Source organism: Coffea arabica, chromosome 2c (assembly GCF_036785885.1).
Source record: "Coffea arabica cultivar ET-39 chromosome 2c, Coffea Arabica ET-39 HiFi, whole genome shotgun sequence".
NCBI lineage: Eukaryota > Viridiplantae > Streptophyta > Magnoliopsida > Gentianales > Rubiaceae > Coffea > Coffea arabica.
This window is the reverse complement of record NC_092312.1, coordinates 27518118-27589492: the sequence shown is the minus strand read 5'-3', so window position 1 is coordinate 27589492 and position 71375 is coordinate 27518118. Positions and strand designations below refer to the sequence as shown.

Sequence of the window (71375 nt, the reverse complement as noted above, 5' to 3'; positions counted from 1 at the left end):
ATTAAATTAAATACATTTGAGTGTATATTACATTCAGTGATTAGTGAAAAGCGCTTATCACTTATTTTTTTGAACAAATTTTGCCCAGAAAATTTATTACCACTTAATTAATTCAGATGTTCAATTTTTGGTTATCAAACACGTCTGAATATATTAAGATTTGAATCCATAAGTGTTGAATTAGATTATTAAACATAAATGTTGAATTGGATTATTAAACAGTACATGTATTCATTCGACAAACAATTTTTGGAATGCAGTCACATTAGTATGTTTAAAAATAGAACCACATGTGATCATTTAAAGTGGAATTAGATCATGATAGATTACGTCGATAGTTCCACTAACATGATACCAAACATAAACAGAATTATAACTAGTGTACAGCATGGACAAAAGAAATTGCAAAACTTTTCTAAAAGTTGAGGTTTACATCCTGAATTAAAATATGGAAGTACCTAAATATGCACTTGATTGAGGAATCATGGTTTACAGGAAAAAAAGAAGACATCTCTAGTAGATTCAAGATTTCAGTTATTAAACCATGAATGAGATTTTGTGGGATTAAAAGTGGAGAGGCGCCACATCAATAAAGCAACAACCATCCCGATTTAGTAGAATCTTCCATAAATGTTTAAATACTCGAACACCCTTTTTTGATAAAAATAAATAAATAAATAAAGAGGAGATTTTATTACTAAAATTACTGAAAAATGTTGAGCAGCAAATGATTGACAAAGTTGGGGGAGAATCTTAGAAAAATTCAACATAATCAGATGATTTAGCATATAGAGCCAATTCATGAACAACTTGAAGGAAGACATGAAAATATCAATTTTTTTTTTTTTTTTGACAAAGGGGAGGGACGCCACCCCACTTTTATTCATAATAAGTAGGAGATACAATGGGCACAAAGTTAAACAATTTCTGTTTGTAGAATTAGGATAGTTTCACGATCCTAATAGAAGGCATTCCAATGAAATCTAGTCGAATTCCCTCACGAGCCGGTCGTGGCCATTTATTCCAATGCTCATACAATTTGATATCCAGGTGAGGATGAGCTACTCCAACATTTGCCAGAGTATCCGCCACATTGTTAGCCTCCCTGAAACAGTGGAAGAGCCTAGTAGGTACGTCAATCAATTTTCATATCTGCTGGACCTGTAACCGAATACATCATGGGCAATTGATTCGATGTTGCAGAATTCCCACCAATGGTAGGGAGTCTACCTGGACGTTAGTATTTTTAATTCCCCTTTGATCACATAATCGGAGTCCTATCAAAAGAGCCAATGCCTTAGCCTGGATACTAGATGCCTCGCCGAATAAAGCATGAAAATATCAATAACAATCTTAATCCATTTTTAAATGAACAGTGGGGTGGTTGGAATTGCGATTTGCGCAATGGCATTGATTTTATGCCAATAGTATAATACATCAATTATGAAGGGATTGGGCAGCTCCAGATCTTCTGCCTGACAAGCAAAATCCGGAATCCCACTGTTTATGCTGGTTTAAGACTGAGCGAGATAATTAACATATATTGCACAGATCTCACTGTCCCCTAAAGGCTAAAACCCTCGTGGATCCTTCACGAACCAGCGCTTTCACTGCGCCTCGCGTGTATTCTATTTTTGTAAGTTCTTTCTTGTTTTATGTTTTCCTTGTTTAGTATTGTGTATCTCTGTTGAGCGTGAGGATTGGACACTAGAATAATGCATCAATAAAAAAAAAAAAAAAAAAATTGGACACGTGTGATGCACATAAGAAACATCCATTATCTTTTTGAAAAACAAAGAAAAGGCTTTTTAATAGCAGAATGTATTTACGAAAATTGTAGGTCAAGATTCTTACCTTAATAAGTTTGATTTGAAGTTGGTCAGAAGGAAAATGTTTGTCAGAAAATATTGTCAGTTTATATTCGGTTTATTTGTACAAAGAACATTAAATATATTGGCACGTTGAGAGTGCTTTTGGGCACTTCAAGGCAGTTGGACTACTTAGACTTGCTAATGGAGAGGTTGACTAATTAATTTTAGAATTAATTTGTTTATATTTAAATTATATTTTGTGGCAGGGCCAGTTTGGGCTTTACCATCTAGAATTAATTTTACAACAATTTTTTTCTTTAATTTCAAAATTAAATCTGTCCAGTAATTTAAACAGACATCCCTCTTAATTAGATCAAATCATTAAATACCTCCTTAACTATTAGGTGAGTTCACCCACAAAACTTTAGTCTAGTGACTAAATTTGAAATTCCAAAACTGAGGTTTGAGTTCAAATTCCTTTTCTCTCACTCTACTCTTAAATTCCATCGCTCTCTTGCTAGAAAAAAAAAAACTTTAAAGAAAAAGGTGCCGCCTTTTCAATTCCGTGTCTTTATGGGTCAGGCTTCTTCTCTATAGAATATAGATATAAATCTTATTTCCAATTGTCATAAACCAGGTTTGGAGTTTTTCTTATGATTTTATAGTACTTTATTTGTAAACTTTCTTTTAGTATGCTCAAAAAAAATTTCTTTTAGTGAGAAGGGAATAAGAACATCTTTAAAAACCAAAAAAAAAAAAAAAGGATTGAGCATCTTAATTAAATACATTGAACACAGGCATTGAAGTGTGTGTGTACTTTCTCTTAAATTAAGTTCTGTTAACAGATCACAAGTGGGAATTGAGCCTCAGAAAACTGTTACTTTTCAAAAAATTAAATTCATGATAAAAGGAAAAAAAGGGTCTTGAAATATTTTGCAATGTGACATCAATTTTAGTTTGACCAAGTACGAGTAATACTTGGTTCCTAATCATTTGTGGCATTTTTTACTTTTATAAGTAGAAGGTCTTGAATTCAAAACCTCCTACTTACAATTCCTCTCACCTTACCACTTAACCCAACCCTACCTCCTCATTTGCAGCATCTTGAGTTTTCACATTGCCTCAATATCAGACAGTCCACACACCCAATATAATTAACTCGGAAAAAAATTACCAAAAGTCCATACATCATTGTCATCAAATATTTGAAGGATTTAGCAAACGAGTGATCTCAATCACTTGTTAAGATAGTTTCAAGATTTTTTTTTTTTTTTGTAAGATTGACGTTAATTAGGAACACCATCCCAATGCAAGAGAGAAAATAAATGTAAATGTGTGATTAATATGATAAATTAAGTGTAATTTAAATGTCTTAACAAGTACCCTCGAGACACTCATTAGAAATATCCATATTTCGGACCACTCTAAAAAAAAATCCCCGGCTTCTTAATAGGAAAACTTTATAAGTTTACCAAAACAAAAACTGAAATACTTTGCTAAGTCCACCAAAACAAAAACTCAAAAACACCATGTTTACTTCTTCCCTTATTAGGTCAAGTTCACTTCTCATTCAAACAAAACATGGGAAAATCGTTTACAACGTCTCTCACATTTTACAAGATAATTTTTTTCGTCCCTTACTTTTAAAAGTGTAATTTTACGTCTCTTACAAATTCACATTGACCAAATTTGGTCCCTACCTAGGTTTCTGATTAATTTTTTGCTGGAATCTACCACGTGATCATTTTTTAAAGGTAAAATTGTCAAATTAAATTTTTATATAATCTGATTCATAGTCCCTCACATTTCACAAAATGAAATTTTTCGTCCCTAACATTTTATAAAATGAATTGTTTCATTCCTCACATTTCAAAAAATGAATTTTTTCATCCCTCACATTTTTCAAAATGAATTTTTTCAACCCTCATTGATCATGCGTATGAATAGCTTTTTTCCTATAAACCCACGTATATGTTTATTTGATTTTACCTGAACAGTACGAATAACATGTAATTTATCTCTATTGGATTTCATCTAAACATGCTAATCGTAGTTATAAACATGCTATTCAATAGATATATATAGGAGTTTAAAACTAATAATTTTGTTTGAAACCCATGTATATATTTATATGATTTCACCATTTGAACCTATTCAATATTTGTGACATTTCTCTTTTGGTAATAATTTATTTATTGAATTATATAATAAGGTCATCTAATTAATGGGTCCTAACTCGAATTCTATAATTATGCTAACAAATTTCAGTTTAAATATGAAATTTCTACTCGACACTTTTAAGATCAATAGTTGAATTACTTGCCTTATGATTGTCTTAAAATTTGAAAATGTCAATCACTTATTTCTTTTTGTCATACTTTTCTTTTGTTTATTTTTTCTGTCCAAATTTAATTCGATATAAATACTTGATAATATTTAGGATTAAATGTCTTTTTTATTTTCAAATTTCGAGTAAAAGAAAATAAATATAAGTAAAAGCCTAACAATTTTTTTAAACCCATGTATATATTTATTTGATTTCACTTGAGCAGTACGAATAGTATGTAATATATGTCTATTTGATTCACATGCTATTTGTACTGTTCAGTTGAAATCAAATAGATACATACATGGATTTAAAAAAAATTATTCACACAAATGATCAAAAAAAGATGAAAATTTTCATTTTGAAAAATGTGAAGGATAAAAAAATTTATTTTGTGAAATGTAAGGGATTATGTATCGAATTATATAAAATTTGATTTGATAATTTTGCCCTTAAAATATTATCACGTGCAAGGCACGTGATGAATTCCGACCAAAAACTAGTCGGAAAGCTAAGTAGGCACCAAATTTGACCAATGTGAATTTGTAAGGGACGAAAAATTACATTTTTAAAACTAAGAGACGAAAAAAGTTATTTTGTAAAATGTGAGAAACGTTTTGAACGATTTTCCCACAAAACATCAAACATGAATAGTTTAATGCTGCATTTTGTTTTATACTATTGTAGGCGAGATGTTGGACCCTCAGCTGTGAACTTAATTAGCTGTAGGATTTTGTTGTGCACATGTATAAGAAACAATCAAAGGTTTAAAATATTGCAGGTGAGGGAAGGGGCACTGGCCAATCCGATTTTCTTCTATTTGTTTATGAAGATATTGAAGGAATCTGGCAATCCTTAGCCCATTAAGGAGATCTCATTGTACCAAATAACCCTAACAAACGGATCCCTAGTTTGGCGACTCAATCATATCACACAGAATATCAACCTAACAAAGCAGCTGTCCGAAAATGGATGACTTTACCAATTATTTGTTTCCTTTACAGCAAGATGATCCGCTGCTTTTTCAGTATTCTCCAATCCCGTCCGTTTCTTTCTACCATAAAGACACCACAATCCATCGTCAAGATCTGGTAAATCAGGGTGCATCTTCACTTGTTTCACCTCAACTGAATACTGAGGAGAACAGGAATAGCACGGCCAGGAAAAGGCAGCAAAAGCCATCACCAGCTGTTCAAGCTGATAATCATGATTGTGGGAAGAACCCTGATGACAGGAAGCAGAAAAGAACCTTTCACAGAGATATGGAGCGTCAAAGGAGGCAAGAAATGGCTAATCTTTATGCTTCTCTGCGAAATCTACTGCCTCTTGAATACACAAAGGTGACGAAGCTATACTGACAAGTTAATTTTATTGGAGAATTCTCACTTTTTATGCATAATCACGAGTATAGATCATTGGCATCTAGAAAATTGGATTTTTGTTAACTTAGTGGAATTTGCCTGTGAAAAAACACTTGTTAGCTTTTTAAGTGTCTTTTACAAACCTTATACCTATACTCCTTTCTTACAGTCCAAAAAAGTACAATGCTGACTCATTTAGCATTTTTTGCTAGTTTAGTACCACTACAAGAATGCAAGATTTATTGATAAGTTTCTTCTTTTTCCAGGGGAAGCGTTCGATAACAGATCATGTTCATGTGGCAGAGAACTATATAAAACAGGTCGAGATGAATATTAGAAAATTGGAAGTTAAGAGGGATAAGCTGAGAAACTTAACAGGCGGTTCAAGCCATGTGCACCTCAAAAATGTAGAGGGAAAAAACTCTTTTTCTATTAACTTTACTGTCAGGCCATGCTCGGCTGGTGGAATTGAGATTTTAATGAAGAAATACGTGGCCGATACCAATTTATTTCCACTTTCAAGGATACTGGATGTGCTGCTTGACGAAGGCCTTACTGTTGTTAGCTGTGTCTGCACCAGAGTCAATGAAGAATATATTTACACAATCCAAACTGAGGTACAATTATGATGTACAGATATGACGAATGAGTCAAATACTTTCACTGCAATAACTTTTTGGCCATCTTGTTATTTACATGGTTTGAATAAATTGTTTTCAGGCCAGTCATATGAGAGATGTTGATCCATTGTCTTTGCAAGAAAAGCTGACTGAAAAAGTCATGACCTGGAAAAAGTTCGAGCCCTAAAGCAATGCATGGAATTGGGCTCATTTTGTTCGAGTCTCATAAGTTCAAAAGGTTTTAACTGCCAAGAGATTCAGGTTTCTGAAGATTTTCGGTGTCCTGCTTATTTTTAATAGGTTCTCATTTAGTAAAATAATAAAAACACATGATTAGGTGAGTTACAAAATTGCTAATGTGAAATCCAGATTCTTTTCTAATGGAAATTTAACACCTCTTCTTGGCCATGATTAATCATATCTTCCAGCTTTTTCTTACCCTAAAATTCTTTTCTGCATGTTTATATCCTCTTCTAGCATTGGCTTTTTAATACCCTAAATCTGGTATGTTTTGATATGCAGGATAAGATGATAAATTTGTCCATTCTTTCCCTTCTTAAGAAAGTTTGATAGATACAGAAGAAAGAAATTCTTTCAGCTTAATGTGAAGTAGGAGAAATTTGTGATATTGACATATGGAACGCAGAGTGAATGCACTAATTTAGTTGACCAGGAGGTGACAAGTTACCAGCATTCACTGATCAAGGCAAATAAGTCATGTGAATTACACGATTTAGGGTATAATATTTTGTGATCATAGTGAAGCAAAATTGACAGAAGATAATAAAACTTGATTGGTTCTTTTCGATATACAGATTGGATTGTATGTGAAGGTACATATTGTTAGGTACAACTTTTCTAAATCCTCGAATTATCCTTCAATAGAGTTCAATGGGACTCTTTTCTCCCAGTTAGTTGGCGTTGATTCAATACTGCATCTCCTAATATCCATCCCTGCATATATATATATATATATATGGTGCTGCTTCAATGTCATGGAAAACTTGGGTTGTCAAACAAGATAGACTTTCATAGAAAGATTATCACCGATAATTTGTTTGAGTTAGGACAAGTACCCTTCACATATTTATTCCATAATGCTGCTTTATTTTCAACAACAGAAGCTGTATGCTGGAGGTTGTTGTATACCTAATAGGGAGATACCTGAATTTGGTTGATCAAATGGTTGTAAAGAAGAGGGAAGGAAGAAGGGGCATTAAAAAAACATAGTCCTTAGGTTCCTAAGAGATAGTTTAGGTGGCATTTTACATGTACACTTGCACAGGTTATACTTTTCTTTAACACTTGAACGTAAACTGTTTGTAATATGAACAAAAGTGAAATGCACAGAGTTCTCTTAGTATTTGAGAAAACCCTAAAAACCACGCTATCTGGTGCTACTTCTAGGTTTCTAGTGCATCATTTCATTAAGGTTGAGTAGCCCCAGTATTTTCAAGGTTCGACCAGAATATAACCAAAGTATTTGCAGCAGAGCAGGACATTAAATAGGTATAGGGCATTTAGCGTTTGACAAAAAGTTGTAGGCAGATACAAATTCTTGACAATGTAAAGATCAAATTACCTTCATAATTTAGTACAGCTTAAAGATCAAATCACCTTCCTAATTTAATACAGCTTAATTTAATTTACTTTGTCCTTTTGCCTTTACTTTGGTCATTCCCTTGAATGCAGAAAGTTTCAGGTATAAATAGATGTAGGTTGATTCTGATTGAGCCTTTGTTGATGAGCTATTTCTTGTCCTTAACGTTAATTTCCATGCTTTGTTCTCATCAAATTCATGGTATGGAGATATTCTCTGGAAGACCATGTTTGCATATTACATTTTCTGCATGAGCAATTTGCCATATCTCAAATTATTTCAGGTTGTGGTTTTGCCATGTACAATACAAATTGACATCGTGTCTTCTGTTCAAAGAATTTTGGTTTTACCTGAAGCACTTATATATCTGAAATTCAAAATATGACACTTGTATGCAGTTGCTTTAAAAAAATATTGGTCTTTTTTTCTTTTTCTTTTTTTTTTTTTAAAGTAAAAAGATTTGAATTCGAGATCGATCACTTACACCCTCTCTCAAATTACCTAACCCATCTCTCTTCCAAGGAAATCTTGGTCTTGAATTTAGTTAATGCAATATATATACTTCAACTTCCTCTTCCCTCCAACTGTCCGAATTACAACTATTTGGCAAGGCTTGCTTGCTTTTCATTTGATCTAAATTGCAGAGAGACAAATTAGGCTCATGCTTTTCTTAGTATGGCAATTTTTACCAAGATTTTATATATTAGTGTTACACACGTCTCCTCATTTAATATTCACTATCACTAGAACACAAAATGTACAATGAGTGTAATACCAAAAATGTAACAAAGTACGTAAAATTGATGTTACACCATCTTCATAGTTTTGGAAATCTTTTAGTCAGGACAAGATATTCTTTACTGTCTTCTTCTTTTCTCCGGGCAACAAAATACAGAAATGATGATACATATATATACATATACATATATATACATATACATATACATATATAAGTTTCTTTTAGTTTTCGTAATTTCTCTACCCATTTCGTAGGACCTCAAAGCACTTTGCACGGTATCATAATAGTATCAATTATTGTGCATGGCCAGAAGAACATAAACTTGCTAATTAGTGCCCGATTAATGCCCTAAGCGCTAAAGGATTGGCTCTTCAACAAAACTTGAGAAACCAAGCAGAGCAATGCAATTAGGGTAATTCCACTTCTTAGGGATGAACTACATTTTCCTCTGCGATCTGAATATTTGATCCAATCCATGCATTTTTATTTGTTGATGCTAAAAATGCAAACACTTTATATATTTACTTTTCAAGAGTTAAATCTTATTTATTCAAATTGTGAACACTAGTGACTCTTAATAATAGTTTTAAAAGCCAATGGTTATGATCTCTCTCAATCAACCTCTCTCTCTTTTTTTTTTGGTGTATATGTTTGACGAAAGTAGGTGCTGTTAGTGTCTATGACCTTGAACCTTGATTAGTCTCCTGAAAGATAATATTGAATTGCATGTCTATAATGACTTGATTCCGTTTGGATTCAAGAGTTTTTTGAAAAACTGTTTTTTTCTTTCAAATTTACAATAATAAACTATAAAAAATAACTTTAAAAACAACTCAAGAAAATAACACGTCTCAAATACACTCAAATAAAAATTAAAAAAAAACCCCCTCTTTCTTCTTTACCCGTCACACACCACCACCCGCCGCCACCTCCCCTCCTTCTGTCCTCCCCCTCCATCTTCCTTCTCCCTCTTCCCCTCCCCTTTCTCCTCCCTTTCTTCCTCCCCCTTCTTCCTCCCCTCCCCTCCCCTCCCAGCCTCTCCCACAACTCCCCTTCCCTCTCCCTCCCCTCTCTGGTCGCTGGCCATGGCAACCAGATTTGATCTAGTGGCCGTGACTAGATCTAGTCGTGGGCGGCAACCAGAGAGAGGGGAGAGGTAGGGGATTGTGGGATTGGGGTGGGGAGGAGTAGAGGGAAGGAGAGGAAAAGGGAGGAAGAGGAAGGGGGAGGAAGAAAGAGAAGGAGGAAAAGGGAGAAATAAGGAGGAAGGGAGGGGAAAGGGGTGGTGGTAAAAGTTCCATAAAATTTTAAAAATATCTCATTAAAATTTTAAATCTTAAAGATATTCCAAAATATATTTTTAAAAACACCATTAAAAACATCTACAATAAAATTTTTCACATACTATTATACTAAAATATATCAAAAACAGCTAATCCAAACAGATTTATAATTATTTCACTAATGCTTGTGGACATTAATTAGCAGAAAATTACGTTACCGTTTTGCCTAACAAAGGCCATCACACCATCCCATGAGCAACTCTACCATGTACTACCGGGCATGTTTGAGGACATTGAAGTAATTAAACCAACACCATACTCTAGTTTTGGGGTTAAAAACCTGATAAAAACATTGATTGCTCAGGCATAAATTTGTATTAGCAATTTAGTGTTTAGGCAAAAAAACATAGATAAAAAAAAAGGCAAAACAAATATAGATAAAGTTCTGAGTCATAGGACGGGATTCTCTCTATTACTTTTCTCTTCATTTATCTATATATTTTTTTATATTTATACATCTAAATTTTTCACAATAATCTATTTATGTCAATAATTTTATTTTCACAAGTAGATCAATTTGCACAAAACATTTTGATAGTGCAAAATGGATCAAGACTATAATGAAAGCTTTAAAGTTTGATTCAACGATAAAATTTAAACAATTTAATTTCAAGTTTCATATATACTTTAAACAATTAGAGAATATAATATCAATTATTTTGATTTTCAAAAAAATAATATTATATTTATATTTATATAGGTGTAATGGAAAGAAAATCCTCCCCAATTAGTGGAGAGGAGCCTAAACCCCGAGTCACATGTTTTGATAAATAACAGAAAGGCCAGGCAACTGATTTCCCTTTCTACACAGATCCAAAGGGATATTATTAAAAAAGTACAAAGAATTCATCGTGTGCCCGAAAAGCAGGAGAAAAATATGATGCTTTTTATGACTCCATGGCATCAGAGGCTATTAAAAATTCCAAACTTTTGAAACCTTTTGCTGCCAACTCACCTTGTTGTCTCATTCAAGGTGGTTTGGTGCAAATGGAGGGGCAGGTTGCAATCGTACCTGAAAGTTCATGATCAATATTTGATCTATATATATATATATATATATATATATATATATATATATATATATATATCCTCATACTATATAAGAATGAGTTATGATTTTGAATTTCAACCGCATGGATAGGAGCATTTTGGAAATGTGAAATGATGTGCAGTTTTTATAAATATTTTGGTACAACTGATAGCAGCATATTTTTGGATATGTTTACGGAAATGTCCTCATATTTGTACATTTAAAACTTTTATTTATAGAGATATTTGGGCAATTTTGAAATGTGGAATTATTTTACAAACTTTTTGCATTGAGTACAACTCATATAAGTTTATGTGTTGGTACAATTACTGAAATTGTGTTATAAATGTAGACACCAAAATTTTTCCATTTTTATTTTCTTCATTTTATTCCTATTTTTGTTCATTTTGGTTAAATTTTTATTTATTTTAATTTATTCTGTTTCATTTCTATTTCTTGAGAAAAATCTTCTTTTAGAAAAATCTAGAAAAGAAAAGAAAAAAAGAGAAGAGAAAAAGAAAACAAAAGAGGAAAATTGCAGTTTAAGCAAAAAAAAAAAAAAAAAAAACCGAGGAGTTGCACGCCGTTCATGGTACCAAGTTTTTGCAGCTAGCATTTGGAGCCACTCATTTTTGCAATTTTTTTCTTTCCTTATAAGCCCCCCAAGGGGCCAGATCATCTTCCAATTCTTATCCAAAATCTGCTATCTAATGGCTTCAAATCATCCCCAAAAATCTGTTTCATCACATCCATTGACATTAGGGTTGGAGGGAGCTTTGATTCCATATAAATAGATAAAAACGGGGTCTAAGAAAGAGATAACAAAAGAAACAAGAGGGCAGGCGGTGGAACAAGAAAAAGAGAGAAAGCAGGGAGAGAAAAGGAGAAAAAAAAAGTGCAGAAAATTTTCTAGAAAAATTTGAGCCAGGGTTGTGAAGACCTCACTTTTCCTTAGGGCGAATCCTAGAGTTTCGGCGGGCCGCTTGCCTAACTCTCATCAGGATTTGATACAAGTCAAGATTTATAACTTAGAACTAAACAACCAGTAAGAAAATTAATATAAAGAAAAGTCGCTTCCTTCAATAGTCATCAAATTCTACATTACAATATTTCCAAAAGTTACATCAAATTTTCCCAAAATACAACCATCAAAAGTTGACTAGATCATTTACATCCACAATTGGACCAAAAGAAAATCAAAGCCAGCTTCTCCAAAATCTTTCCACTTCAAGTTCCTGCTAAGGAAAACAAACTACAAGAGTAAGCTAACACTCAGTGAGGCCAAGAAAACAGGCAAACAAATAAATACAACTAGCATTAAAACTTATACAAGAAGGGCATCCATAATATTCATGTAACTCACAAAGGAAAACAAAACACAATTAATAAGGATACGGGAGCTCTCAGGAGCTAAATCCTCATTTGCTTTGCCAAGATTTGATCCAACACTTCCAAGTGGTGACACTCTGTCAACCGAGTAAATACGCAAGTTTGTAAACTTACTTTCTCTATTCACCATTTCATCCTCTCGGATCTGGAACCAAATACACACGAAATGACAATATTACTCGAGTATGCCAAGCAAGATCTCAAAAGATCAAGCTATATAATTTTTCATGATTCACCAAGCTTTTCGACCAAGCCCATGCCGGCTTGAGTTACAAGGTTAACCAATGGAATTTGGGCTTCCCCACAAGTACAAGTACAAGTCGATGAGATTTTTCTCAAATCGACACCAAGTCATGCACAAGCACGAATATGATTATCAAGTACGAGCAAGTCATTTATCAAGTCAAGCAAGAGAGAACAAGTGCGATAACATACACACTCATCTCGATAAGTCCAATTCACATATTCAACAAGAAGTAGTTCAAATATTATACAACATATCATGCACTTGACACTCACCAATTTCAAAAGCAAGTGAGTAAGAAATTCCTTTAAAGTTCCTCGCCGAGATTCCTTTCGAAACCTTTTTGAGCACCTGAAGAAATATTAACCAACCATCACTCACGGATACCCTAGGTCATTGAGCATACAAAGAAGAAAGTTCGTTTGCTTAGAACTAGGACAACGCATCAAAAGAGTTTTATTCCATTGAAACCTGAGATTCCCAAATGAAGGTTTAAAGTCACAAAAGAACTTGTATCATCCATGAAATCAAGTTTGAAATGAACTATCAATTTCAAAAGGAAGTTAAAAGTTCATTTTGTTGGAAATCAGAAATTTCCAGCTTTACGCAACAACACTTGAAAATTCATATCTTCGGTAAGTCCAAAAACTAGAAAATTTATACCATTAGAAACTAAATTCAAAATAATAAAACTTTCCAGAAGATACTTTCCCAGATTCAAATTAGAAGGCATTCAAATCTCAGGTCAAACTTACTATTTTATTAAAATAGGGCAAAAACAGTCTTGATTTTTCAGTAAAGTTTGAAAATTCTGCAAAATTCACAGGAATTGAATTAGCCTCTGAAATTATAACACAGCAAGAACTTCAAGTCAAGTTTCAAACACAACAAACGGAACTGAGTTTGGATTCTCCAACACCAAGATACAATGGGTCCGTTTGGATTAGCTGTTTTTGGGGTTGTTTTTCAAAAACAATACTGTAGCATTTCGTTTTTGAATAGTTTTAAAAAAACTAGTTTTCGCAACTTGTTCCGCGATTCAGTCACAAAGTTTCGACACAGTTTTGAAATCAGGTCATAACTAACTCTACACAAGTCCAAATTGGGAATGGTTTATGGCGTTTAAAACTAGATTCAAAATTTTATAAATCATCAGAAGAAATAATGTTCAAATTCTTTTCACAAGAGGGATGAAATTGAGCCACAAGATGCAGCTGTATGATTTTCTCGGGTAAATAAGTGAAGTAAATCAGTCCACTTTGCCAGTTCGCTACGACTCACTCAAAACGAATTAGCAGGGGAATTTTATACCATTGGAAAGCTCTTGGTGTGTAGTTTCAAATGCTGTAAACGGTACTTGATTTGAACTTTGGTACAAAGATTTATGTGCAATCAAAGAGCCCCTGGTCGGTTGACTTGGGCTACTTTTCCAGTTTTCTTTCTTTCTTCAAAACTCAAGTTTTATCCAACCAATTGAAATGATTTTTGAAAGATAATTTTTACACACACAATACAACATATAACAAGCATTTTAGCAGCCATTTGAGCAGCAAAATTTTAAATCAAATCAAGGGAACAAGACAGCAAATTTCGATCAGCCCCTCCCCTTAAATTCTTCAAGATTTCTCTCCACAACCAAGCCAATATAAAGCCAAACTTCACAAGAACAACAACCAACAAGCAATAACCCTCAAGTCCACTATCTAAAAGGCCACCTCAAGACCACTACCTAAGATATAAAGCAAGAAACAAGGGTTTCCTCAAGTCCTCTAGTATATGTATATAAGATTTATATTGTATCTTATATATCATTTTTTATATCGTGCGTAGAATTCATAAAATTTTGTTCTATAGTTACACATTATTAAAAGTGAATTACGCCGTGTGCATATAAAGTTATATCTTTTGCATATTGCACAAAATCTGCCCGAATGTTTTCCTGACAACCGCTCGGCCCTGTGTCCATAGAAAATCTATGGCTATTCCTTTACTAATATTTTCCTTTTATTAATTAAAAATCTTTTATTCTATAAGATCTCCACTAATAACAATAGATACATCAAACATGCAACAGTGACAATTCTAAAAATTCATTAGATCTAACGAAGCTGAAAAAAAATGAGAAGAATTACATTCATAATTTTTAAATTTAGACAAATCACCTGCACCCCATTGAATATCTATGTATCTCATCTCTCTGAAGCATGATGTTCAATTAGTTTAAGCTATAATTATAAATTAATATTTTGACCAAAAGACTTCAGAAATCTCATATTTCAAGGACATATTCAAAAAACTCTTAGACCTAGAGAAAGAACAAATCAAATTTTTTTAAAAAAAATACCAATGGACATTATGTGCTACTTTGCCATGTTTCATAATTCGTGTATCATAATGGTGCATTTTTTGAGAGGCGACTTTTCCGGAACGTAAAGGGCATCACTGCATCAGATGCGTTATTTTTTGGGTGTCTTTAAAATATTGCATTATAACATTATATATGAAAACTTGTCATGATAGTAGATGCATTTTTGGGTATTTTTAAAATTTAATATTTTGTTGGACTATTTTTAAAATTTTATATTTTGTTGGAGTATTTTTAAAAAGTTTCTTCCCCAACCCACCACACGCAACACTGCCAACTACCACCAACCCCCCCTCTCACCTCCTTCCTCCTCCTTCCTCTCTCCCCTCCTCCCTCCCTCCCTTTTCCTGCCACCCCTTCCACTGTCTCCCTCACCCCTCTAATCCCTCCCTCCATCCGCTTCCTTTCTAGTCGCAACCAAAAAGGTCTCGGCCAGTAGCTGCAAACTTTTGGTCGTGACCAAGTCGCAGCCAGAAGAGAGGGGATCTCTGGAGAGTAGGGAAAGAGAAGAGAGGGAGATGGAGGAGGAGGGGAGGAAGAATGAGGAGACGGAGGAAAAAAGAAGGGAGGAGTGGCAGCGATGATGATGGTGGAGGAGGGAAATGGATAGTCATAGGTGGTGGTAATGGTGTGATGGGGGGTGGTGGTGAGAGGTAGAAGAAAAAGTAGTAGGATTTTTTTTTTTTAATTGTATTTGAAATGGTATATAGGTGTCTTTGGCGGTATTTTTGAAGCATGTTAGCGTGACATTGTCTATAAAAAAATTGTCTATAAGAAATACTTCAATCCCAGCAGAGCCAAGATTTTAATCGTTTTGATCGTTCCATTAGCTGCCTACCTTGACTAATAGGGCTGCAAGTAAATCCAACCCTTTAACAATTAGTTTAGCCTTAATTTTTTAGAATTGTCAAAGCTATTTGAATGTGTCAAGTGGGTCCGGGAGGAATGAGTAGTCCTAATTAGGGCGTGCAAAATCGAAAAATTTCGATTTACGATCGAATTCGAATTCGGAATTTCGAAAATTCGAATTCGGTAATTCGATAATTCGGAATGGAAATCGGAATATCCGCTTTCGAATTGGTCGAATTCGATAATGAGATTTTTCAAATCGGAAATTCCGATTTCGAATTCACAATTCGAAATCGAAATTGAAACTGAATTCGGAATTTCTATTTCGATTTCAAATCTGTTTTTCATATATATATAATATAACATTTATATTATAATAATAATTTTTATATTTATAAATTCCTTGAAATCGGAATTCCTATTTCATTTTCACACACATATATATAATATTTTATATATATGTAATATAATATTTATATAATAATAATAATAATAATTTTTATATTCATGAATTCGGTGAAATCGGAATTTACCGAATTCCGAATTGAATTCGGAATGAATTCGAATTCGGAATTGGTGAATTCGAAATCAAAATCGGTCGAAAATTCTGATACCAAAATTTCAAAAAATTCTGATTTCAAAGTTCCGAATTACCGATTTCGATTCACACTCCTAGTCCTAATTGTAGATTAAGACTAATTATTTACTTCTTAGCAAAAATGCTGCAACTTCAACTTCCAATTGCGCTTAAAAAAAATTCTCTCATCTTCCTAGAGAAAAGTTGTCTTCATTCATCTTACTTGGAATAAACATAGAACAAAAGAAAATAAAATACTCGTAATTCGAAAGGAAAAAAAATCAAGTTTTTATTAATTCGAAAGGAAGGAAAAAAGCATGATCAATTTGTTACATGGTCACTTGTAATTTATTGTTTCATTTCCATTCCCAGCTACAAAATCGGATAATATAACAAAGTTCTTAATCAGTATTCTCTTTCAATACCTCAAAAAGCAACTGGGCAATTGAGAACACCTATTAGGGCCGGTTCTTTATCTTCCTTTTTTCATTGGTTTGTCTAACAGTCCATACAACATTCGTTAAAATATATTTCAGGTGTTATATTTTTAAAAATATAATATTAATTAAGAGAAGTAAATTAATGCAAAAGAGAGTATGTAAGATTAAAGAGGGAAAGTATATAAATTGAAGAGAAGATAATAATTGTTAATATATATATATATATATATATATGATAGATTAAGTGAATGTTAAGACACTGGTTAGTATGGGCGAGGTCTTGTGAGTGTGCTCTTGGAAAAAAGGATGAGTGCTCCCCTTACGAGTTGTCCCGCATCGAAGCTTAGTATGAGTGAGTAGCAAGACTTAAGGTTCTCAAAACTTCCCTCCAGTCAGCAATTGTCTGGATGGTGAGGTTCTGTGAGCATAGTTGTCAAAATCGATCCGGATCATATATAGAGTCGCAAATCATATTAATCTATGCAGGATTGCGTAGGATCGTAGTAGGATCGGTAGGATCGTACGATCCTACAATTTTTTGTAATTTTGTAAAATACGATGCTCCATTTTGCAAGTAAATAAAAATATTTGTGGTATATTTGTAATTTATCAAAGAATTGCAGCCTTTAATTGCAATTAGGAGCTTTTGGTAGAATCTTACGATCCTACGATCCGATTCTGCGAAACTAAAATCGATCCTACGTAGGATCCCGATTTTACAAACCTTGTCTGTGAGTCTCCCCTAGATTGAGTAAGACTCTTTTTGGTGTGCCCTACAGTTTAGTTTTTCCCCTGTTAAATGCTTATTGTCGAAAAAAAATGTTAAGACACTGGTTAGAAAAATATTTTTTTTTATTTCTTTCTTTTCGGGTTTTACGTTTGAACTTTCACCTATCTTTGACCTGATCCTAATGAATCAGGTTTGGAACACTGGAATAACTGAGCCTCAGAAGGCCCAAACAAAAAGGCTTTAAGAAAACGAATCTACGTCTAAACATGGCAAACAGTTAAGCCCATATTAGTCATATATCTAACATGAGCAGACTCAAATGAGTTAAGCCCATTTTGATACCACACAGATACGCAATGACTCTCAATTTGAAATATATTTTTAAACTCCATTTCTCATCCCCTATATTGTAGATTCCTTTTTTTTTTTTTTTTTTTTTGTCTAAGTAGGAGGTCTTGCAATCCCTCCCACCTTATCACCCAACCCAATTTTTTTTTCTTTTCTTAGATCTGCAATATAGATTTTCTAAGTATATAAGTTAGTCTACAGTGCAAATTCATGGCATGCCAAACCCTTTTTTTTTTTTTTTTTTAAAGAAAAGCAACCAAAACCAAATTTCATTCAATTCGATACAGAGTTGAGGGTAAAAAAGGATGAAATCAAAGAGATGACATTGTCCAATAAATTCATAAAATGTCATAAGTGAAAGCAAGTAAAATTGTTCAAATACCGTCTCATATTCCGACAAAACAAAAAATTCATGAAAAATGAATCAATGATACAATTTCGAAAAAGAAAAATTCTGCATGAATTGTTACATTTAGAAATCAAATGATATTCAAAATCCCAGTACTTATAAGAGAAAAAAAGAAGAAGAAAATAATAGCAATATTATAAATTAAAAAATAGCAATAATATTAAAAAATGATCAAATATTAAAAAAATCAAGTATAAAAAAAAGTTTTTTTTAAGAGAGAGAGAAGAAAAAAAAATCACAACAATAATGGATCCCAATGGAAACCCAAGTACTGTCCAAGCATTATCATTTTTTTGTTAGTAATTTTTGGGATTAATTCTATCCTTAAGCCCAAGTAATGTCCAAGTATTATCATTTTTCTGTTAGTTATTTTTGGAATTAATTCTATCCTTAAGCCCGTCCCGTCAAAATTTTATTCGCATTATCATTTTTTTCAGGTATTTTTGGGATTAATCCTATCCTTAAGGCTATCCGGTCAAAAATTTACTCGAACATGAACAACTTATTAACTTGAAATTACTTGTCACCGCTGTCTTGAGATTTTTTACTTACAATATCTCCAACCTTACCATCCAACTCATTGCCACCGCTATTTACATCACACCTATAAATCGAAACAAAATACTACAAACACGCTTGCGCCTTGATTCGTATGCACAAGCAGCTGCCCAAATTCTTCACTCAACAATCCTGAACAGGCCGGCCAGTGGACTCATTCGTTACCCGGAAGAAGGATGTTGGCTGCCGAGGTTTTGCAAGCACTGGAACCGCTAGTACTGTGGTGGTTGTGCTCTGGGCCATAATTCATGGGTTCCAGTTGGCCTGGAATAAGGGATGGAAAACAAAGTGACACTGGAGACTACGAGCAAAATATAATGTTATAACTCACGATGTTTATGTGATTTTTAATGACCCTATTTTAGTAATTTTTTTTTTTTTGCCAACATTTTCTTACGAAAGTAAGAATTTTGTTAAATAAACCTAATTCCCACAGTAACTCCAAAAGCCGGCAACTTTTAGAGTCCTGTGAGAGACTTATCTACCAGAACCCCAACCCCCCCAATACCGATGTGGAATATTCTTTAAGAACTTTTTTCTTAGAGTATAGCTAGGAAGAATCGAATTCGAGATCTTTCACTCATACTCCGTTCTTCCTCCGAACCACCCTACTCATCACTCCTCCTAAAGTTAGAGATGAAGTTCTGCATGACTAAGGTTTGACAGCGAAATCTGGCTATTTTAGCTCTTTCCTACCTGTTCCCAAATGCCAATAGTATTTCCATCTAGAGTTTGCTGAAAGTAAGCAGCAAAATTGCATCTAAATAAACCTTTCACATTCATGAATTGAAGGGCTAGGAGAATAAGGGAATTGCAGTGAAAATTGACGTTTAAAAGAGAAGCAAGAAACACAAGAGCTCCTAGAGTACAAACAACATGATGAAATATCTGGAAATGCTTCTTTAAACGTTGATATCCACAATGCAGCAGCGGACAAATGGACATTAAAATTGGGGGTTTCGGATAATGATGGCTATATAATTGTCCAATAAAATAATGCACGCATGGGATGAAAGCATTAAGGAATGAATGCCAAATTTGCAGCATTCAAAAGCCAGTTGCAGAAGGCACAGCAAACAGGCAAAGAGAGAAATTTGGATTATATGCACTGGCAACGAGTTCAGTTGAAATGCCACATTTTTGTCTTAGTGCAATTCACCAAATTATGCAAATGGAAATTCAGAGAGATCATTTTGGCTAGAAACATGAATATCTATTTTCACACATAGCCAACCACACCCCCCCCCCCCCCGCCCCCCTTTTTTCTCCTTTCCCCAGGAGCCCAAAAAAAATAGATAAAATCGTTCTGCAAAACTAATAGCAGAAACCAAAAAGATAAAATAAAAAAAAATGGTTAACTACATACAGCTGAGAACAGAAAATGACATGAAAGCTGCAGATCCGAAGCTGGAGGAAGACAGACTTGGGAAACAAAACATAAGGTTCGTCTAACCTGGCATGAACCTCCTCATTTACCAGGACCTAATGATGTTTGGCATATTTAAGATCCTGGAGAATTTGCTACACGTGGAAAATAAGAAAATCACTGTCCCGATAAGCAAAACAAAAACCACAGTATTGTCCTTTTTTGCTGTGGTAGCTCAAGGAAGCACAAGCAGTCGGAGACTATAGCAGCACAAGTAAATGTTAGCATCAAAGACAAGATTCGCATAAAGCAACTAAGCTATAATGTCAAAGAGTTATCTATGTTTTCACCAATCCTTGTCCAAGCTCCAGAATAAGGAGTATAATATACTAAAAAAGAGCGCAGACAAAGACAAGATTCATGCACAAGAAAGATCCCCAAGACCCTAACAAATAGGGCAGATTAAAATCTATCAGTTAAGAAGAGAATCAACTGCAGATACAAACCTAATACTTTAGTTCCCAGGGGTAATCATGGAAGAAGAACAAGGGAAACAGGAAGGAAGAATAATGCAAAACCCTATATAAATATGTACAAGTTCAAAATAAGGAAAAGTTAAGAGACGTGCCACACCTCCTTTACCCCAGTTTTATAATAAGCAATGAAAGCCAGTAAACCACGATCTAAAAATTGTTATTTTTACAGAATACAAGTTGCCTAGCTTCACCACCTAAAGGTCACCTGTTAAATGATGCTAGGATTGTGTCTTCAATGCTTTCCTCCAAATTAACTGCGAAAGGAAACCATTCAGTTCGCACACCTCCCATCCCTTATATCACACACAGGAAAGTGACACGAAGAGAATGAGAGAGAGAGAGAGAGAGAGAGAGAGAGAGAGAGAGAGAGAGAGAAGGAAGTCAGTCCATCCTTCCCATTTTCACATGAAAATGGTTTGCTACTGAGAAATCAAATGAAGAAACAGAAAATGAAAGGAGGAAAGAACTTCTTGGGCATACACAGAATGACAATGAAAACAACACACGTACTGAAAGATGGTGGAACCTGCAATTGCTGAAATATGCCACTGACTGAAAGCTATCACAACCTAAATAATGAGCACTGCCACCTCGATAACATACCCATAGGAAGGGTCATACTTCACTAAACAGACAATCTTTTCAACAATGTTTAGCCTCCACTAAACATTTCGTTTCATAGTTATTTCGGCCAAAGTATTAGACAGGAATATTGATACCTGGCAGGGAGAACACTCCCTAAGCTACAACTATTACCTAGAATAACTTAAGCAAAAACTTCTCTCTTCTAACTAGAGGGCTAAACATTTGGCTTTATAGTTATTTCTGCCAAAGTTTTAGACAGGAATATTGATTCCTGGTGGGGAGAACACTTGTTAAGCTACAACTATCATCTAAAATAACTTAAGCAAAAACTTCTCTCTTCTAACTAGAGTTATTGCAAGGGCTTGCAGATTGATACTCGTAAGCAATTTCTGAAATTTCTAAAACAGAGAACTTCAGCAATTCAGGGAAACTCCATTAATTGACCTTGAGGCATCACTGCAATTAGCACCTGATCAATCCCAATCTACCAGGAGTTTCAAAGATAGCCCAAGCAATGTAAATGCAAATACACATCAAATTAGGACAATATTGGATTCACCTTCACTTAATTGCATTTTTAATCCAAGGAGAGAGAGAGAGAGGGGGGGGGAGGGAGGAGGAATGCTCAATGATTACTTGGTAAATATTCACGGATGGCTAACAACAGAAGTAAGTCTATGCTTAATAGGGCTGACTTTAATCTGCTACACTCAAATTTTCCCCCAGTCCTCGCACTAGCCCTTCAAATCTGTAGCTACAGAAACCACCTCACGTACAGCATTTTGAGCCGTTTATTAAATGCTAAAGCGCATGCTCCTAAATGTCAAAGGCAATGGGCATATTTTAGGATGAAACTGTCAAACTTTCAACTATCAATGCGCTTCTTGTGGATACTATAGCTGCATTTTCTACAACTTCAACAGTAAGAAGGCAGTGGGTTCGCCGACAAAATGCACTAATTTAGGAGACGATTAAGAAAAAAAATGGAAGTAGATTCATGTGATTAATAGATTAAGGAGACACTGTAAGCATTGAGCAAAGCTTGGGGGGGTGGGTGGGGGGGGGGGAGCAAACGAACTTAAGCCAAATAAGCATATTCAGAAACAAATGGTATTTCAGGAAAAAGCTTTATAGGACAAAACAGGACAGTCTACACTAAGTACTTTGTCATTAAAATAATGAAGAATGAATGCTTCGAAGAACCATGGAGAAGTTTAATGGCACTAATGATGCTTGCAATTTTGTTGGATAAGAAGAATAATACATCTTAATCTACTGAAATCACATAGATTCTTGGTTCCAATCCTTTGGTTTTTATTTGTTGACATCATGCTCTTCTGCCATTTGTTCTTCGCTAACCTCAGTCCCCCAGAGGGCATTACCTCCAATTTTTAACAAGTCGTCAACTGCAACTACTGGCAATCAGACAAGAGATGAAAAAAAAATTGAGTCTTTACAAACTTCAAGCAAAAGGGAAGTGCTAGGTGCTGAAGTCAAGATATGTGACATCCCTAGACACCCTCCCAAAATCCACACTAAATTGACTCGAAGTTTGACCTAAACTCATTTAATTATGTGACATCTTCTTCTTTGGACTCAATCTTGTACATGAAAAGCTCAAGAATAAACTATCTGCAGCAGTACAGAACCATTCCATCTAAAATAGATCCAATTAAAAAATTCTTCTTCTTTAGACTGCATACAGCAACTATAATGCTCAAGAATAAACTACCTAAACAGTGCAAATAGTTTTGATCTAAATCCATATCAGCTAATCTCTTCTTCTTTAGACTGGAAAATAACTAAATATGCTCGAGTGTAAATTTCTTATCTGCAGCAGTAGAAAAATTCTGATTGGCATCCATGAAACTAGGCAATATCTTCTTCTTTAGGCTGCATAAATTGCTCAGAAATATATTATCTACAACAATACTTAAAACAGCACGTGTACAAAAAGTTAGTCTACATATTCAAGTGGCAGGATTATGCTCGACCCAAAAAGAAAAGAAGACGAAGAAACAATTCAAGCAGCAGAAAATACTTAAATCAGTCAAGATACTCAAACTCATCCTCTTTCAAATGCGCAAAGAACTTGACCGGCCCCTTTTTCCCCTCAACATGCTCCTCCACAAACTCCACTTTATACGGCAAATTAGCAGAAATTTTCTTGCCTTTATGCACTGCAACATACTGCTTCAAGAACCCAATTCTCCCATTTAAATCAGTCTCCGGAACTTTCGGAACATGGTAAACTTTGATTGGAACTTTTACTCTAACTCTGGCCCCAAATTTCCCTTGTGCTTCAGCTGCTTTTTCATCATAAACACCATCAACACTATCCTTGCTGTCTGAATTTGACGATTTTACTGAATTGGAGGATGTCTCTGCAGCGTCAACTACTGTAGTAGAACTGGAATCTGAGGAACATTTGATGGGTGCTGTACAATTTCTTGAAGGGAATTTGATCCTGGGAAAAGGGTTGTCTAAAGATGGGATTTTGGGAGATGGGATGATGAGAGAATTGGTTTTAGAGATGGGAATGTTAAGAATTGAAGAAGAGAAGAAAGACGAAGAAGTAGTCATGTTTTTTTTTCCCAATATTTTTGAGGTTATGACCTATGAACTAAGAAGAACTAATGAACAAGAATGGTCGGATTTTTCTTGGTGCTGAATTTGTTTGGGATTATATATACATTCGTGAGAGATATACTTGATCTACCATTGTCTGAGGTGGAATCACAGGTGACAAAAAAAACGAAAAAAAAGGTTTAACTTAATATTATCTAGTTTATATGGTTGAGGTCATTGAGATGCTCTATTGTTTGGGGGATCCTTTCACAATGTGACACGCATGTGCTTTCTGATCACCCGAGGGCTGCAAGATTGTCAAACCATTTTGTTTGACATAGAATTTCTTGATTTTATAAAACCAAAATAAAACATCTTTCATTTTCATCCCCATGGGGCTAAAATTGTTCACAATGGGACAAATTTCTGAAAACATGAGAGTGACATGTGCAAGCTAATTCTTTTTCATGGTTATTGACTGCAAATGAATCAAATTAATTGTTGTATTTTAGGTTGTGTTTGGATTGCATTTTTCATGATTTTTTATGGAAAAATTATTGTAGCGATTTGATGTATGTGAGGAAAAAAGGTAACAGGAAAACAACGTAATTTTCCAATGAAAAACTGCAATCCAAACTTAACTTTGCAGTGTGGAATGGTCTTAAATATCAGTTTTTAACTCGTATTTTTGGTTTAAATACTTTTTTTGAACGTTTTCAAACGGGAACAAAAAAAATGCAAAAGCCAACATCTAAAAACAAGAAAGGAAAAAAAAAACCTCCTAAGTTGTAATATCTCAAAATTTTATGTGGATCAACTGGTAATCTTTCTCTCATGTCTTCTTGAATATGTATTCCGAATTAAAATAGATATTTCCTTGACATTTGCCGATGTCACAATCAATTAAGGATCTGATTGGATGGTTCAAATTTTTTTTAGGTATTTATCTAAAATGTTATTGTAATTTATTCTAATCATCTTTTAAAAAAATGTTAGTGATCGTCTAAATCTGACCCACAACTGGCAACTTTCGCCACCCACACCAACCTTTGCCACTTTGACACTAATACCTTATTTAATTTATTTTTTCTTTGATTTAAAAAAAAAAAACTTGTGAGTGTTTTAAAGTACTACCATTATAGATGGTTTTTTAAGCAATTTTGATTTTTTAAAGATAAGCAAAAAAAAGTCATCCAAACAGGCCCTGTGAGATTTTAGTCATTCCTAGGTGTAAATTAACTAAACCATTTGATTGGGACTCATGGATAGCTTAATCAAAAGTTCAACTCGAACTCCACGTTGATCGAGTACAAGTTGAATTTAAGTTATTTGATAAGGTAACTGAACAGTGTTCGAGTAAAAAAGAAAAAAAAAATCGATTTCTAGTCAAGCCTTATTGAGCTTAAAAACTCAATTGAATTTGATTAAACTCAACTAAGTTCAATTTGGATAGGGGTGGCAATGGATCGTGTCATGTACTTATCGTATCATGTCAATATCATGTTCATGTTAGAAAATCTCAATCCTAATCCAATCCATTAGACATTCGTGTTGTGTTGTATCATAATATGTTTGTTGACAGGTTGATCCAACCCGACCCACATAACGCATTAAATATTTTATATGATTCAAAGAATTTGATGCATTATTTTGCCAAATCTACCTACTAATCTATCCTAAAAACAGTCTACCATTTTGATTACTTATTTTAACCGATTTGATTATATAATCGATTCAATGCTGCTATTGTTAACATAAATGATAAATTTTTTGAAACATATAGTCAGCACAAAATTTAAAGTTTTTAAAAAATTCAAAAGAAATAGATAATAAAGCTCCCCAAGCATAATGTAAGTTACAAAATTGGCCTTATTTGGATTGCTAATTCTTTTTTGAAAATTTTTTTCATTTTCTGTGAATATTTTTTCTACACATTTCTTAATCACCTTTTATCTTGCATATATCATATCCTAAAATATTACTAAAGTAATTTTTCTCCAAAAACTCTTTAAAAAATGAGATACAATTAATCAACATTTTAGAAGCATGATTATATAGTTCCATATACGATAAGATATAAACTTGGGAGATTTTAAAACTTCTAATTGAAATCTTCAAACCAAATATGATCGTTGTTAGTTTGTATTACATACTCAAAATGGCACCTGTAATGTTTAATTATTATCATAAAGTAAGCAGTTTACCAAGCTAGCGCGTCAACCTGTGAGTTAAACCAACCAACCTGCTTACATTCGTATCACTAATAGGTTAATCCAATAATGTCCCACTAAAGTTTGAGTCGTGTTAAAACCTGTTAATTTCAGGTCATGTTCGAGTCGTATTATCGTGTTGCGTCAAAAATTGCTATCCTTAAATTTGGACGAGTTCGAGCTCAAATTCGAGTAAAGTGAATTAAGTTCGAGCTCAACTTTAAAGAACTCGAGCTCACTCGACATTAATTTTAAAGAGTTTAACAAACTTAAGCACAAGGATTGTACACTATTCGAACTCGACTTGATTGATAGCGACCCTAATCATTCCTAAAAGGAATAGTGATAACAAGGGTCATTTTGGGTTTGTGCTTGGAAAAAACGCGCAAATGAATTGTCGGTGACAAAGCTCAAAAATGCCAAAGTCCGGAAACGTGCGGCTGAACGGGAATGATACCATGACATTAATGGGTCAATCTTTGCGAACTGGGCTACTTTAGCAATTGGGTTTTTCTATTCTTGTAAGGGCATGAAATCAAACTTACCGACATGACCAAGAATGGTTGGTGGATCCATGTGTACAGACCTTACTTCTACACGATAATTTCATATTGCACCTTCAATTGTCCCATTTAAGCATAAAACATGTCCCATTTTAGGGACTAAAGCATAAAAGATTTTATATTTAGAAATTAAAGTGTGACAGATTTTAATTAAGTGGGATAGATTTCAAACTTTAGGCACTGAAGTATTTCATTTCAAAGTTTAGAGACCAAAATAAAAATTCCAATATAGTTAAAAGGGTGGATAGTGAAATTAACCCTACTTTCAAGACTTTACTGAAATGTTGTTTTTTCCTACATATGATGATGAGCTAATACATAAATTTGCAATGAGTCGTGGAAAACATTTAAATGGGTATTATTGGGTAACCCATCAAATCCAGTTAATCCAATTATTTTATGTAACCCATCAAACCTCCTCTCTTCCCCCACCCTTTTTTTTAAAAAAAAATTTTCATTTTGTTATGATAACTACTTTTGTTTCATTATTATTATTATTATTTGTTGGTTTTATCTTATTATTTTATTTTATCTTAGTTTGTTAATTTACTTATTTTTCAGTATTACCAATTTATGACAAGTTTTAGCCTCTTTTTTTACCTTTCCAAAATAAAATTTTAAATTTACACACAAAAAATGCTAGGGTTTCAAGATTTTTGAATGAAGTTTTTATGTTAACTTTTATAGTACTTAATTCAATTTTTTTATTCTTATTGTTCAGTTATTAACAAATATGTAATTTTACAACATAGAGTATGGATGGCAAAAAATTGGTAATTAGGCTTATTGACTTTTATAAGTAAATGTTTAAAACTAATGATGGATGCAAAATGTGGTGTAAATTGATATTTAGTTTGCAAAAATGAATTTAAATGAGTTTACAAAAAGTTAAAGTTAATGGGTTATAAATGAGTAATTGGGTTGCCGGATTCAATTTTTGACTTACCCATTTATACCCATCTAATTAAATGGGTTGACTCACTTATATCTATTACCTATTTTATCCAACCCAAAATCACCCAAATCACTCATTTTGACACCTCTAGATGCATGATATATAATTTGAATTTGAAATTCAAATTTTGTATATGAGTCATATATCCAACAGTGATAATATATATATATACTCTATCAATGTATATAAGATTTACTCTAATTTTTATGCACTATTTTTCAAGTTTTAATGTTTCAATCCAGAACGCTATTTAATTTATTCTAAGCCGTACAAACTTACTGGTTATTGTGATTAGGACCCCCAAACTCTTACTACTATTTTTTTTTCAAACTTTTGAAGTTAGTTAATTAAACCTAGTCCCAGACTTAACTCCAAAAGCCGGCAATTCTTGAGGCAAACTGGGGACTTACTACTATTAAAGATTTAACCCCCAAACTCTTACTACTATTAAAGATAGGCAATTGTTCCTTTCTACCATTCCTTCTTCCTCCCCAGAACCAAAGCCCAAGCCCAAGCCCCATACACGCGCCCCTGGAAAGCAGAAAAGCATCCCTCCATTTCCCCACACCATTTCAAAATTCAAATTTCAAAATCTCAGTCGACCGTTAACTCTCCACATGCCCCTCCTTTTCCTTTATGCCCAAATCTCCCCTGACTTTCCGCTTCCATTTCTCCCCTCAGAGACACCATCTCTGTGTCTTCCTCTCTCTGGAAAGAAGCCCTAGCAACAATGGCAAACTCAAAAACAGCAAAGCTCCCTCTCCAATCAAGCAACAATGCTAACATTGTCTTGCCTACCGGAAAAACCATCGAGGAAACCTACCAGAAAAAGTCCCAGCTCGAACACATCCTCCTTCGTCCCGATACCTACATCGGATCCATCGAAAAACACTCCCAAACTCTATGGGTTTTTGAAAACGACGCCATGGTTCACCGCCAGATCTCCTATGTCCCCGGTCTTTACAAAATCTTTGACGAAATTCTCGTCAATGCGGCTGATAACAAGCAGAGAGACCCCAGGATGGACTCGGTTAAGATTGTTATTAATGTGGAGGAGAATTTTATTAGCGTTTATAATAATGGGGATGGGGTTCCAGTCGAGGTTCATCAGGAAGAAGGGGTTTATGTACCCGAATTGATTTTTGGGCACTTGTTGACGAGTAGCAACTATGATGATACTGTGAAGAAGACTACTGGTGGGAGAAATGGGTATGGAGCTAAGCTCACGAATATCTTTTCAACCGAATTTGTTATCGAGAGTGCTGATGGCAGGAGGCAGAAGAAGTATAAGCAGGTATAAATTTGTTACTTCCATAATTTCTCGTATACATGGAAATGGTTTCTTTGGTCGCTGTGATATGGGTCTGATTTGTCTTGGATGCTGATGAAATTAGGGTTTAGGGTTTTCTTGATTAGTGTTTTGATTCCCTAGGTATAATTTAATTTATGGTTCTTTACCTTGCGTATGGGAATTTTTTCTGCGTCCCGGATATTTTATGGATTTTGTTGTTTTTAATTTCTTTGTTAGGATTTTCTGATTGATTATTACTTTATAGCTGAAACTTGATTTTTTTTTTTTTTGGAGCTATCATATGAAAATGTTAACAATTAATAGACTGGTTTTTTCGGATGATGATAAAATGACATTTTCTTGATTGGATTTGATTTTGTGGTCTTTTTGTATTAATGATGATAAATTTTCCAACGTTCATAATATCTGAGCGTTTCTTTCTTTTGATCCTTTGTTTGGATTATCTTTCTTTCTGAAGGTTTCTTGATATTGTTGGGTTTTACATAGTGATGTAAGTTCTCTCTCTGTTGTTTTTTAAATCAAGTTGATGTTGACATTTTTTTTCCTTGATGCCAACCTATCCATTTCGTCTCTCTTCCAATATTTTGGGGTTTTGCGTACGTATGAGTGTAGATAATTTTCGCATTTTCGTTTCTTGTGTTGGATGTCCTAAATTATAGAGTATTTTACCCATCCAATTGAGGGAATCCTGTGTCCTATGCTCCTTAAATCTTCATCTTTCGCTCTGATGAGATTTGTTTTTGGAATTTCGATTTAAGGACTCTGGCTGTTGGTTGTGCTTTGTTTGCAAATAGTAGCAGGTGTAATATAATTAGCATGTTCACTTTAGTTGCCAGCTGGTTGAACTTAAGTTTTCTTCAGACTTCCCGGGCCTGGTTGATTGGAATACATATGGGCTTTTAACAAGTTGTAACATTGATGTGTTGGACATGCATGCATGCATAGTCAGAGTGTCCTCTAACAGTTTATGAGTCCACACTTCCTATATTCCAGCTATTTTCTTGTTTGTTCTTGATATTGAATTCGTGAAAGAATTCTTCTCTTTTGTATTTCATTTGCAACTGGAATTTAATCGGACTGTGCAACTGGAATTTAATCGGACTGTGATATAATATCAATATAATGTCCTGGGACGTATACCTGGGTCAAGAGGCTCCATGTTTACCAGGCAAAGTACTGGCTTTGGTTTGCTTAACTAGCGTTTAGCTTAATTTAGGTTATGCCCTTTTTTCTATACTGAAATATTCTTTTGATAAACTTTTCTGTTTTTCATTTTTTTTCCTCATCGTGAAAAGTAAATGTTGATTGAAGCTCCACAAGTTTTACATTTCACCAAGTGTTTCTTGTGTGAACTGATGAGTAATATATCTTGTTTGTATCAAGGTTTTCTCTAATAACATGGGGAATAAATCTCAACCCATTATATCTAAGTGCAAAGAGAGCGAGAACTGGACCAAGGTTACTTATAAGCCTGACTTGGCAAAGTTTAACATGACCCATTTAGAGGATGACGTTGTTGCTTTGATGAAAAAGCGAGTGGTTGATCTGGCAGGATGCCTAGGAAAGACAGTGAAGGTTGAATTAAATGGTCAGCGAGTTCCTGTCAAATCATTCTCTGACTATTGCGATCTCTATCTACAATCTGCTGCAAAGACCAGACCAGATCCACTCCCAAGGTTCTCATTTTTCTTCAAAAGTAGATTTTTGTCTTAATATCAATATCAGTTTTTGCAATGACTGGTTTAACAAATATTACAGGATTGTGGAGAAAGTTAATGAGCGGTGGGAGGTATGTGCAAGTCTAAGTGAAGGGCAGTTTCAACAGGTATAGGAAGATGATTGATTCAGTACATGTCGCATACGTTTCGTGCCAAATTTTGCTGTCCAACTTACTATTCTGAAGCTTTTTACAGGTCAGCTTTGTCAATGGAATTGCAACTATCAAAGGTGGGACTCATGTTGATTATGTTACCAACCAGATAACGAACCATATAATTGGTATTGTAAACAAGAAGAACAAGAATGCCAATCTCAAGGCTCATTCTGTCAAAAATCATTTATGGGTATTCGTCAATGCTCTTATTGACAACCCTGCTTTTGATTCTCAAACAAAGGAAACACTGACACTGCGACAAAGCAGTTTTGGTTCTAAATGTGAACTTTCGCAAGAGTTCCTCAAGAAAGGTGAGTATTTGGTCCTTATTAAGTTTGTGTTGTTATTGAAATTACTTAACTCTTACAAGTGTACTTAGTCATGTTCACTGATTAATTCCTTGGCAGTGGCCAAGTCTGGAGTGGTAGAGAACCTCCTTTCTTGGGCAGACTTCAAGCAAAGCAAAGACCTTAAGAAAACTGATGGAACAAAAAGACAGAGGATTACTGGGATAACTAAGCTGGAAGATGCTAATGATGCTGGTGGGAAGAATTCTGATAGATGCACCTTGATTTTGACAGAAGGGGATTCAGCAAAGGCTCTTGCTGTAAGTTACTATGTTCTTGACTCTCACAATGTTTGAGTTGGTTTGTTTTATCCAGAGAATACAAAAAAGGACATTGTGTGCTGTGCAGATGGCTGGAATTTCAGTTGTTGGGAGAAACTTCTATGGTGTTTTTCCATTGAGAGGTAAACTGCTGAATGTAAGGGAAGCCAGCCACAAGCAAATCATGGATAATGCTGAAATTCAGTATATCAAGCAAATTCTTGGTCTCCAGCATGGAAAAGTGTATGATAGTGTCAAGTCTCTGAGATATGGCCACCTGATGATTATGACAGATCAGGTCTCCTCTCTCTCTTGTTGTTTCTCAAACTTCCAGTTTTGCTTTTGATGATGAGTGAAGGACCAACATTTTTAGATTTGTCCTTGAGCAGGATCATGACGGTTCACACATAAAGGGACTGCTGATTAATTTCATTCACTCATTTTGGCCGTCATTGCTGAAAATTCCGTCTTTCTTAGTGGAGTTCATCACGCCTATAGTGAAGGTTCATGCTCTTTGATTGTGCAGTAGTTTATATCCATATCCATGAGAATATTGAAGGACAGTTTCTTTTGAGCATGTTGAAGTTTGAACTTCCTGTACTGCAGGCTACTCATAAGAATGGGAGGGTATTGTCATTTTATACAATGCCTGAATATGAATCATGGAAGGAAAGTTTGAGCGGCAATGCAACTGGTTGGTCCATAAAGTATTATAAGGTTTGTGTGATCAAGATGAGCTGTATAGAGATTCAGGTCCTATAAATGCATAGTTGCCATAATATTCATCCCACATCATGGCAGGGGTTGGGGACAAGCACATCCAAAGAAGGAAAAGAGTACTTCAAAGATCTCGGGAAGCACAAGAAAGACTTCATCTGGGTGGATGATAATGATGGAGAGGCAATAGAACTTGCCTTCAGTAAGAAGAAGATTGAAGCAAGGAAGAATTGGCTTCGGCAGTTTGAGGTTTGCATTTGAGGTTTACATTGTTAATTGTAACAGCATGATGCCAAACTTTTTCTTCCTTGCAGCCTGGCACTTACCTGGATCAGAAAGAAAAGCTAATCAAGTACAGTGACTTCATTAACAAGGAGCTCATATTGTTTTCCTTGGCGGATCTTCAGAGGTCAATTCCATCAATGGTTGATGGCCTGAAGCCAGGTCAACGAAAGATTCTTTTCTGTTCTTTCAAGAGGAACTTTGTCAAGGAAGCAAAAGTAGCCCAGTTCTCCGGTTACGTGTCTGAACACTCAGCTTACCACCATGGTGAGCAGAGTCTTGCAAGTGCCATCATCGGTATGGCTCAGGATTTTGTGGGCAGCAACAATATTAATCTTCTTCAACCAAATGGCCAATTTGGTACACGTAATCAGGTAATGCAACAGGAATAATCTTTCTTCATAAAAGATTTAACTGTCTGATCAAAATGGACTCCATCTGATACAATGGTATACCCACTCGCAGGGTGGGAAAGATCATGCAAGTGCTAGGTATGTATACACTAGACTTTCGCCTATCACACGATCCCTGTTCCCAAAAGACGATGATATCCTCCTAGATTATCTGAATGAAGATGGTCAATCTATTGAACCTACTTGGTAAGTATGATTCTTTGTGCTACAGATGCTATTTTTGTTGTAAAGATATGGCTAGCTAATTATGATGGTTTATTCCTTTTTGCTACAGGTACATGCCCATTATCCCAATGGTTCTGGTTAATGGAAGTGAAGGAATTGGTACAGGATGGAGTTCCTATATTCCAAATTACAATCCGAGGGACATTATTGGTAACATAAGGCGTTTGTTGAATAATGAGCCAATGGAACCCATGGAGCCTTGGTATAAAGGATTTAGAGGAACCATTGAGAAAACAGCAACCAAGGAAGCTGGAGCTAGCTATACTGTCAGTGGAATTGTAGAGGAAGTTGATGAAACAACAATTCGTGTCACTGAGCTGCCAGTTAGGAAGTGGACTCAGGATTACAAGGAGTTCCTTGAATCGATTATGATGGGCAATGAAAAAGTCAAGGATCCATTCATCAAGGTTTGTTTTAATTTTTTCTTTAACTGATTGGATTAATGTTGAATGTGAATTGTACTTATCAGTGGAATTCCTTTTACAGGAATTCAGGGACCATACAGATGATACTACAGTATATCTAGACATAATCATGTCCGAGGAGAATTTACTCATGGCCAAGCAAGAGGGTTTGTTGAAGAAATTCAAGCTAACCACAACAATTAGCACAAGCAACATGCACCTCTTTGACTCACAGGGCATTATCAAGAAATTTGATAACCCAGAACAAAGTATGTAATTTGCAACCAACAAAATACTAATTCCTGCCCTATACTACCTATACCAAACAGAAGATGTTGATGTAACATGTTCTGTTGCCCTAATTCTCACTCAAGAAAATTTTGCTTTGCAGTTTTAGAGGAGTTCTTCCATTTAAGGCTTGAGTTTTATGAGAAAAGAAAGGTAAGTTTGGCGCATTTGATTAACCAAATGCATCCGTGCATAAGGTCTGGTTGACTGTTTTTGCTAGTTAGTGACAGTAATTTTATAATTGTATGCAGAAAGTTCTGTTGGACAATCTTCAACTAGAGCTTTTGAAACTTGATAACAAGGTCAGGTTTATCCTAGCAGTTGTAGAAGGCAGTATTATAGTGAGCAACAGAAAAAGAGCAGATCTTTTCCTTGAACTGAAAGAAAAAGGTTTCACACCTTTTCCCAAAAAGAAGAGTGTGGAAGCAGCTGTTGCTGGGTCAATTGAGGATGCTGAAGAAACTGAAGAGAGTTCTGAAGTGGCTACCAGCAAAGGAGTTCGGGCAAGTGATTACGAGTACTTGATATCAATGGCAATTGGATCCCTGACTCTTGAGAAGGTCCAGGAGCTCTGTGCTGATAGAGACAAGCTCAAGGGGGAGGTTGATGATTTGATAAAGGCTACTCCAAAATCTCTGTGGACGAAGGACCTTGATGCTCTTGGGAGCCAACTTGATGTATGATAGAATAGCCTGTCACCTCTTCCAGCTGTTGCTTCTATTTCCCTGTTCTCTTTTCTCATTTTGTGTCACTGGGTTTAGGAACAAGATATAAGTGATGCCCAGGCAGAGGCAGCAAGAAAAGAGATGAGGAGCAAGGCAATGAAAGATGATGGTCCTAAGCCTACCCGTCAAGCTCCAAAAAATCCACGGAAGTATAATAAAAAGGCTAGCAACACAGAGCCTGCAACTGAACCAATGGAAATTTCATCTAGTTCAGCTTTGGAAACAAGTGAGTTTTCATGTATTGTGGTAGCTGTTAGCTTTGCATTCAGTTAGCAACATGCATCTCAAGCTGAGAGTTTCTGATTTTTCCCAGATAATGTAGTTGAGGTAGCCAAGCCAAAAGGCAAAGCTGGTCCAAAGAAAGCTCCTGCTAGAAAGGTGTGAATGTTATTAAAAGACATCTTTCTTATTTTCTGACATTAGTTGATATTTTACTTACATTTTCCATGACTCATGGCAGGGAAAAACTTTCTCTGTATTGAGAGATGAAGATGATGAAGATGACGATGAAGTGCTTGCACTAAAAGATAGACTAGCAGCCTATAACCTTGGGTCTTCTTCCCCTGATCAGTCCGAAAGTAAGTTCATGTATACTGGTTCACTTGTGTCATAAATTTGCTTCTGCATAATATTTTGACCGTCATTGTTCCATGGTTGGTCATTTTTGCCCCCATAAAAATGTAATAGTTTCGAAGCCTAAGTGATGTTAATTATTTGCTGTCGACATCTTATATTGGATGGGTACGTTCTGTCTACAGCCATGGAAACTGAAATTCCAAAAAGAGAACCCAGCAAAAGAGCTACTACAAAGAAGCCTTTGGTAAGTGTCACAGAGATTTCTGATGATGATGATGATCAGATTGAAATCAGTGATGATGAAGACTTTGAACTGGAGGTAGAGGCAGCTCCAAAAGAGAAAGGAAGGAAAAAAACAGCCAATTCTAAAGCAGCTAAGCCTGCTGCAGCACCAAAGAAAAGAGGTCAGGCCAATAAAACTTCTCAACTTGTTGGGCAGAAGCTGATTACAGAAGTTCTAAAGCCTGCTGATGTTTCTAAGATTTCACCTGAGAAAAAAGTCAGGAGAATGAGGCCATCACCATTCAACAAGAAGAGTGGCTCTGTGCTGGAAAGGCTTAGCCAGCAGGAGACTGACAAGATATCACCTGAAAGTGAGGAACAGGAGGAGAGCCCTGCTTCTAATGCTTCTGGGAGCACAGAAGAGTCAGCTCAAGTTGTGGTTCCAAGAGCCAGACCACGGAGGGGCGGTAATCGTGGTAAAGCAAAATATGTCATGAGTGATTCTGAAAATGATGACGTTCCAGATGACTCTGACTTTGACGAAGATGATGATTGAGATTAGATTAGTTCCATTAACTTTCATTTTCACTTTACTGCAAAAGAACAAGAGCAAGCAAGCGGGCAATACTTCTTGTATTCTATGTATGATCTTGGTACGTGGGCATGCTTCATCTTCACCTCTAATAGAAACTTATATTCTATTCTTATTTTACCAGTTTTTGGTAGCTTTAGATGGTTCTTTCATATTGTCTTTTACTCACCTCGTCCCAAGAACCCCCGAAATGAAAATGAAACTAATCAATTTTTTTTCCATGTGGTTTTCTTCTAACATCACGATTCTGCACCAAAGGTTCATTATATACACACAGATCAGATAGGTATCTCCCAATCTACCCAGCATATAATAATTTGCACCACATATGCATTGAAGCTCAGCATTCTAAAAAAAGGATACAAAGATTTAACGACACCTTGTTTAGCCTAATGGCTCTTGATTCATTAAACCCTGAACTAAGAGATGATAAGATACCATTCTTAACCAATGATTTTAAGGAAACTTTTAAATTATTTTGACAAAAATATTGGATATGTCTTGGCCATCTGAGTGTTTTTAATCGTATAGACCCCCAAAAAACGCATAATCAACTGTTATCCAACGTTTGCTTATGCAAAGAATTGATGTTGATTAAAACTCAGATGGTTTCTGCTGGCAAAAGAATGATTTTCGGCACACAAAAAGCAACTGAACTATGATCATAGTCACACCTGTTTGTAAACAAAAGAAGTGAAGACTTATTTCAGGAAGCCAACAAATCTTAATAAGATTATAGTTCATGAATTATACATCATTTGCAGGAAGATCCAATGTTCTTTCATTCTTTTATACGAATGAGTATCAATAAAAGATCCCGTCAGTTCTATTCAATTTGACATCGAATGGACTTGACTTTGAAGAATATGGAATGCTTTCTTTCAACTTCTTTGAGATCGAGAGACAACAATGTTGAATGCATAGAATATCATATCACTTCATATCTAATTTCTTCAATTGGACACCGATTGTAACCGAGAATCTTCGTACTAGCATGGCCAGATGGGCAATCTCTATACAGATTCTGGTTAGCAGTTGCTACAGCAGAAAATACACTACAGTACGCCTATCAAGCAACAAAAGAAGTGAGAGTAGTAGACCACTAGACCTACAACAATGGCATCAATACCAGTATCTAATCCTGGTGTTGATGAGATTTAGTGGGATAGGAAGCACATTACTGATTAATTACAAGGTGAGGTTCCGTCTTGTAGCTTCCATCTTCAAGAGCAGATCTTTAATATCTGAATCCATCCTCATCTTCATGTGAAAGTAATCCTGCAAAGATCTTTCAACAGCCTGAAGCTCTTCCAGTTTCTGTTTGCGCATCTCTTCAGCATCAGCCAGGCGTAATTTCGCGATTCGGCTCCTGTATTCTTCTTCAATCCTCTCATTCTTTGAGACAGCAATGCGCTTCAATGCTTCAGCTTCTTTTCTTGCATCATCAGCACGTACTTGAAACATTTTTGCCTCTGCTTGTTTGATTCTCACGATGCTCTCCAGCTCATCAAAAACATGTTCCTTTGGAGTACTTGCTTGCAAATCATATTTCAGCATATCTTTATCATATCTATTACCTTCCAACCTTGGAAAAAAACCCGTCTGCTTATCTGACTGAGACGCCTCTAAGCTAACAGAATTTAACCATTGAGCTTCTTTGCTGGGCCCAGCAATACCATTAGTCTTTTCATCAATCGTCAGTGTCATTTCCTTTCTGGATATAACAGGGGCTTTAGAATGCTTCAAGGAATCAGCATCTGCAATCGTGTCAGAGGATGCACAAGTTAGAAAACTCCAGCTCCAAAATGATAAAGGCATTCACATAAAATGGAATTAACAGGCATGCCAAAATCCCTGACCAATGCAAGTTCCAAAACGAACTGTAGCAAGCAGTGACAAGTGTGAACACCTGGGATGGCTGTTTAATCACCTATACACCACATGAAGCCTAAGCCACCCAAATACCCAGTGCTGGCATCTTAATCCATATTAGTAGTACATAAGCCAAAGTGTCACAAATCATTCAACCAATATACATGCACATTCAGACTCCGGAATAGTAAGGCAAATACAAAGGAATTCTACAAGTATGAACGGAAATCAAATGACATCAGCAAACTAAAGCTTTCTGACTACATTTTATGCAGACCTTCCTGAGCTGAGTAAGAGCATTTAATTCGACTGGTTTCTGTCTTACTAATTCTATAGCTGAAGTAAATAAGCAGAAAGAAGGCTCTGCAGTATCCTATAGGACTTTACATTTATTCAAATGTTTAGAAATGTCTGTGTGAAAGCTTATTTGGGCTTATGTTTTCAACACAATGTAATTCACATTGGTTATTTAAATATCTTTAAGAGAAACAAAGCACTTTATTTATTCATCATACGAACTTGGGAGCCATAAACCACTATTTCATTGAAAAGATGATAACAATAGCTAACTATAAGGTTGTTCAAATAGTAATGCTTAGCTGAAGGAACATAGAAGACTCAATATGAGCTTATTAACTCTGGAGAGGACACACAGATTTTTGAGATTTGAGATAGCAGAGGAGCATGTAGTTTACCCAAGACAAGTACAGCATATTTAGTAAAGAAAGAACAAGAAATTTTCTGTTTTTTTTATGCAAATATAACCACAAAACAATTTATAGACCTAATGTGGATTAAAATGGTCAAAAGCAAAGGAAAAAGCTAATCTTTTCATTCACAAACTGCTCTAGAAAGATAGTTGAATTTTCACAAATAAAAAATTTTTTCAAGGCTTATTGCGAGCCAAACATCAAAGTATAAAATAATAAGTGAACTGCTTCAGACCATATTTCAACATAAAGTGCAGAAAATTTCGCATTGTGTTTCCCAAAGCCCTTAGACATATGCTTTGCATGGTGCATTGTATTTTGAAACCATAAAATAATGTCCATAACACTCGTATGTAAACAAGCTTTCACATGTAAAGACCTGAAGAGGTTCTTTTTAATCAATCTTAGAGAGAGGATGCCAAATAATGATTACATAGTGTAATGGGGGTTCTGCATATTTGTATAAGATGATTCAGTTTCATGTAGAAAGTGCTTTTTAGAGTGCAACATAACTAAAAATTGGTGACGCATCAAGGATTCTGCTTCTCCTAACTTGTCCCCTATAGACATGAAGGTAAAAAATAAATGAATAATAAAGTACAATAAAATCAAGTATACATGACAGAATTGAGTTTCTTGTGAAAATGTAAGGTTTAGACAATTGAAAATACAGTAGCTGATATCGAGCTCTTACCATTTAGAAAACCCACAATTTGTTTTTGAACTTCCTGAAGATTAACTTTATTTTCCAAATTAGAAAGCATCTGCAAGGCAATCTTATGCAATCGTTGCCCTCTCAAATCCTCACTTGCGCAGAAGATCCTCCGAACATGTTCAATTTCCCTCGAAAGAGTTTCTGCAGTCCATTGCTTTGCAAAGTTTTGAAATACCTCCTTCACAAAGCCAAACATCTCAGAAGGATGATCACAGGCAACACAATGGAACTGCATCTCTGTTGCACCCTCAGGTCCAGTGGCACTATGCCCATTTCTAATGTAAGACTCCTGCAACCCACAATCTGCATGGCACCAGTGTAGACATACATCACACCCCACCCAGCTGCAAGTATTAGAAGCCATGTCAAACTTTGAACACACAAGGCACATGCACTCCCGACAAAAACCATTCTTCTTAGCACAGATTTTGCAATCACATTCATCAACAGGCAAAGGACTCAAGCATGTTGGATTCCTACACCTCATGTTTAGAAATATCTCCGCCAAATCAGAAGCTGATACATCACAATTATATTGAACATATTCCTGTAAACCAGTCTTCACAGCCACCAAAATCTCCAAGTGTGTTCGATGGGACTTCAATAGCATCTCCAAGGTAATGTCAGACCTGCTCTTTAGTGCTTTCTGGATGGCACTTAGCTGCCACTGCCTGCCAGGATTCCTGATTATATCACCAACGGACTCCTTCAGAAAAGCCATATGTTGTGCAGATATTTCATTGAACCTCTGAGCCACAACATTTAGTGGCTCTGAAACTATCATGGTTATTATGGACTCAACAAAGTCAGCTCCAACACTCCATAGCTGCTCTCTTCCTTCTGGGTTACTGATCTTGCTTAAAATACCACCATTCTTCTCTCTGAGTGCTTGTTTCTTATCCTTAAGATATGCAGACCCAGTTTCATGGGAACCAAGGCTCTGTGAAGGAGATCTATTATCATTAGGATGCTGGGAGGGTACTCCAGGATACTGTTTGTTGAAACTTAATTGCCGTTCCAGTCCACCTGGTGCTCTAAAATTTCCCTCAACTGATCTAGTTCGCTGCGCCAAAGCTGGAGCAATTGAATTTCCTTGAGAAGTTTCATACTGCTGATGCAGGCCATTCCCCTCTGCTAACAGTTTTTGAACAAGTGGTGGAAGGGCTTTGCTCTTTGGCTCGTCTGCGGCGAGAGCTTGCCAGTCCACTCCCTGAAATAAGGGTCGACTTTTAACGGACTGCTCTTGATCCAATGTATTGTGAGTTAGGGAACAGCTAGGGTTGTGGGTGAAGTGTTGGGAACCTGAGAATGACATTGATCCATTAAACCCATCAGAATCAGTGCGAAAAGAGCTATGAAATGATTGGACGCTCCTTCCATGACTGGGAGAGCCAGGCGCCTGTGTTGTATTTTGAAAGCCAATAGGCAAAAGCACATTCGGTAGGCTAAGGGAGAGGTCAAGAGTAAGCTTCTCGTCCTTGGGCTTGTCATTACTCCACTTTACTTCTTTCTCAGGTCTTTTAACGGGATCAGCAGTGAATAGATCCAAGCTTCTTTTACTTGGTCCTTCTGCATAAGTATCTCTGTAAGTCATGGGGCCACTTGATTCAGTTGCATTCCTAAACTCATCTACTGTAGAAGGAGTGCAATTAGAAGCTGAGAGAGCGACAGTTTTTCCCTTATCCTTGTGGTTCTCGTTTATTTCCTCCACTACATGTGAAGAAACTGGCAAACAAGCACCAGTATCCTCTGAAAGCCCTGTATGTTTTTCTGGAAGATCACTTCCACCTGCTTCACCTTCAAGATCTATTCCCTTGGCTTCCCTTTCTTCTTCTTTCACAGTTTGTGATTCACCAACTTCTTCATTATAAACAACAACTGTGTGTGAAAATTTATCTTCCTTGGTGCCCGCATTATCTGCAAGGCCTTTATATCTGTCACAATAGTTATTTGTCAACCGGCCTAGATTTTCACAATCAGGCAACCCATTACCTTCCTTTGTGGAATCACTAACATGTTCCAACACTCTACCTTCTACTTGCTCATCCTGGACAGACATTTTACTGGACACCACATTTTCTGCAGATGTTGAAGTTGCCCTGTCGTTCAAGTGTTTATCTTCCACATGGTTCTGACACTCAAACTCCTTCTGAGAAGATTGCAATCCATCAGAAGCTTGATCTTCAGCAATCGGCTCAGATACAGGTACCGGTCGAGGATCAGGTTCAAGCTCCCCTTCCTCCCTTTCGCTGTTGTTTCCACTGCTTTCCACAGGCAAATCTTCACTTTTTCTAATTTCCATACTCTTAGTCTGCTCACTCCCAGAGTCCTTTGACCATGGTGGTGACTTTGCATCCTTCAATCTCTGAGGAGACCTCACCTTCCCAACCTCATCCGAGTCCACTCTAGCGACTCTGACAGAATCAGCGCCAACCCTGGTCCCGTCATCAACATCTTTAGCTCCACCAAACCTGCGCCATGATGAAACACTTCCTTCGCGCCGAGACCTATCACGCTCTGATCTAAACCCCTTTGGAACTTCTCTTCTCAACGCTGAAAAGCTTTCAGACCGATGAACCCTCTCAGCACCATATCCACCCCTCGGAGAAGAGCTCAAAACCCCTCTCTCAGAGTTGTTATTTTCTCTGTATCTATCATAGCTCTTCCTCCTATCATAACTATCAACATCATAATCAGATCGCTTTCTAACTGGTCTCAAATTATCACGATCATCTTCTACCCTATCATACCTAGAAGACGAAGAAGATATACCCTTTCTTGCACTATCTGACTTGTAATAAGAGCTCCTGTGCATCAAGGACCTATGTGATGAACCAGAATCCTCATCCCTCCTTCCCCAGTCCTTGCACGCTGCCTTGTCACCAAAAGAGTCAAGGTCATCACTTGACCTCAATCTCTTCATGGTTACTTCTACTATCACAACAAATCTCCTAAGCTTTCCCCAAATTTACGAAAAAAGCCGTTGCGTTATCAGTGAAAACAACACTATCAGCCGCCGATCTCAATAACCCCGCATCAAAATCCATGCAAATCCACCCACAAAGCAAATTCTAAAGCATCAAATTTATGAAGAACTTAGGGGTTTCAATTTCAGAAAACCCTCAGTGATTTAAGCAAAAACCCTTTCTTGTCTAAGCTCAAAATAAAAAAGCCCTAATTCCAAGCTGATACTAAAAACTTCATCATCATCATCAAACACGGATCTCAACAAGCCAAAAAAACGACACAAGAAAGCGTATTAACAGCTACAAAATAGCATTTCAAGCCAAAACTGAGCTCAGAAAACCCAGCTTCAGCTTTTGCATTAAGCCCAGTACCCAAACTGAGTACCAAGATTCAATCTTTCCAACCTAAAAAACACAGATTCGTAAACCCTTTTGGAAATTACCAGGTGGGTTGCCGTCAGATTAGCACCCCCTTGCTGGCCGGCGAAGATGAGATCTTCCGGTCATTCCCAAGATTCAGACATATATATTCGATAAAATACAAGCATAAAAAACTGATGAATTTGACGAAATCTGTCAGTCCAGGGATCAAATGTTTTTTTAGGAGTAGGAAAGAACGAGAGGTATTAATGTAATTAATGTTCAGTCAACGAAGTTCCAACAACTGCTCGAAGAGAGAGAGAGAAAGAGGGAGACCTGAATACGCAAAGTGCGTAGAGCGCATAGGTCAAGGAGCGGGGCCTCGGGAAGCTTCAAAGGCATTGGGTGGTGTAGTATACGCCGAGGCGCATTTTAGCTGGAGGTCTTTAGTCAACTGTGGTTTGAAAGTTAAAAGTAGACCTGCCGCTGCCTTTCCACGTCATAATGCTGCTGTACTTCGGTCTTTGGAGACTAATCAGTGTACTAATATGTCTCTTTATCAAATGCAAAGGTCAAGGACTAGGAGGGATCTAGGAAAATTTTTTGTCACCAAGGGCTCCACAGTTTTCTTTAGGATATTTAGAAATTTTTCTCCTGAGATTTGAGGCAAATAAATATATTTTGAGAAATCTCAGTTACCTTATAACTTTTTGTAATTTTATCAACTTGTTTCAAAAAGATATAATTTGAAAATTCATTTTGGGAAAGGTAAAACGTTTCTATTCCAAAATTGCACTTTTCTTGTGGAGCTTTAGTTTTCATAAAAAATCGTTAAATCCTGAAGAATTACAATTTATTAATGAGGTTGAAGTTGCTTTTCCAATTTTTGAAGTCAATATTGTTATAATACATAATAAAATATTGTTGTAATTAGAAAAGAAATAACATTTTGTGCCTTGAGAATACCTCAAATAAGTTTTTAAATATATTGTTAATAAATTATCTTTCTCTTGTTTTCAAGCCATCGATTTAGACAAAAGGTTAGAACATTAAAAAATTCTAAACAATTTATAAAATTTTAAATTCATCCAAAAAATACTTTGAAGTTACTTTTACATTTTTGAAAGCACCTCAAATGAGTTTGCAAATATAAGTTTAGACATTATGTTTGTTTCTGATATTCAAATCATTTGGTCTGTACAAAAAAAAATCTTAGAAAAGTTCAAAATTCTTAAATTTATAAAACTTTTCAAATTGACGATAAACACCTTACACTGAACGGAATAATTTTTTTAGCTTGAAGCACCTTAAACATACTCTTAAATAGTAATCTTTTGTACCTTAAGAATACCTAGTGACATATTTTTCCTCTTAAAACTATATGTTTTCACACTATTTGTCTTTATTTTCAACCTTTTAGTGATATATATTCGCATTTGAAAAAATAGTAGGATAACACAAGGGCAATTTTGGTATGAAAAACATTTCCTCTCTCCAAATACGAGTTTCTTAATAATGTTATATAAAAGTTGAACTGAAGAGAGGTAGGTGAGATTTTTCAAAATTAAGAGATACCAAGTGATGTTGCTACAAACCACAAGGGAGGTTTTTTAAATTATCCCTTTATTTAGAGGATTTCATTCATCAAATACTATCAATTACTGGGATTGAATCGGACTATGATAAGGTTTTTTCAGTCTGGACTCTGTGTATTTACAGATGAATTTGGATATCTGGGATTGAGTTTTAAGTTTAATTTAGAAGAAAGTTGTTATGTTTATAATATTTTTTTTATCTTAGTTTTTATTTATGTTATTTTAGTGTAGTACATTATTTTTTTTCTTTTAGCGTAAGTGGAAGAACTCAAATTTGAAATTTCTTACTTACACTTCTTTTTCCGAACCACCCAATCTATCCCTCCCCCTATATTTTATGTATCAATCCTTACATCTCCTACTACTGGTGGAGTAATAGCCAATTTTGGTATGTTGGGTGATATCATTATTGCCGAATCTAACGCCTATATTGCATTTGCAGGTAAAAGAGTAATTGAACAAATATTGAATACAACAGTGCCTGAGGGTTCACAAGCCGTTGAATATTTATTCCATTCGACCTAATTGTACTGCATAATCTTTTAAAAAGCACTTTAATGAGTTATTTCAGTTCCATGCTTTTCATTCCTTCGAATCAAAATGAAACAGAGCACTAAGTTCAACAATTATTTGTTGTATTAAACGAGTAGTTAGTTTATTAGAATCAAAGGAAATAAGAATGGAATTTTTTTTTTGGTGACATAAGTTCAAATTGTAGAACAAATCAAAAGTTGTGGATAATTCTTTTTTACTTATATTTCTTATAGTATATTTGATTGTAATAAAAAATTAAAAGGTGTTACAATAATATTCTTGTAAAAAGAAAATCGATAGGTTATCTATTTAATATAAATTAAATTAAAAAAAAAAGAAATGGCCTATAAAATGTTAATTTTTTATGACTTTCATCCATTACATGAGTAAAGTATTAGCTCTTTATGAGTATTTTATTCTAAATCATTTAATTTATGTTAAATACATAAATATTTGTAATTGAAATTGAAAAAATGTTATATTAATATTTCTACGGAAGAAAAACTGATAGGTTTTGTATTTAACAAAAATTAAATATTTGAGAGTAAATACAAATCTGTATTTGAGAATAAATATTTGTGATAAAATAAATGTTTGAAAATAAAATTCATGTAAAGAGTTGGTACTTTAAATAGGCAATACGTATTTGCCTATAAACTACGCTCGTTAAAGTTTATTAATTGTTAATTAATTTGTCATACTTTGCCATTCATTGGACATGTGGCACAAATGACAAATCAGGTACAAAATTCTAATTACACTCTCTAAAATAATATTTTAATCATTTGGACTGAATTTGTAAAGGATTAGTAACCTCAGGGGAGGTCAGTGTAATTGTTCAAACCACAGGAGAGGTAAGTGTAAATGTCAGAAATCTCAGGGGAGGTTTCTGAAATTATTCCTAATGTTTAACACGGTGTAATTGCCAAGTAGAGGCCTTGGATCTGTCTTTTTTTTTTTTTTTGGGTTTCTTTGGGAGTTGTAGGGGGAAATTGTAGCCAAATGGTTTTTCTTTTTAAGTGCCTATATGCATTATTCAATAGTTCTAAATTTTTGGAACTAGTGTGGTACATTTTTTCAAAATGATTTTGTTCTAAAATAGGTTAAGAACCATACTCAGGAAAAAAAAAATTAAAAATTGAGTGGTTTTGGTGAATGCGGGTTATAACATTTGAGAAAAGAAGATGAAAGATGAACTTTAATTCTAAATCTTCTTCACAATGAACATTAGTTTGAGTTTAGAAGAAATTATCTTTAAATTTGGCTTTTGTTGTTAACACAATGCAAGCTTTTGGGGTTGAAAATTTCATCAACTTATTCAATAATTAAGGGAAAATGACCTGTTTCATCCCTCATATTTTATAAAAGTATTTTTTTCGTCCCTCACTTTTAAAATGAAGCAAATTTGTCCCTGACATTTAAAAATTAAAGCTATTACATCTCTAAATCTAATTTTCAATCTGAATCAAATATAAAAGGCCATTTTTTGTCTTGGAATAGTAGAGTTTTTTTTTTTTGGGTAAATCTTTTCATGCACTATTAGTATATCCGATTGCGAATCTAGATGTATATCATAAATATAAAATTTGATGTTTAAATTAAAATTAAAATGATATGACGGTACATAAAACTGTCAGTATATACAATGATAATGTAGGAAAGATTAATTTTTCTTTTTTATGTTATAATTTTTTATTTTTTATTTTTATTAAATTTCACATGAATATCAAGTTGAGTTAACCAAGTGATCTACCAATTACACCCCCAAAATTTGTAATCATGTTGATTGGTGATTCGATTTAGATTGAATTTGGGTTCAAGGATGTAATAATTTCAGTTTTCAAATGTCAAGGACAAAATTGCTTCGTTTTAAAAGTGAGGGACGAAAAGAATATTTTTGTGAGATGTGAAGGATGAAACCGATCATTTTCCTCATAATTAATTCAAAATAAACTTGATAAGATCTTGGTTCGCTAACTAATCATGTCAAACAAGCTATTCATGCTCAAATCGGGCTCAACTTGGTAAGTCTTAATTCGCTAACTAATTTTCTCAAACATGAATAACATGTAGTGTTTGTTGGTTTGAGCTTGACTCAATTAGTTTAAAATTTGAAATCTATAATTAAATAAATTCAACCAATCGAGTTCAATTGAATAAAATTTTGTTTATTTGAAACTTGATAAATAAACAACCTAAATTTAAACAGAAGTTCAAACTCATTAAAATGAATAAACAAGATTGAACACTAAGGTACCGAATTCATAAGCTCATTTATATCCCTTCTATTGTTCAAAATTATGGCTAAATATGATATGAGGTAACATGTGCATACCTCCAATGGAGGTAAACAGGTAGATATCAGCTTCAACTTTCGTTCATTTTGGACAGCGCAAGATATTTTATGACATAATTATCACATTTTTGGCATGTCAATATTCATTCCAAAATTCATATGTAACATGCGACAGTAGAAATTAATAAGACAATGAGAAAATTGCCATCCATTTTGTGATATGTTGTTGTAAGCATATGAAGATCCACCATGTATACTTGTCGTAACGAATCTTCTATCCTACTTCCTATTATTAGAAATTATAGTAAGTCTTGCATTATATATTAAAAAAAAAGGCAAGAATCTGAAAGCCCCAAAACATTAAGAAATTTGAGAACACAAAATTGTGCCTATCAAAGTGTAAAGTTGAGAAATTGATTCTAGCATTTAATAGCTTGATTCCCCCCTATTTAAGATGACATTTTGACACTATGAAGCACCTAGAAAACATACTATACTGTAAATGTTTTTTTTTTTTTTTGCATCATTTTTCTAAGATTTAGTAAGAAAAGTCGCAAGTAAAATCATGCATGAAGTTGGGAAGCTGTTAATGCCACATCCCATGTTTCAGTTCCACAGCCATTTCTTAAAATACCAAAATTATCCTTCTCAAGTCTAAATGCAATTTGGACTTGGAAGAGGTAATTTTGTGGGATTTTTTTTTTTTTAATATTGTATCTAAAACGCCAGTTCTGCCCTTGGCACGTAAAATTGCTACCTATGGCAGTCAAACAAATAAGAGAACATGTGAATTAGGCATGAATATGATAATTAATGGCAAAAATTGTGATAATAGAATACATTTGTTTCTTGAACTTTGGAGTCTAGCCCAAAAATTAGAAGTTATAGTTCAACCCCAAGAAATATTGAAAACTAAGGAGAAGAGACTCTTAACATGTCAAAGACTTGCTAGAATGAGGTGACAGATCATTAAAAAGAGAAGGAAGGATCCAAACTAATTTAATGTATATGAGGTAAAAAAAGTGATTGAAAAATATATTTACGTGAAACATAAAATCCAACAAGACGCATAAAAAGTTGACCGCATCTTGAGAAAAAGGCTAAAAAATTAAAAGTTAATTTTGTCTAAGTATAATGTCTCGTATTAAGGAAGCATTTTGTAGGATTACTTGTTAATGCCTGCCAAATCAAATCATATGTAAGATAGCTTTTGGATCATTTTGTGGCTAAAGATGTATTAATTGTAGAAATTTGGCAGTGGAAAAAAATTTTTTCTTTTCAAAAATGTGCATAGATAGATATATCTACTTTGAAATGAGAATGCTTTATGCTTTTTGTACCACACACTTCAGCACTCCACTATGCTATTACTAATGAAACATTGCGAATTCCTATATTTTCTTCTTCCCCCCCCCCCCCCCCCCCCCCCTAAAACAAGTATCTTGATAGTTTATGTCACAAGTGAAAAACATACTTGTAAGTCAAAGAGCTCAAAGTTGAATCATATATGAAAGCTGTGTAGCCTAAAATAGCCTTTATTTGTATTTAATCTAACATTTACGAGATTCCATAAAACAAATTTTATCTTCCAGTTTGGAGCAAGAATATCTTTTGTTTGATTTTCCTTCTCTTTATTCTCTAATCTAAAATTGAAGATACGTTGCCATCTCTTATACTCCAGATAGATTCAAAAGACCTTAACAAAGAAGTAGTTCAACAGCAGTAAAATTCAACCACTTGTCGTGGAGAAAGTTTTAAATTAGAAATTCTGAATTCAAATCTCTGATTTTTTTCATTTCCATTTTTTTAAAATCTCAATCCTCTCTTGTTAGAAAAAATTTATATTTTTCAAAAAAACCATTTGCAGAAAAATCAATAAATTCATGGTCCCGACCTGATTTGTGCACGCGTAAAGACTGTTTGTGTTTTCTTTTCATGAACGAGTAACTTTTTGAGGTTTCTACGCTACAGCCAATTCATCAATAAAGTTGGCCTGTGTATTCAAAATTTCCACCTCCATCCATGTTACCCTGTCTAATCATTGTTGGTATCATGGATGGAAATAAGCGATATTCATGGGAGCAGTATAGAAATTACTTTGACCATTTTTAGAAACGACTTGGCAGCAATGGCAAGGCAGGCAGAGCATGTGAAGTTTGATTTCGTTGAGTGGTCCGAATCCAAATGGCCAATAGGAGAAAAAGACGGTTTTGACTCTTTGAAATGTCTTGGACGCCTCATAATTGCTTTTCTGACGCTTGTTTTTTCTGACGTTTCATAATTGCTTTTTGCCTTTTCTTAAACAAATGACAGCACACATAAAACACCCGCTCCTGAGCTGGTGGCCACCATAAAGCCCTTGAGGCTTTGGGGTTGCCTCCTACTAAAATGTCGTTCTTATGACTCTGCTTAAATTCTTATGACTCTGCTTAAATTCAGACGGGTGTATAGTATATTCGTTTGATCTGGTAGTGATTCTATTCTCATCGATTTTTCGTAGGCTTAGTTGAGATTCTCTCTAATTAGAGTAGAAATAAGAGTAGGGATGACAATTGACAAAAAAAAAAAAAAAACAACACACATACACTTTTGAATCCTGTATCTCATAGTTGAAATTGAGAAAAAGAGAGATGAGAAATGAAAGAGGAATGACAACACAGATACACTTTTGAATCCTGTGTTTCACATTTGAAATTGAAAAAAGAAAGATGAGAGATGATGCGGCCCTGTTTGGATTGCCATTTTCTGTCAGAAAATTGTGTCATTTTTCGTGATCGCATTTTCCTATTACCTTTTCTCCTCACATACATCAAATCGCTACAGTAATTTTTCATGAAAAATTACGAAAAATGCAATCCAAACGGAGACTTCTGTGCTAGTAATGCACTTTTGTATAGAAATGAGGCCTTTGTTCTAAAGTCTAATAAGGTTTCTATGATCAATACAAATATTAGTTATAGTTTTCGACAAAAAAAAAAAAATTGAAGGGTAATAAAAATGGAAAAAGCCATTTTACTTTGGATGAAGAAGAACTAATTGGATTATATAAGAAGTTAGGAAGAAAAAAAAGTCTCGGAACAAAATGGTATAGTATAACATCTTATGGATTTTAGCTACACAATAGATTTTAGACTTGTGACGTAGTGGCCAATTACCTTTAACAAGTTGATAATTTGGGCTCCGTTTTGATTAACTGTTTTTTGGGACGCCTTTTGAACTATTTTATTCTAATAATCAATTTGTTTGGATTGTAAGTTATTTGAGATATTTTTACTGTAGCACTTTTTGTGATGTGATGTATGTGAGATAAAAAGGTAATTGGGAAGGTAAAAAGGTGTGTTGGAAATTGTAATGATGATGTAAGCAAATATATTTGGGGAAATAAAGACCAATCCAAACAAACTCATTAATATATATTTTTAAAAATATTTTACTCTAGTAATATACATGAAAAATTTTTATTCTAAATATTTTTAATAGTGTTTTTTGTGATGTTTTTGAGAATATATTTTAAAATATTTTTAGAATTTAAAATTCTGATAGAGTATTTTTATAAATTCAAAAAACTTCACTATTCACTATCACCCATCACCCCACCAGCCCTCCCTCTTTCCCAGCCCTGTCCCGGACCCCCCTCTTCCTCCTTTATGGTCGCAACGGGTCCTAATTAGAGGGGCTTGCAAAGGAGGGGGTGAGGAGGTGGGAGAAAGAGGGAAGAGGAAGAAAGGGAAGCCATAATGGGAGGGAAAGAGTGAGAAGGAAAAAGGAGAAGGGAGGAGAGAGGAGGGGGAGGAAGAGGAAGATGGTGGAGCGAGGAGGGGCAAGGGCTGTGATGTATGGTGGTGGTAGGTGATTGGTAGATGATGGGTAAAAGAAAAAGAGGGAATAGGGTTATATATATATAAATATATATATATTTTTAAAAAATAATTAGAGGTGTATTTGAATGTGTTTGGTGATGGGTGTTTTTCTTCTTAGATTTGAACAATTTGTAGGCCCCGAGCCACTGAATATCCATTTGGATTTTGGAGCATTGGTTTGGTACTTTGGTTCTCATTGGTACCATTTAGGGCATTGTGCGCGTAATGCTGTGACAGGTAACAAATTCCAGTTGGCCAACGTTGGTTTGTTTGGATAGAGTATTATTTGAAATATTATTTAGAATAATTACTATAAAATTTTTTATGATGTGATGTATATGAGATAAAAAGGTGGTCGGGAATATAAAAAAGTGGGTTGGAAGATGTATTTATGATGCAAGTAAAATATTATTTGAGATAAATTTACTATCCAAACAAAAAACTTGGAATGAATTGCTCTTCTCCGTTAACTCTAAATATTACATATTATCACGTCATTAACTTTTAAATAGGTCAAAAATGAAATTATTTTTTGCATGACCAAAATATCCTAACTAATTGTTCAACATATATAATAATAAATGACCATTTTTCAATCACTGCTAAGTTTATTTGAACACAATTATAGTACATATGTGACCACAATATAGCTTAAAGGTAAAAGAAGTTCGAGTTGAGCTCACAAAAAAAAAAAAAGAATATCTGGTTTAAAAGTGTTTATTTTGAATGCTCGTCATTCTTATTTTAAACATATTAAAATTATGTAGCACAAATTCGCACTTTGTGGGCTTGTGAGAATTTTGAGAGAGTAGCAAGGTAAGCAAAAACTATAAGGGCCAATTGTATGATAATTTAAAGGAAGAAAGAGAAGCGAAGCAAAATTAGCATAGAAAATTTGAGAATTTTTTCAATTTTTGGCCCTACAACCTATTTATTCAATGCTTTGATATTAATTCATCTGCAAAAATTATTTTTTTTTATTGTGACTTTAATGTGGTTTTCATTTTTTTTCCTTTTTTCACCAATAAGGGTTGGTGTAGTATTTTCCATACAACAATTATCATGGACATTAAAGTCATTTTATCAATCTTTTTGCAGGATAGCTTATCAAATATTTTTTGATAAATATAAGTTTGGGTGGATTATAATTTGGTCACCACCATAGGTCAGTGCACGTCTTTAGGATTATAGATCGCTTACAAAAATTCTTACAAATCACCCATCAATATAACTCTCACATTAATACTGAGATTCAAACACATACACTTTTTGTGAGAAAATGATTCATTCTGAGATAACTTTTATTGGTGAGGATAGCTTATCAATGACATTTGACTGATCTCCTTTTGGAGCAAAGTGTATACATTCAGAATTCAATGAGAAGTGTTACTAGGGTTAAGTTTAGGGGGGTAAAGCATAATTGACCTTATCTTGTATTTTGGGCCTAAAAACAAAGTGAAGTTGTTATCTTTTTTTTTTTTTTTAAAATTTTGCTTTCTTAAATTTTTTATTTACAACATTTATTATCCTTATTTATTAAGTATTTGTCATTTGACATCTACATATAAAATGTCTATGACATACGGTAAAGAACAAACATCCATTCATGTTATTCATAAAAGTTTGCCAAAATTTGGAAGTTTATGACCAAACTAAGTCGAGATATTCATTTTTATACTCATTTAATTGTTATACTTGCATAATTTTATAAAAGAACCCTAGGGACATGATAATCATGAAGTGCCATATATATATATATATATATATATATATATATATATATATATATATATTAGATGTTTTACTCATCTGAGATATTTTCTTGGATTTCAATCTGATTTTCTTGGAGTCAACTTCATTACTCAAGTATTTGATTTTCATTTCAAACTTATTTACAAATCTACAATCCATTCCTATAAATTTTTTGTACTGTGTGAATATTATTATGTTTACTTAATAAAAAATGATGTATATTATGCTTATTTTGTGAAAACGAAAGAGAACATGAATGAAAACAGGAGAGCCATTCAAACATGATCTACATTTGATTGTAGTCAAAAAGCACAAGACAAGGCATGAATTGCCTACTCTCAATATGAGATATTTTGTGCAATTATCTTGATGGTGATACTCACTCTTATCTAGACTCTGCACAATAGCCAAAACTCCAAACAAAACAACTGAGATTTCTTCAAAACCACATCCTTCTTCATTTGTGTCAACAACCACTCCAGAAAGACTTCAAAATCTTGATGCCTTTTTCCCCACTATGGCTGCACTTTTCATTGGTCATTACTTCCACAGCAAAAGCGGTTTGATACAACAACTCCAACCCAAGAATGATCCAAGAATTCCCATCTCAGTTTCCTGCCAGAACAGAGAATCCATCGATCCAATAAGTTCAGACGAAAAGCAGGAAAAGAAGGAGAAGAAGATAGTCTTTCCCCAGCTTTGTCTGAGTCTGCAAAAGCTTGGAAAGGGATTGAGAGATAATTTGAGTCCAAAGCAGAAGGGTGATTGGAAAGACTTGACATTGATGAGTTTATCATTTGCTGTATATGTTTATATATCTCAGAAGCTTGTTTGTGCTTACTGTGCCTGGGTGTCCATGGTGCAACAACCTTGGTAGAAGAAAAATCCTTCATGGATCTCGTCTTTTGATTTGTATATCCTCTCCTACTATAAACGGGTTTTATCATACTTCTGTTCAATTTCTTTTCCTCGTTAGAAGAGGGTTTTGTAGAACTTCTGTGTAGAGTGAGAGATAATAGAATGGTTTCCAGTTTTCCACTTGAATTACAAGTAAATCATTTGTAAATAATTCAATTCCACATATGTTTCATAGGTTCATAAGAAGAATTTGACGGTAGATCACAGATTGATCTAGAAGCAATAGCACGATATTTAGAACTCATTGTGTACTTAATTGACAAATAAGAGCAACATTTATCTACATCATTGGGTACTAAGCTTAGGTAAGAGGTTACATGCACGGTTCAAAGTCCCGATCCTGGCTCAGACCATTTCACATCGATTTCGACATATCGATCGCGATCTTGGCGAAATGCAAATTTTAAAATATTTAATATTCTAAAAATTGTGAATAATATACAAAAAATATGCTAAACAAAATAAATAAAAAATTAACTCGATTTTAGTTGAATTCGAATTAACTCAGGACGACTCGGTGTGATTTGACCGTTCTATCTGTCTCAGAGATTTTTTGGCGATCCATGTATCTCGTAGTCATCTCGTCCCGGTATCGGAACGGAGAGCTCCGTTCCACTGATGACTTTCCCGAATCGTCTCGGACTCGGCCGACTCTGTGAACCATACTTACATGAGCCTGTGAGAATCATCCGCACCATAAACAAGTATCATTACAGGCTTCTGTATAAATTTAAGATGCAGTACATAGGCGACAAAACTGAAGGAAACAGATCATACAGGTAAACGGCATTATAAGATTTTATTATTCTTGGGCAGAGGTTGGGGGTTTTGGAAATTCAGGAAGTACGGGCAATTCCTGCATGGTGTCACTCCAAGCATCTGGGACGCTAGTGATTTTAAAAACTCAAGCCTCAGGACATTTGGAAGTTCAAACTGACAAGGCAATATAATCTCCCCAGGTCTATAAAGCATCTTCTCAGTAGGAAGACACCAGAACAAAAGCACTATAGGAAACATACATGAAAAGTTAGTTGATTATTTCAGTAACAACAAACAGTACATAGGAAATGTCATGCTGAATCTGCCTTAACCATAACCATTCAAAACTTTTCCATCAATGCTTACCACACAGCCATCATATGCCCACACGAGCAACTGAAATATCAAGTGACAAATTTCCTGTGGAATAAATCAGGTTATAAAGTGATATGTAGCACGGTACTTTGAACACAAATTTGAAACCTGAGAAGACCATGAGGAACTTCCAGAAACAAGATGCTCCAGGAGCTGAACCTCATATCAAGAACGTTAATTTCAATAATATTTTCTCCTTGCCGTACTGCATTTCTTCAACTCCCTTCTGTCGCTATGCATCTTCTCCGTCCTGTTTCCTCCATTCTACTCATTATATGCATATTTAAGTTGTATGCAAATTTCAAATTTTGTGTCCACGAGCTTTGGAAAAAGTACTTAAATCTCTAGATCAAGCAACTTGTCAAGTACTTGTGGTGAGAGATGATAGAGAACAATCCACAAGTACTTTGCTACAAACTCAGGTAGCGAAAATCTCTAGATGATAGAGAACAAGTTTGCAAAGTAGGTGCACAGGTAGCGAAAAGTCTCACCAGATACAGTGCCAAAGCACAAACCCATTGAAAGGTAATAGTAGCTAAAAGCAACAACCTCCAAAGATACAACTATTACAAACTCAAAAACATTTTTCTAGTTAGCTTGATCAAAGTTTTCCGTCATTAACATGCCCATAAAGACATGAAATGAACCAAAAACATTGACTCCACAAACAGAATTCAATGTTACCAATATGTAGGCTATGGGTATTGCAATGCATGAAGAAGTCAATTGACCACTAACAGATTTAATTGACTTCATAAACAAGAAAATTCAACATGCTCCAAAGATCAATTCAGTCAATCTTGTGCCTCTCACGCCTGAAAAGGTGACAGAATATTGAAACAAGCCAATGCCAGATTATAACCAACCAATTACTTTGATTTGGTTGGGCCTCTGGCCTTGGTCCAAATAATCCTTTATATAGCTCCTTTTGTTTCTGGTAAACAGCCTTGTCATGTTCAGCAAGCAAGCGTAACTCTTTTGCAATTGCTTTATCTTCAGGGGCAAATTTACGTGCCTTTTGGAAATCTTCTCGAGCTGCATCTGTCTGCCCAAGTTCTGCTCTAGCTTTCCCTCGTCTGAACAATGCTTTGACATTATTTTCATCCTCAGACAACACCTGAAGATCAAATTTTGATCCAGCAATTTATCATGGAACATCCAATCTTTTGTCAATACAAATTTTCAAATGCAGTTAATTACAATAATATAGTAGTTCCAGAATAGAAAAAATGACAGAAATGACATCACAATATACATATCTACATCAGTACAATGATGTATTCAAGTACACAAAAAATAAGAAGAGCAAAAGGTTCATATGTATGTGGATACGAGAGAGAGAGAGGGAGAGGCTACACTTTAGAGCCAGAATAAACAAATGGCAGCAATATAAAAAACAGAATAATGTAAAGAATAGCACAAGCAGATCAGTTGGCATATAAAAATGCAAGTGCCAACAGCAGCTTAAAAAATGAAACTCCAGATAGGTATGCATGTGATTGCACCCAAGAAAGGAGAAAAAGAGAACAGGAAAACTCTTCACAAAGGGAATATCAAATTGCAAAGACAATGAGGACAGGAACAATCTCTACAGGAATAGCAAATTTCAGAAACTGCATACATACAATGCTGCAATGCATGATGGCTTCATCAAAGCGCTTGAGCTTTATCAGAGATGCTGCCATGTTAAGGTGGCAGGGATTCTTTACTGCCAAAGCCATGTCTCGGTACTTACCAAACAATTGAAACATAAAGTCATCTCCCATATATGCTATTGCCTGAGACATACAAAGGATATCAAAACATGTTAAATACAAGTTTGACTATCAATAGAACTAATTAGTCATCAGAAAAGCTCCAAAAAGAGTGTGTTACCATTTCATACTGTTGCATAGCCTCTGCCAATTTATCTTCTTTAAACAAATCATTTCCATCCATCTTTCTTCTGTCTGCAGCACCGATTCTTTCCTCTACAGTCATATCACTACGAGCTTTTCCCTTTTTAAATAGTTACATAGGTTACCAAGTCCAGATAAATTGTTCAAGCACAACAAAAAGAGAAGAAACATTCTTCACAAAGCAGCATAAGAACTTACTTCTTTAGTTTCATCAAAGCCAATTAGCTCAACTTCATATATAATATCTGCCATGGGTGGAACATTTGGAAAAGAAAAGTTTCCTTGTTTCCCATACCCTAGTTCCCAACCAACATGTAACAGAGAACGTTCACCACATTTCATGCTGGCAACACCGACAGCCAGGCCCGTCATTTCTTTTTTCTCTGGAAGCAAAGAGGAAGGAACATTTGCGTCATACCAAGCACTAACTGAACTTGGAAAATTCAAAACCATCTGATGATTAGGGTGTACGGTCATGCCAAAACATCAGAGTCAATTTATCATCATCTGTAGGAATAATGATGAACAGTCATGATATATCTCTCTCTTGCAGAAGTTTTTGGGAGAAAAGGAGATTGGAGCAGCACTTTAGCATTTAGACATAAACTAACTCTTAAAAACAGATAATCACAGTATAACTGCTGTTTTGAAGTGGATCTGTTCACAGGCACAATAATGCCATATTATGTGTAAGGGAGGACAAAATGTTTTTTCCATCCTCTCAATGGTAGGTAGGCTACCCAATGACATCATGGCAAGGAACATTATGCCAACGTCACACTACCTATATCTAGAAAGACTCCAGCACACTTATGTTAGCACCAAAGCTAAGGCTCTATACAAGAGTGCCTCGAATCATTGAGAGAAGATAGACCACAGAATGTTGTAAGGACAGTCAAACCCCGACTTCTTGGGAGTACTTAGAGCTCCTTACACTTACCCACAGTTGGTGGACAAAATCACTTAAGACTGAGTGAGTTCTTCAACTAGATTCATCAAGAAATGAGTTCTTCAATTAGATTATTCAAGAAATATTCTTGTTATTTGAATTTCTCCACCAACTAAAGAATAGATCAGGGAAATGAACAAGAATAATGATAACTGAAGCATATTATCAAAAAATTACATAGAACGTGGAGGTATAAAATTGCTTCAACAAAATAAAAGGATTGTAGGAGAAGAAAGATCAAACAAAACCCACTCTTGAAAGGTAAAATTAGACAATACCTTTACCCAAAATCAACTCAAGAGGTTGTTGCTCTTGCCATGTATCTTCAAACTTGTGCGTAGTGCTTTCAGTCCATGCCCTGTAGTGCACTGCCAGCAAAATGGAGTTACTCTACTTTTTGAATATGATGACTAAATTATATTAAGCTTACTCTGCTGCCATTTGGTCAAAACTTTATGAGGCTACAAATTTAGCACCAATGAAGAACATGAACATGTTAAGAGCTAAGATCACAGTTCAACTACAAGTTCTGAAGGCAAATAACTGATACCACCAACAAGAATTTATTGGAGCAATGAAGTCATACTCCATCTAATTTCTATAAAAAATTAAAAAAAAAACTCTACTGTTCAATTCATTAGCAAACAAACAAGAAGGTAACGAGATACTGAACTCTGAAGGTCCAAAACATAGTAAGGAGTTAAACCATGACATATAACAAAGTAAGTAGAATTTGTAATTAAAAAAAAAAAAGAAGAAGAAGTAGAAACTTGGTTAAATTTCGACTTTTGATGAAGAAACTCTATGTCCTAGTTCATTAAATTTTCCATCAATTCTTTTTAACTTCTTATTTTCTAATTGATAAAAAATTTAATTGAATAAACTATCAGCCAGTAGTTTGTTATACATGAATAGTCACATCTGCCAAAAAATTCAATCTCAACAGACTGAATTGAACTACCCCTGAATATGGGAATAATTTCTAGAAGGAAAATCCTTTATTCTCATGCATTATAATTTATTAAAAATTTTATAACATCAGCCCCATTTGGATTGCTATTTTTTTGAGTTTTGCAGAAAAATATACCATAGTGATTTGATGTATGTGAGGTAAAAAGGAGACTGAGAAATCTGTTCACGAAATACGTAAAAATTTTTCTATGAAAAATCACCATCCAAACAAGGCCGTGAACTGCAAAGGTCTTCATTGCTCTTATTATCATGAGTAACATGTCATTATCATAACAATGGAAAAGGGTAAGCCCAAAATAGAAGGCGTGACAGCTGCAGAGGCCACATTGCCCTTAGCATTGAATTCTTGCAGCAGTAGACTTGGCTTTCTTCCATACTAAGAACTTAATCTGCAGGAAGCGCAGGAATTGCCTTGTGCGCTATAAAAGTTTAAGCTTTGTCATGAACAACTAACTAAAAATTTAAGAATCTTTTCATCATCATCTGCAAGTCTAACTTTGTGCGAATGAAGTCTAACTTTGTGTGCATGATAAACAAGCAAAAAACAATTGCTTTATAATCAGAAGAGTTAGCATATTTATGAAGCCTTCTCCTGCTTATTGCCCCAAGATCATCAACAAAAATTTTTTCTATGTGAATGAAGCAACCAAAAGTTGAATCATCAACAAAAGCATCTAATAGTGTATGCACAACTGTTCATGGTTTGAACAATTAATGCAGTACTATCAATCAAGCTAGTTCAAACAGTCTTATCTTAGTCTTCAATTAAAAACCAGCAATTTATGCTTAGTGTGGTAAAATATCATTCAACTTGCATGTCACTTTTTTTAATTTTTTTTTATGCACAAGTATTTCACCTGGACTTGGTCATTTACAGCAAAAGAGAAGCATGTTTTGTGCAAATAATACCATTGAAAAGATTTTCAAAGAATCTTCCCAAAACCATCTGCAACTGCTTTATCAACTAATATTAGTTAGAATTAATTCTTTGGCAAGCTTGATCTTGATTGCTACATCTTCTGCAATTTAATAAAGTTCAATCTTGTACTAATTAGGAAGAGAGTACTCAGACTGTATTTGGTGAAACTCCAACCTTTCATCAATTCAATGCTAGAAGAATAATGGGATATCACAAACCGCTTGATGACTTGCAAAAGATCATTTGACTTCGCTTTCTCAAAATGGATATGTAAAATGAAAGCAGAAGATTCCAAAGTTCAATCACCTGAAACGCAAGCCAAAAACTCTGAAGATTCACAGTGCAGACTTACAGAAGCATGTTGAGTATTTCGATGGCTTCTGGCCATGACCTTCCTTGATAATTTGCTTTGTGACTTTTTCTTGGAGTACTTCCACTTCGGAATCAACCCTGGGAGGACCACTACCATCTTGAGGAGGGTCTCCATGAACAACACTAGATCCTTCAGTCACAATTTCACTCCCAGTCTCTGCCTCTGCATCTGCAATCAATACCTTGTCAGTGCAAGAAACTTGTCCTCCAAAGGAATACAAATTTGTTCTTTGAATTAGAGAAATCCATGAAAGGATGTTTTTGCATTTCAACCAGCAAACTAAGTTAGGAAAACACATGCAGGGAGGACATTGATGTACCTGAGATTTTGTATTATTTCAATACAACAAAGAAAAATGATTGCACCTGTATCAGTTCTTATCCACGATTCAGAAAATTCTACCACTTCTCAGTAATAATTAAACATATCCTAAAAACATAACTTATAAAATCCCAAAACAGCAGAATTTCCTCTGGAAAGATCATGAAGGTCTAACTTCACAATTTTCTAGATATGAGAACTTTAAATCATTAAAGATCAGTGGAATTGAAAATTCTATATTCTTACTAGATTAGCAAAGAGAACACAGGCCATTAACAGAAATTCATCAAAGGTGAATACACATGACATTGCATGTTTGTTGCAGTATACCAACTAAAACTACAAACTCAAGAAAGTTATTCTTTTACGGAAGTTTTTTCCATGCAGTTCCCATATACAGTACATTTAACTAGTTTTCAAGGGATTACATTTAGTCCTGGTATTAAATTAGATGAAAAAAGAGAAAATGAAGAAGAAACTCTATTTCTGTCATATACCCATGTCAATAGATTCCCATTTTGAACAAAATGGAGTTAGAAGTCCAGGAGGGACATTTGTGGACCAATTTTGTCCATATTCAGGAGTTTTACTCGATTGCTGTAGATTATGCAAAAAGCTAATTCATCAGAATCAGCAAAGCAACTATTGGGTAGATTCTCAATTTTAGCTTCTACCCATTGAAAAATCTAAATGCAGGCAAAAAAGCAACTGCAAAAATCGAAAGAAACTGATTTTTGAAAATCAGGTGACACAGACCAATGAAAATGCCCCTCAATCAGGTGCCTTGATTTTCGCATAAGCCTAGCTCTATTTTCAGTTAATCCATTTGATCTGACTTAACCTCATTACGGGTCAAATGAATTGTGGAAACCAGTTCACTTGTCTTAGGATGCTTCAGCGGCTAATCATCATCAGTTACAGTTACAGTAATAACAGCAGGTTACGAGTCAAAACTTGATCATCTAACATAATGATTTTCTAAGAAAAGACCATTGCAACTTCCAGATAGTCAGACAGTAATGGCACATATTACAAAGTTCATCACTATTTTTTCAATGCAGTTGCATAGTAAAATTTCCCGCGTAGAACAAACAGTTTCATTCCATAAATGATCAAGCGGAAAGAATTGATTTATGCATACTGAAAACAGTTTAGAAAAAGAACCATTCTTGAAAACCAAATGAAAATCCCAAATGATACATACCAGTTGACTGGCTCTGCTGCTGCTGCTCTTCCACTTCCACCATTTTTCCAATAAATTAGCTTTTCAAAGTAATAAAGCAAAACCCACAATAACCAAATCGGGTACTTGAGCTCCCTGCCAAATTCAAGCCAAATTTGTAAGAAAAAGCAATATGGATTTGAGGGTTGCCAGGGATTGATCCTCACCAGTTGATGGGGCTGTTCTTGATTAACCTTGTCGAGGAGGAGGAGTAGTTGATGTTTGCTAGGCCTAGACAGGTAAATTTGGCAAGTTTGCCCGGCTGCCGGCAGGCCGGCGGCGGAGGATTCTGGGGGAACGGTGGCCTAGCAACGGAGATGGATGGTGAGTTGTTGACTGTTGCTGATTTTTGCTGTAAGTTGTCTAGTGCTTCTCGCAATAATGAAGTGCGACGTGCGGCAATTTAAAGAGGAAAAAAAAAAACAAAAACACACTTTTTTTTTTGAAAAGTGCCTTTGAATAGCATGTTTTTTTTTCAACCATAAATTAATATTTTTATGCACTTTTGTATTATACATGCCACATTATATAAGGTACTACAATAATTATTTATTAAAAAAAATCAAATTCATAAATATTAAAAAGGGTTAATTACATCTACCTTCTCTGTTTTTTTGATTAAATTATGAATAGATCTTTCGACTTGTGAAATATAACAGTTGTTTTCTTTTGATTTTGTATTTTTATAACATATAATCTTCTTCTTCTATTAGTAAATTAACGACTGTTAGTTCCGATCACTTTAAAAAATAGTCTAAAAAACCAATATAGCCCTTATAGATGAACAAAAGATTAGCAACAAACCAAAAGATGGGAAAAAAGAAAAAAAAAAAAGAAAGAAAAATGATAAGAGATTGAAAGGAGAAAAGCCATGAGATTGCGTAATTCAAATTCACTTAAACATGACACTGAGGCAAAAAATGCCTCCAAACGCATATAATGGATGCAAGCACACAAATGTAGGGTAGCAATGGCACAAGGCTGGGTTTGCCTAGTTGGGACGGCTGTGAATAGCAAGATGTAGACTCCAATTCATGGTTGAAGAGCCAGCACCATAAAATTAGGAGCCCAATTTCAGTGAGTTTTGGCTAATTCTTGACTTGTATTAGCGGCGGATTTTTTTACTGTAGTCCTTTTTTTTTTTTTTTTAAAAACGATAAGATTGTATTGCTTGAGATAAAAATATTTATAAAATGAGCAAAGGCTCGATACTTTCATTGTGCCATTAAGCACAGTAATTTCTACTGTAGTCAATAACTGAATTTGTCTTTGTTTATTGATATTGTGGCCCCATAAATTCTTTGAAAATAACAAAGGAATGCAAATTCAAACAAATTTAGAGCTTGTGGATTAGAATATGAAGTTAAAGAATAACGGATTTCATAGCCCATGGTGGGATTGGCAAAACTGGTGTTTAGGGTATTTTGGGGAATAGAGATTGGTGGCCAATTTGTTTACAGGATTTTGTTGGCCATTTCGTCTTTAGCTTTCGAAAATAGAGCTTCTTTGATTTATCTTTTTTTTTTTACTTATACTGTTAAATCTTTTGTTAAATTTAAAAGGGCTATTTTTGTCCATACAAGTAAAAGTTTAACACCATCCAATATTGGTTAAGTCAAAAGGGGTAATTGTCATTTTTCAAAGGGATGCAATAATTATTTGGTCAAACCACAAAGGCGCTAGAGCCTAGATATAATTAACCCTATTAAAAAGGGCAAATGAGAGAGAGAGAGAGAGAGAGAGAGGTGACTTCTAGCATTGAGGTGCTTAGCATATGACATATTTAATTGAGATAAATTTGTTTAAAAAAAAACTATCACAAAAGGAAAAAAGCCAAAAAAGTTTAGACTGATGAGCAAGTTCTTTTCTTTTTGTACACCTTGAGTAAATAAATACTTTATTCTTCTCAATTTTTTTAGTAGGGACATGATGGGATTTTTAAGAAGCGGAGAGAAGAAATAGAAGTTATATAATTTTTGAATTTCATTTTTAATCACTAGACTAATGCCTTTTTTGCAAATAAATATATTGTTGGGTCTTGAGGAAAGATAAAGATGAACATGCAGAAGTATTAAATTAAGTCCCTGCACGATAGTTGATGTGATCAAATATTTGACATGATTATAAAGTAGTGCAATTGTATTAATTGCTAAGAAATAAAAATATCTTTATGGTGAAAAAGGATTGTACAATTAAAAGAAGGATTCAGTTCAGAGAAGAATAGGAAATTTCGCTTGATAATAGTGAAACGTGTTTGTTTGGATAGAGTATTATTTGAAATATTATTTGAAATAATTACTGTAACATTTTTTGTGATGTGATGTATGTGAGACAAAAATGTTATTGAAAATATAAAAAGATAGGTTGGAAATGTGTTTATGATGCAAGCAAAATATTATTTGAGATGTTTGTACTTTGTGACAAATTTCAACGAGTTAGTTTAGGTTATCATCTCTTTAGTATAAAATTATAAATTTCATGTGTCTCTTTAAACATATCGTTACTCGTATAACATTCACTAAAAAAAACCCTTTTTAGCTAATTAATCTAATATAATTAATAACTTAATAGAAGAGCTGAAATATGAAATAATATGTCAGCTTAGTCCTAGTACAAACAAACTAGTAAATGTAAAAAAATAATGAAACAACCACATAACCACCCAAGGCCATGTAGTTAACTTATGGCTGAGACTTGGAGCTGAACAAACAACCTCCGTTTCTTTAGGCCATCTTACGTCCAATTCATTTAGGTACAACTAGATTCGTCTTCCTCGTTCTCTTCTTCTCTCTGTAAACTAGTTACACCATCTTTATCGAATATCTTTATATTCATATAGACTTGATGTTATAATCTAGTGAAGATGAAGTGTTAAATTCATCCCTTCTTTTTTTTTTCTTCTTAGGATTGATCTTTTTGGGAAATATAAAAGAATTTTCATACAATATTTTTGAAGTGAATTGAGATCCCTAAACATGGATAGTAACAATGAAAGCACAGGCTACAATAATATTCACTTGATGCCTATTAACTTGATGCCTGGGGATTGCAAGTCAGCTGGAATGACCGTGGCACGCATTGCAGGTTACATGCTAGGTTTCTTCTTCATTGTATTCTTATGCAACTTCCTACACATTCTCTTGCGGCCTCTCTCGCAACCTCGGCTCATCTCTGAGTGCATTGTAAATCTTTCTATCTCTCTCTCTTTCTCTCTTTCCCTCCCTCCCTCCTATACAAATTATTGCATTATGTGTTTTTAGGAAAGACAAATGTTTGTATTTAGTTTCTGTTTGTTCAATATATTTAATTTTTGTGAGGAGATGCCATGCAATAGGGGATAAAATTGCCACAAGACTAAATTGGCCTGAGAAATATACCCACTATAGCAACCTAAACAAAGATGTTTTTTTTTTAGGGCACTTGTTCATTGGTTCTTTAATTTAGATAATTCACTCTTGAGCTTTGAAGTTTCAACTTAATTTAAGTAGTTAGAGAACTATAGAATTCAATTTTTTTTAACTTTAATTTAAATAATTCCCTCTTGAGCATTGAAGTTTCAAGTAATTAGAGAACAATAAAATTTTATCTTCAAAAGCACATGGTTGATGATTTTTGTCAACTAAAAGAGTTGTTAATACACTATTTTATCGAAAAAAGGAATGAAAATACTGAGCTAGGAAAATAATCTTTCTTGTAATTCATAATGCTTTGACATGAAATAGACAAATGAAGTCAAACAGTTTACATACACAAGGAAAAAAAATGTGCTAAATTAATCACATAACTCAAATTTTGTGCTTGATTTGATATACTTGTACAACACTGACAGAATTTCTTGAAATGCAGGTAGGATTTTTTCTGAGCAACCTACCATTTGTACGTCCACAGATAGATAAGTTGATCGTACAAGCCCTGGATTTTGTAGTTGATTTTGGCATGATTTGCCACATGTTTGTTGTAGGATTAGAAATAGATCCACTTATATTCTCTCAAATACCACTTCGTGAGGCAAAAGTGGCTTCCTCTGCAGTTCTTACAACATTTGTTTTAGCTTCTTTACTCACTCCGTTTATAAAATTTCCTGAAAGCCCAAATTATATATTCAATTTCTGCCTTGCTACCATTCTCTCTGGTACTGCCTCTCCTTTACTTACTCGCTTAATAACTGATCTCAAGATTGGCAAATCAGATATTGGGCGATTTGTGGTTTCTGCTGGAGTACATTCTGACTTGATATCTACTATTCTCATTTCTTTTGGGTACATTTTCTTTGATCCTTACAACAGTTTCAGCAGTCGAAAGTCATTGGCTATTCTCTCTATGATTTGTACGTTAACCATCCAGATAATATTAGCAGCCAAGTTGACACCCGTATTCATGAATTGGGTAAATCATGAAAATCCGGAAGGGAAACCAATGAAAGGCTCACATTTAGTCCTCTCCATTGCATATATTGTCATAATCTCTGGGTTTTCACCTAACTTTGGAGGCTATAATAAGGTGTTGAGCGCATTCATAGCTGGGGTCTTCATGCCACGAGATGGAAGGATAGCAAGGATGATTATTGGAAAAGTTAACTATTTTATTACCACCATCTTCAATCCACTTTTCTTCTTTTGGGTAGGATTACAAATTGACTTTTCCAGATCTCGAGCTAGCCACTTAGATACTTGGGGAAAGTTTTTTTCCCTTTACCTGCTTTCTACTGTTGGGAAGGTTCTTGGATCATTAGTGTCTGGAGTCATCTTGGGATTCCATTGGCCAGAATCAGTTGCTATAGGTTTGCTTCTCAACATCAAGGGCCGTTTCCAAGTGTACTTGGCTCTAACTGCATGGAGCGTAAGTATTTACTTTAAATTTTAGTTCTTTCTTTCTTTTTTACCCCTCCAATGCTATCCTTATCTTTGTATGTATAAAAATAGCTTTTTGTCTAGTGGTTGCATCTTAATTGAAGTTTAGGCATTGCCCTTGAAAAGCCAACAGAAAGGAAAAACACTATACCTTTAAGAATTAATTGTATATTTACTAACCGTGTTGTGTACATTATTACGGTTGAATGCATAAACACGTATACAAAAGTTGAATTTCATATTAGTTGCCATGCATTTGTTATGTATAAAAAGAATAATCCTATTTGAGTAAAATATTTTTAACATGCAGATAAGCAAAAATAAAAAATAAAAAGTTACTGCTATATAATGCAAAGTAAAATGTCTAAACAAATGGATTTCCTTGTCATGATCAAATGCAGATTAACCTCACAAGTATTTCCACAAGCATAGCGATGGTATTTTCAGCTTTACTTACGGTCGTCTATGCCCCCTTGATTGTAGCAAAAATAATTGAACGCGCACGAAAGCGATCTCCAACACAGCGAATGGCACTTCAATGGCTCCAACCCACGAATGAGCTTCGAATCTTACTTTGCCTTCGTGGGAGTCAAAATGTCATGTCTGCTATAAATTTCATGGAGATTTCTCGAGGGCCAGCCGATCCTGGTATAGTGGTTTATATCACTGACATGGTTGAGCTAACTGAAAAAGTTGCAGCTACACTTACTCATGGTCAAGGAGCAGATGCTATAACTGTAACCGATCCTGAAGTTAGAGAGATGAGAGAGCAAATTACTAATGCCGTTGATGCTTATTTGAGCGAAGATAAGGATGGCATTAGTCATCGACGAATGCTTGCACTTTCAACCATCAACAATATGCATCAAGATGTGTGTATTTTGGCTGAAGACCTCCATATTTCCCTCATTGTGTTACCATTCCATAAGCATCTAGAGGCAGATGGGAGGCTCAACGCAGGTCATTCGGGATTTCGACATGTGAATCGTAAGGTACATAAGATACATACTTTGTTTTGATCTTCTTTTTTTTTTTTTATTTATGTGAAATTGGGACTAATCGTTTACATGACAACATGCAGTGGTCTAATAAAAAAAATTTGTTAGGGAATTTTCTTGGGATAGCTAATGAAACCATTGAACTTTATTTGCAGGTGTAAAGTAATTACATTTTATAGACAACTTGAGATTAATGTTTTGAAAGGCGACTATGGGACAAGCCTAGCTCCAAATGTCCTAGAACAATTAAATGGAATATAAGTGTTATTGGTTATTTGTTTGGAAGCATGGGGGCGAACACCCACATGTTTAGGTATTGGGCGTTAGGGCATTTAGGGCCTTTGTCATCATCCGCCATTTTAGATAGTTGTTTCATAAAGGATGTAAAAGTCTCTAATCTTGTAAACTATTGAATGCTATAAAATGATCACCACATAGAATTCTATTTGGAACACTTTAGTCCTTAAAACTATTTTTTAGTCCCTGAAAAAGATCACCATATGCAAGGCCCTAAATCCTAACCTATTCTTTCTGTCAACCATACATTTTAATTCAATATCTATAGGTGCTTCGGAACTCCCCATGCTCGGTGGCAATACTAGTAGATCGCGGTCTCGGATCAACAACAATTTCCAGATCAACTACGTCTCTTGCCGCAGCAGTCATCTTTATTGGAGGCAAAGATGACCGTGAAGCACTTGCTTTTGCTGGTCGTGTGGCTCGACATCCAGGAGTGAAGCTAACTGTAATCCGTTTTTTGTTAGAGGTCAGTGGAGATAGTGTTTCATCAAAAATCAGCAGAGCAAAGGCCAACAGCACTGAGCATCAAGAAGAAATGAAGGTAGATGATGAGTGTTTTGCAGAATTCTATGACAGGCATGTGGCAGGAGGTCGTGTAGCCTATATGGAAAAGTACCTTATAAATTCTGGACAAACTTTTTCGACACTAAGATCATTTGAAGGACAATATGACTTGTTCATTGTAGGGCGAGGTGGTAGAGTAAATTCTGTTTTGACAGTTGGGATGAATGATTGGGAAGAGTGTCCAGAATTAGGTCCAATTGGAGACATTCTTTCAGCTCCTGACTTTTCAATCTCAGCTTCTGTTCTAATAATTCAACAGCACAGTCTTAAAAGTGAATTGGATGGCCTCCATGAGGAATTCTCAGTCATGTGAAAAATCAAAATTACATTGGTAAGTACGTTAGGGGGATTTAAGGACTAAGATTATTACCTTTTTTTGGTAGAAAGAAGTTTAGGTGGACTCGATTCTGAATATCACTACGAGTCAGGGTAATGCCCCTAGGACCAGGGGTCTTTTACAAGATTTTTACTCATTGTCTCGCCAATATTTCCCTCATTTAGATAGAGGGATTTGAACACACGACTTCTTCTGAGAAAATGGTTTGTCTTTATCATCTGAGCTAACTTGTGCTGGCCACTAAGATTATTTACTTGATTAGTGCCTATTGAATCTATTTTGGAGTGGAACTACAAATTGAGGGTAACATATGTTAGAATGTTGTCATGTTACTTAACTATAATTCATGTAATTATTCCAAAAACCATTAATTACTAAAATAGGAAACTATGTACATTGCAATACATGCACACAAAAAAGGGATAGATTATGCATGCATGTAACTACTTACAATTATGAGCATTTTTTGTGCCAAATTGAACATTCTCAAATATGATTTATTGGATTTCTCTTATGTGAGTTTTACTGAATAATCTTAGGAAAGGAATTTTAGAATAAGCAATTTAGTGTTAACAAAACTGTTGATGAGATCTAATTGAACAAAGATTAATGAGTAAGAAATAACTATTAAACATTTAGAAATTAGGTTTTTAAACATGTTATTCTCTAAGTGTAATAATTATATGTGGCTACCATCCCAATTTAAAAACATGCTTAATTGGAATATTTGACTATTGAATATCCTATTACATTGATATGAGATGTTCAAGATACCCTAATTTTTATGATATGCACAATACTTTAAATAAAGTGCATATTGATTTTATGTGACTTTCCTAACTAGATTATGGTTTTGAATTCAGAAATTATTTTGAAGAAAAGCCAACTAACGAATAAAGTGTGCAGTAAAACCTTTATAAATTAACTTGATAAATTAATAATTTTAATTAAATAATAATTTTTTTGGGGTCCTATCTTGGACTAATGAGTTAAATTAATAATTTTGATATAATAATAAGATAAGAATTTTTTTTTCAAAATCCTTACGTATTTTTTGATCCCATTCATATCATAAATTAATAATTCACTAAAGTTGCATACTATATTTTTATAAATTATGAGTATATTATTGTATGTTTTTTCTTGAATTTAAATCTACTTGAATCTCATCCCTAATTTTTCTTTTTGTATCTAAAAGTTCTAGACTTGAATTCTCATATTGCAAGAAATTATAAAGAGTTATTGATGCTTTGAGTGCTTCCTTCTACGTAACAGGCTCCAGAGATACTATGTCATCCTCAACTTCATCATTAGCAAGATTTTCAATGGTCCTAGTGACAATTTTTTCAAAACTTGAGACATTTGAACTTATATCAATTTCCCCCAAATAATCCAATAGGTAATTTACATCCATTCGATTACAGTAGTCCAAATCATTGATTATTGTCTTAAGTTCATTAATATTTCTTTATTTAAAGAATCATTTAAGTTTTCTAAGACCATTTCTTCAGCAGAATTTCAGTTGATTAAATGAGTGCTTTTTTTTTTTAAATTGTAAGTACATTTGTTAAATTAATAAATTATTAATTTATTGATTAATTAATCCCTCTTTAAATTAATAAAATTTGTATGGTCCCAACATTATTAATTTATAAAAGTTTTACTATACTTCTTATGTGATAAGTGAATTAACGGTGAATAGGCAAAAGATAACATGATTTAGATATACAAGAAAATAGCAACCAAAACATAATAACATATTACATAAAAATATATGGACTCAATTTCTAAGTTTAAAATTTTAGAATAAGAAAACAAAACAAAACCAAATTATTCAAATAATAAAGTTTATTAAATAATAGTTAACATAACTTGCAAGTAAAAACAAAATATACATTGATTCCAAATCCTAATAAAATATCATAAAAAATCTATTGAAACATGACTTATCATTATATGAATTGTTAATTTCCCAAGCCTATATAAGGAACCAATATTAGTAATTCAGTTCTTACATGATTAGTAGGATTTAGAAGTAATAAATCAAATAAGAAGAGTAGCGTCCAAAATTAAGAGAACTTTAAGAGAACTTCAATAGCTGAAAAATAATATTAATGAGAACTGTAAGAGATAACATGCAAAATCAAGCAAAAGCATTCAATTTTATATTAATCAACTGATAATAATTTTACAATGAATCAAATTAGTTAAGGGAATTAGGAGAAGAACATTTGTATTTGTCAAGAAAGTTCACAGAACAAAAACATGAAGACATGTTACAAAAGTATAATTTTTTTCATTCATAGGTATTTGAATTGTAAAAATTTATAGAAATTAACTTTCATTTATTTGTTTCTTATATTTATGGCTAATTAAGAATCTTATAAGATTTTAGAAGTGCTTTTCTTTGCATGAAATGTTCAGTAGGCAGTTCTTTCTTATTAAAAATAGTTTAGAAATGAAAAAGTACTAACAAAAGGCATTTTCACTTTCTCTTAATTTACTTTTTCATATCAGTTCTCCTTACGTAAAGCAAAACTTGACTTTTAGGATTTTAGTAAAATACACTACAATTAATATGTCTTTCAAGAAAATTTCCATTCATTTTTATCTCACAAAAAATAAAAAATTTGCATCAATAAAAGAGAAATTATCACTTTATGCATCTTAAGGTTAATATAATAGAGAACATACTAAAAAGTTTTATTTATTACTTTCTCCATCCCAAAAACTTTGTCGTGCTTTGGAAGTTGAACTTTTGATGCACGGTACTAAGGGCCTGTTTGGAACCTTGGTTTTTTGTCAAGTTTTTTAGCTACTAGTTTTTTTAACAATTTTAGCTACAGGAACCCAAAAAAATTTATCAAATTTTTTAACCTACACACTTCAAAATATCTAATACACAAAAAACTTCCGCTTTTCTTCTTCTTTCTCCCCTACCCCATCCACCACAACTCATCGCCGGCTACCACCTCCGTTGCCGACCACCACCTCCGCCGTCGGCCACCACCACCGGCCTTCCTTTTTTTTCCCCTTCCTTTCTCCCTCTCCCTTTCCCTCTCCCCCTCTTTTCCCCCACCCCTCCCTGGCCACCCTCCCCCTTCCCCCAGCTGCGATCTGGTCGTGGTATCAGACCGCCTCTACGATCTGGTCACACGACTGGATTGGCAAAGGGGGAGAGGGAAGGGAAGAGGAGTAGGAA

At 34.6% G+C, this 71375-nt stretch overlaps 6 protein-coding genes across 7 annotated transcripts; 3 read left to right on the top strand and 3 right to left on the bottom strand.

Moving 5' to 3' along the window:
• Window positions 1-4933: 4933 nt before the first annotated feature.
• LOC113724188 (transcription factor bHLH118-like) lies at window positions 4934-6529 on the top strand. The gene is made up of 3 exons (XM_027247113.2): window positions 4934-5477; window positions 5765-6115; window positions 6219-6529. Exons 1-3 carry the CDS (start codon window positions 5106-5108, stop codon window positions 6303-6305), a joined length of 810 nt encoding a protein of 269 aa, XP_027102914.1. The 5' UTR covers window positions 4934-5105; the 3' UTR covers window positions 6306-6529.
• A 16567-nt stretch (window positions 6530-23096) lies between these two features.
• Window positions 23097-23945, bottom strand: LOC113727096 (ferredoxin-thioredoxin reductase, variable chain-like). The gene has a single exon (XM_027251080.2). It carries the CDS (start codon window positions 23807-23809, stop codon window positions 23273-23275), a length of 537 nt encoding a protein of 178 aa, XP_027106881.1. The 5' UTR covers window positions 23810-23945; the 3' UTR covers window positions 23097-23272.
• A 4202-nt stretch (window positions 23946-28147) lies between these two features.
• LOC113727095 (DNA topoisomerase 2) lies at window positions 28148-35873 on the top strand. The gene is made up of 19 exons (XM_027251079.2): window positions 28148-28816; window positions 30218-30510; window positions 30593-30659; window positions 30748-31018; window positions 31115-31314; window positions 31403-31612; window positions 31704-31817; window positions 31921-32031; window positions 32116-32280; window positions 32346-32687; window positions 32779-32912; window positions 33001-33358; window positions 33438-33624; window positions 33747-33796; window positions 33895-34320; window positions 34405-34594; window positions 34682-34746; window positions 34829-34946; window positions 35127-35873. Exons 1-19 carry the CDS (start codon window positions 28253-28255, stop codon window positions 35720-35722), a joined length of 4461 nt encoding a protein of 1486 aa, XP_027106880.1. The 5' UTR covers window positions 28148-28252; the 3' UTR covers window positions 35723-35873.
• Window positions 35874-36670: 797 nt separating this feature from the next.
• LOC113727094 (protein OBERON 4-like) lies at window positions 36671-42745 on the bottom strand. The gene is made up of 2 exons (XM_027251078.2): window positions 39035-42745; window positions 36671-37515 (listed from the first exon to the last, which is right to left on the bottom strand). The coding sequence occupies exons 1-2, from the start codon at window positions 41976-41978 to the stop codon at window positions 36947-36949; spliced, it is 3513 nt and encodes a 1170-aa protein (XP_027106879.1). The 5' UTR covers window positions 41979-42745; the 3' UTR covers window positions 36671-36946.
• Window positions 42746-54965: 12220 nt separating this feature from the next.
• On the bottom strand, window positions 54966-61514 carry LOC113727093 (peptidyl-prolyl cis-trans isomerase FKBP42-like). 2 transcript variants are annotated; one of them, XM_027251077.2, is made up of 8 exons: window positions 61292-61514; window positions 61107-61220; window positions 59561-59749; window positions 57596-57685; window positions 56567-56751; window positions 56346-56468; window positions 56096-56248; window positions 54966-55587 (listed from the first exon to the last, which is right to left on the bottom strand). In XM_027251077.2, exons 2-8 carry the CDS (start codon window positions 61147-61149, stop codon window positions 55261-55263), a joined length of 1110 nt encoding a protein of 369 aa, XP_027106878.1. In that variant the 5' UTR covers window positions 61150-61220; window positions 61292-61514; the 3' UTR covers window positions 54966-55260. The 2 variants fall into 2 exon arrangements, with proteins under 2 accessions (XP_027106878.1, XP_071931706.1); XM_072075605.1 differs by lacking the exon at window positions 61292-61514 and having other exon boundaries at window positions 59515-59749; window positions 61107-61215.
• A 2585-nt stretch (window positions 61515-64099) lies between these two features.
• On the top strand, window positions 64100-68149 carry LOC113724186 (cation/H(+) antiporter 28-like). Its single transcript, XM_072076865.1, has 4 exons — window positions 64100-64306; window positions 64971-65963; window positions 66376-66966; window positions 67538-68149. The coding sequence occupies exons 1-4, from the start codon at window positions 64100-64102 to the stop codon at window positions 68147-68149; spliced, it is 2403 nt and encodes an 800-aa protein (XP_071932966.1).
• Window positions 68150-71375: the final 3226 nt, after the last annotated feature.

What these genes read in the sequence shown, in the direction of transcription:
- LOC113724186 (XM_072076865.1), top strand. Translation starts at nt 64,100, where the DNA reads ATGGATAGTAACAATGAAAGCACAGGCTACAATAATATTCACTTGATG. An exon ending in GGCTCATCTCTGAGTGCATT is followed by an intron (nt 64,307 to 64,970) that starts GTAAATCTTTCT and finishes CTTGAAATGCAG; the next exon opens with GTAGGATTTTTTCTGAGCAA. An exon ending in TGGCTCTAACTGCATGGAGC is followed by an intron (nt 65,964 to 66,375) that starts GTAAGTATTTAC and finishes GATCAAATGCAG; the next exon opens with ATTAACCTCACAAGTATTTC.
- LOC113727093 (XM_027251077.2), bottom strand. Translation starts at nt 61,149, where the DNA reads ATGGTGGAAGTGGAAGAGCAGCAGCAGCAGAGCCAGTCAACTG. An exon ending in TGAGTTGATTTTGGGTAAAG is followed by an intron (nt 56,752 to 57,595) that starts GTATTGTCTAAT and finishes CTTTGCTTCCAG; the next exon opens with AGAAAAAAGAAATGACGGGC. An exon ending in GCTTTGATGAAACTAAAGAA is followed by an intron (nt 56,469 to 56,566) that starts GTAAGTTCTTAT and finishes CTATTTAAAAAG; the next exon opens with GGAAAAGCTCGTAGTGATAT.
- LOC113724188 (XM_027247113.2), top strand. Translation starts at nt 5,106, where the DNA reads ATGGATGACTTTACCAATTATTTGTTTCCTTTACAGCAAGATGATCCG. An exon ending in TGCCTCTTGAATACACAAAG is followed by an intron (nt 5,478 to 5,764) that starts GTGACGAAGCTA and finishes TTCTTTTTCCAG; the next exon opens with GGGAAGCGTTCGATAACAGA. An exon ending in TTTACACAATCCAAACTGAG is followed by an intron (nt 6,116 to 6,218) that starts GTACAATTATGA and finishes AATTGTTTTCAG; the next exon opens with GCCAGTCATATGAGAGATGT.
- LOC113727096 (XM_027251080.2), bottom strand. Translation starts at nt 23,809, where the DNA reads ATGACTACTTCTTCGTCTTTCTTCTCTTCTTCAATTCTTAACATTCCC.
- LOC113727094 (XM_027251078.2), bottom strand. Translation starts at nt 41,978, where the DNA reads ATGAAGAGATTGAGGTCAAGTGATGACCTTGACTCTTTTGGTGACAAG. An exon ending in AATTGTGGGTTTTCTAAATG is followed by an intron (nt 37,516 to 39,034) that starts GTAAGAGCTCGA and finishes ACACGATTGCAG; the next exon opens with ATGCTGATTCCTTGAAGCAT.
- LOC113727095 (XM_027251079.2), top strand. Translation starts at nt 28,253, where the DNA reads ATGGCAAACTCAAAAACAGCAAAGCTCCCTCTCCAATCAAGCAACAAT. An exon ending in GGCAGAAGAAGTATAAGCAG is followed by an intron (nt 28,817 to 30,217) that starts GTATAAATTTGT and finishes GTTTGTATCAAG; the next exon opens with GTTTTCTCTAATAACATGGG. An exon ending in CAATCTATTGAACCTACTTG is followed by an intron (nt 32,913 to 33,000) that starts GTAAGTATGATT and finishes TTTTTGCTACAG; the next exon opens with GTACATGCCCATTATCCCAA.